This window comes from Primulina tabacum, chromosome 6 (genome assembly GCF_025594145.1).
Source record: "Primulina tabacum isolate GXHZ01 chromosome 6, ASM2559414v2, whole genome shotgun sequence".
NCBI lineage: Eukaryota > Viridiplantae > Streptophyta > Magnoliopsida > Lamiales > Gesneriaceae > Primulina > Primulina tabacum.
This window is the reverse complement of record NC_134555.1, coordinates 39,243,453-39,315,541: the sequence shown is the minus strand read 5'-3', so window position 1 is coordinate 39,315,541 and position 72,089 is coordinate 39,243,453. Positions and strand designations below refer to the sequence as shown.

Sequence of the window (72,089 nt, the reverse complement as noted above, 5' to 3'; positions counted from 1 at the left end):
CAGCCATGATTGATGTGCCTTTGCTAATTTTTGGCAGGATATTGAACTCATTGAATATCCCTTTGTCTGTGGAGACTGTCTGTGTGTTCACTGCACCTATTTTTTCAGCTTTTGCTTCTTGGGCCGCATACCTTTTGACAAAGGTTCTGCTGATCCTCCTTTGATATATTTTCATTTTATCACAAGCCTTGCAGAATTGACCCATGCTTTATTTTATATGCAATGCTTTATCAATTATTGCACTTGACATAGGAAGTCAAAGGTGTTGGTGCTGGATTGACTGCTGCAGCTCTTTTGGCCATGGTATTTTTTCTATTTGTTCACCTTTTGTCATTTTGAATCCCGAGGCAGCATCTTGCATTTTTATTTTCTGCAAGCACCAACTTGCAATTTTCTTTTCTGCCTTTTGTCTTCTTGTCACTCTTTATTGCCTTCAATAACAATGATGTTATGTGACTCTTTCCTTCGCATTTATAGTGAAAAGATTCATGGACTCATCCATAACAGATAACAACTAATCAGATATTCCATAATTTTTTTGATCGAAAATTTACGTGTTTATTTTTAACTGGTTGATTTTTATTGCACATGATGCTCTAATCTTGTGTGAACTTGTCCCTGTACATTGTTAAGGTTTTTATGGAATTTATTTCGCAGGTTCCATCATATATATCTCGGTCTGTGGCTGGAAGCTATGACAATGAAGCTGTAGCTATATTTGCCTTGATCTTCACTTTCTATCTCTATATAAAGGTGACTACTCAATTTTATAATTGCTTCATCAAATTGACTGCTTCATCAGTTATGTTTCGTGCTATTATACTTGAATCAGCTGAACATTTGACCTTTTAAATAAACGTCCTCATATTAACTGAACTAGCTGAAATTTCAAACATTCGCTCCCTTTGATCCATTTATTTCTCATGGATTTCGTCAGTCTGGAACTGAACTATAGCCATTCTTTAACCTTCTAATCCATCTACTGCAGACACTGAACACAGGATCTCTTTTTTATGCTACTATAAATGCAATGGCGTACTTTTACATGGTAAACTTGCCTACTGTTGGTCTACCATGCTCTTCTCATATTAGCTAATTAATTTGTTTTGTTCATGCTCGATGGAGTTCTTTACTCTTTTACCTTTCTCAGGTTTGCTCTTGGGGTGGGTATACGTTTATTATAAATCTTATTCCAATGCATGTGCTTCTGTGCATTGTTACTGGCCGCTACTCTTCACGCCTCTACATTGCCTATGCTCCATTTGTGAGTATCTTCCCATAATGTTCGGCTTGAACTTGTAGTTTTTCTTCAGCTTGCCAATGTTTGTTGGTTGTAAGAATTAAGCAAGAATTTAAAATGATTGTAATCTTGTTCACTGCTATCAGTTTTATACGTTTATTATAACTCTTATTCCAATGCACATGCTTCTGTGCATTGTTACTAGCTGCTCTTTTTCACGCCTCTACATTGTATATGCCTCACTTGTGAGTGCCTTCCCGTACTGTTCGGCTTGAACTTGTAGTTTTGCTTGAGCTTGCTGATGTTTGTTGCTTGTTAGAATTACACAAGAATTTAAAATGATTATAAGGTTGTTCACTGCTATCGATTTTATACAATATGTCAAAGATATAAGTCTCAACATAAATATCAACCACGAAGATGATCCGTACAGAGAGAAATTCTTCAATCTTTTCCATGGATCACTATTCCCGCCCTTTGTTTATATCATCATTAAATTGGAAGAGTATCTACTTCTTCCTTGTGTGGCTACTGACTACTTGCTAACGCCTCACTTTATCTTACTTTTCTGAGGTGTCTACTGAGATAAGCTTTAAACGTGATATTTGCACCAAAAAATAAGATGCAATATGGGAAATGTCTTTTGAGAGGTTAGAAGGTGCATGGATTTCGATGATTTGCGAAATGATATTTCTTTGGGCATATTGTTCCTATTCTGTCCCTTTTTGAATTCTGTTGCTACAGTGTTGTCTGAATGTATATAAAAACTATCAAATGTTTGAGCTATGAATGATTTCCATGTAGCTATGACAAGTGAACCATTCACTTGCAAGTGCATAAAAATAGTTCCCGTTCTCTCTTTGGCATTCGAAGGGAGTTAATATTAGACATCTTAATTGTACTGCTCTAGCCATTCTTGGTGGTATAGTGTATATATGATATTTCCGAATTCACTTAATTGTGTATTCCCAACGAACACAATATCATTGTGGCAGAGAGTCATCAACTATCAGAAAAATAGAGATGATTTGCTGTTTTATATTGATTACTAGGGAACATGAACTGTAGTTGCTGACTACTTTCTCTCAGAAAACATTATAGGAGCTCATTAAGAGTTCCTGGGAACAAATTCTCAAATTTGGTTTTGCAATAGGTGACATGAATTGGTGCTAAAAGTTTGTAGGGTGACTGCTGATCACATGTTCATAATTTACCGACTGATATCTTCCCCTTATCTAGGAGCTCAAACTCAAGTTTATATTTTTGTATTTCCTCATTATCTGTTTTTAACTATTACAGTGGATAAAGTTTTTGGTTACCCTTGAAATCTCTTATATTTCAGTGTACTTTGGCTGATCCAATACTGTCACGTGATACCTCAGTTTGACAAATGCAGGTCGTCTTGGGGACATTATTGGCATCTTTGGTACCCGTTGTAGGTTTTAATGCTGTAATGACATCAGAGCATTTTGCATCGTTTTTAGTAAGTTGACTACCATTTTATTTTTCCCAAAGTAGATTACTAAGAGATGAATGATCACTTTAAAATGATGAGTAAGTCAGTATTTATATATTTTACTTCATTCGTGGTGGCTTCAGATTTTAATGATGCAGCTGATTTGTTTTCTTTCTTGGTTACATTTTTGTGCTAAATTTACCTCATTCTTAACATATTTATTAAATTATAAAATATACATAGTGCATGTATGAAATATGCATAGGGCTCGCAAGAAATTTTTGTAATCTGTAGGTAAATAGTCCACACGGTATATCTATTTGATATAGCTGGAAATTAATTTGTTTCTTGGGGATTATGGGAGATATTTTTGTAAATGTTCCAAGTTGAAACATGTTTATACATATCGAATGTATGTGACGAAGTTGTGAGACAATAAGGGTACATATTTTTATAAATGGAACTCTTATTGTACGAGTCAAAATAAGATGATACCGCGGGAAAAATACTCAGATTTTCTCGTATATTCAAATGTGTTCCATGTGGTCAATGTTGCTCTACTTCTCATTCTTTGAATAATTATATGTATCTTTAGATTGCTACCAGATTTTCATGTAATATTCTTTATTTTGTGATAACTTGTCTTTCTGATTATTATGTGCAGGTTTTCATAGTTATACATGTTGTAGCTCTTGTATATTACATCAAAGGAATTCTCACTCCCCAAATGTTCAAAGTAGCTGTTACTATAGTCGTATCCGTGGGCCTGTAAGTTTCTCATTTGCATGCATTAATTTATTGCATGGTCTTCTATGAAACATTGGCAAGGAAGAATGCAAAGTTACACGTGGTTAATCACAGTATTTGTAGTAAGTACTTGTCTTTGTAGCATGTCGTAGGTGGTCTTTTGAATCAATGTGATGTTGTTCTCCTCATCTGATTTGATTTTAGTTTGTTTGAAATAATAATAAGCCATTTTGATGGGCAGAATTGAGAAGAAATTGTTTACGATGGTCTTTATGTCTTATATTCAGGATTATCTGTGTTGCTGTTTTAGCTGTCCTAATAGCATTGGTAGCTTCCAGCCCTACAAAAGGTTGGAGTGGAAGAAGTCTGAGCCTTCTGGATCCGTAAGTCTGACCTTCTTGGTACCAAGTGCCTTTTCATTTATGTGGAATCTTGTTATTATTACCTTGACATTGATTCTTCTCTTGTTCCATCTGTGATTGTTTGTGTCATAACATTCTTATATGGGTTTCTCCACCTTTGTCTGGAACTGGGTTAGAACATATGCAAGCAAATACATACCAATTATAGCCAGTGTTAGCGAGCATCAACCTCCTACGTGGCCGTCCTACTTTATGGATATCAACGTTTTGGCATTTTTGGTTCCTGCTGGCATTATTGTGAGTGATCAATATTTTAATGGTATCTGATTAAGCTTATATTTTGGGTTTGCTCTATTTGTTTATTGTTGCATCCATGTATTAACTCTAACCTTTCTATATTGTAATTCACAGGCATGCTTTTCGCCACTGTCTGACGCTAGCTCTTTCGCAGTTCTTTATATAGTCACATCAGTATATTTTTCTGGTGTCATGGTACAGACACTTGAAACTCTCTGACATCACACTTTTGCTTTTCTTTTTTCTGAGTTTATGACTTTCTATTACTGATATGCTAGGTGCGATTAATGCTTGTGCTAGCTCCAGCAGCTTGTATAATTTCTGGAATTGCTCTTTCTGAGGCTTTTGATGTTCTCACTCGATCCATTAAATATCAGTTCCATGACAAAACAGAAAACCCCCAGCTCAGTGTAAGCAAGCTATGCAACCTATATCAAATCAATTAATTATTTACTTACTACCAGGGGATTAAATGCTTATGATCTGCACAAGGCAGGGGATACTAGTAACAATTCAAAAACTGATGAAGCGAAGATGGAGAAAAGTGAAGATTCATTGAAGGAACGATCTTCATCTTCAAGAAAGAACAAGAAGAAAGCAAAAGACACGGAGAAGGCTTCAGTCATATCCCGGATTGAACAGAGGCTTCTGATTTTACCATTTGAAGTTTCTCTGATTGCTATTTTCCTACTTGTCTTGCTGGGTGCATTTTATGTGGTATGTAATCTTTGATTAAGTTGTGGATCATGTACATCAATCTTTAACATGGACGTTGAAGGACTAACATGTCTTGTTCTTCCCGTTCTATGATTATCTTTCATGGCCCAGGGATTCTTTTTGCCAGATCTTCATTTGTTTACGTAAGAATCAAAATTACCTTTTTATGATGCTTAAAGGTCTCAGTTATGCTTACAAAGAATTTGCCACTGACTAATAGCCAAAAAATGTTGAAGTTTAAAATGGTAAGTTTTGAAAATGGTCATGATAGGTATAATACAATGATACAGTGTATAAATATTTGGAAACGATGAGTATATATCGTGATTTGACATTTAGATTGAAAATAACTGATTTCGCTGAAGAACGTTTTCAAATGAAGATGGTTTTTAAATATGCTCAGGCCTTAACGTTTTAACTTTTAGGGGTTTTTCTTCATTTTTTTGCAAAATGAATGAAATCTTTAATCTAGCGTAGTGCAAGCATGAACCTGTAGGTCTGGGATCAGAATCTCGAGATCCTGCCTTTTCTTTGGAAAAGCTATAATCAAGTGTTGCTCTGAGTAATATGATATTTGGTTTTTAATTGTTATACAATGAGATGCATTTAAGATTGCGATAATTATAGCGTGAAACCATTTCTTTGACTCTTATCTCAGCTCTAGTTTTCAAAATAAAATTATTCAACTTAGTTCAGCATTAACATTTTCAAAAGTTTTATAATCATATTATCAAACAAAAACATTAAAAAGTTTGGTGCTATGCATAAGCTTATCAAAACCCAAAATTAATAACTTCATATTAATGCATCTTGGGTTGGTAAGATATTTATGTTACTCTTAGATGAAAAATCAAATGTGAAGCATTCAAGACTTGAAACAATAAACATCTGTTGTAGAAGTTTTTCCTTTAATTTCCTCTATTTTGATATATGTAAGCGTGCAACTTCTAGATCCTGGCAACTTTGAGTGCATTGGTGCTAGTACCAACCACACAGTTCCCTGTATTCTCACCATTGTCTTGACTAATTAAAAGAAATTCCTGTTTTAGGTCCATTCTGTTTGGGCTGCGGCTGAGGCATATTCGGCGCCCTCCATTGTGTTGACCTCTCATTCTCATGATGGCCTTCATGTCTTTGATGACTTTAGAGAGGCATATGGTTGGTTGCGCCATAACACTGAGGTGGATGATAAAGTAAGTTTGCACTTTTTTCTGCATCCCACATTTAGTTATAATGCTTTCTGTTCATTTAGGCCATAACTTGTATGCTTTTAATACTTATAGCGACTGTACTACAGTGTTAATTGGTGCTGACTTTGCAGCTGAGCATTAATTTAAGTTTTTGCTTTATGCCATGATTTAGTTGTTCAATGTTTTGTATATTCCTGCATACTCAAGTTCAAAAATGAATGAATATGAGCTTGATAAAACCCTCTCTTTTCTGAAGGCCCGACTTCGACATATTAAATTAATTCCATTTGTTTCATCATGAAATCATATAACAATCTTCAAATTGTCACTTTTGTAGAGTCCATATGTTCAGTTCTAGTTTCTGCTGGTTCCTGATGCTGTTGATTTATTCTAGGTTGCATCTTGGTGGGATTATGGTTATCAAACCACTGCTATGGCTAACCGTACTGTTCTTGTTGACAACAATACCTGGAACAACACACATATTGCAACTGTTGGTACTGCCATGTCCTCTCCTGAAAAGGCGGCATGGGAAATTTTCAACTCATTGGATGTAAAATATGTTCTTGTTGTTTTTGGAGGTTAGTTTTCCGTTACTATTTTGTTTTGAACATTTATTTGGCTGGAATTGTATTTTGATGACAGCGCCTTTTCATTTTAGGCCTTGTTGGTTACCCAAGTGATGACATCAATAAGTTCTTGTGGATGGTTCGAATAGGAGGAGGTGTATTTCCTCACATAAAGGAACCTGATTATTTGGTAAGAAGTTAAAAGTTAATGCTGGCATGCTATGCCTATCAAATGGTGATTTCTGTTATTTATTACATAATTGATGGCGGTAGCATACTACACCTATCAAATGGTGATTTCTGTTATTTATTACATAATTGATGGCGGTAGCATACTACATTATATTTAAAGTCTGGCACAACAATGAACTTACTACACTTGAGGCAGTATCTAGCCTTTCGATGACAGTAACATGTTTGTTTTGTATTTTTTCTGTATCCCACGAGTGGATACATTTGCAAGATATTTGATAGTATATGAGCTCAGTCTATGCAAATTAGTGTTCGAAGATCCATTCAGGACCAGGCTATTCAATCTCCTCTTCCAAACCATCAACCAACCAGCATTTTGGCCGGATTAGTTGTCAACACTATTTAAATGAAAACTGTTGTATTTCCTGAAAATCATTTGAGCTTTTATGATAAAAAAGAGAGAAAGAAAAGGAGTAGAAGATGACGTAACTGTCAAGTTTGGAACTTCGTAGGTGTTGCTTTAAAATAATATAGATGGACGAGTTGGAAAAAGAACGAGAGAAATAGTATATATTACTTAGTTGTAAAGTGAGTAAATTTAAAGAACAGCCGGAAATGAGAGGAGCAGAAAAGCCAAATGGCAAAGATAGCGGCGAAAGATAGAGGGGTGTGAGCAACCGATATAGGATTCTGATACCATTTTAAAACATGCTACTTTCTGCATTTCACTGATTGCTATTAGGTATAAGTGTATCTTTATAAATATTGATCGGATGTACAACAGCTGCAAAAGCTAAAGTAAAACGATGACTTTTGAACTTGGATGAGAAAATGGCAACCTTATTTATGAAAGCTAAAAACTCCAACCTGTAATCACGAAATCTCAGCAATTCTTTTTATGAATCATTGAGTTTCAGCATAAATAAATGTGCTCAATCAGCTGGAATAGCCTTGCATCAGCTATTGCCTTTAGTTCATTAATGATATCTGACACTCTTAAGTTACCTCTCCTGGTTGCGTTATATTTGAATTCTGTTTAATCCATTCTATCATGTGTCTGACAGAGAGATGGTCAGTACCGGATAGACTCTCAAGCCACTCCAACCATGCTAAACTGTCTCATGTACAAACTTTCATATCACAGGTGCAGTTTTATTTGAAATTTATGTGAGTGTTTTTTAATCTTCTTTACCACAAATTTATTGTCTATCTTATTTCATCTTGTAGGTTTGTGGAGACAGATGGTAAAGGCTATGATAGGGTGAGGCATACTGAAATTGGGAAAAAATATTTCAAACTCACCCACTTTGAAGAGGTAATTCTTAGGCTGTAAACTCTTCGTTGTATGTAATGTAACTTATCATTATGTTGGCTGCATGTTCCACTATATCTGGATCTTGCCATAGGGAAATTGCAGTCAAAGCATACATGTATATTTTTAGGGTTCCAAGTTCTTGGATGAGTGGTTAGAGATATGGAGGACTAGGTGCACAGTGTCCTTTAAGTACCACAAAATGAGGGTGGGAGAAGTCCGAAGTTCTAACTAGTGTGAATTGTTATTTATTCAAAAGAATGACAAAATTGAACGCTTTCGATTTTTGTCTGGTTTTGGATAGTTTGAGGAGAAAAGTCTGCCATGGATATAGGTTAACATTTCAAACACCTGTGTCAATGTGGTTTTTGTTTGAAACCCCACATTGCTAAATTTTTTCAACAAATGCATACAATCCCGAGATATCCTGGACTCAGTCCCGGATTTTGAGAAAGTATACACCTTGCTACCAAACTTGTTCAAGTGAAACAGCTGGCCGGTTCACAGCTTAATTTATTTTACCGATTGAACCCAACAAGGCACGATGTGATTGTTCTTTGCTGGCTGAGCACAGCTTGGTGTTACACTCAGCCTCACATCAGCTGGCCAATTCACAACTTATTTTATTTTACCAATTGAACCCAAGAAGGCACGATGTGATTGTTATTTGCTGGCTGAGCACAGTTTGGTGCTACACTTAGCCTCGCATCAGCGACCTGCATTGTGTGCCAAGCGTCAATGCTCTGTTAAAATTATTTAGTAACCAAAATTATACTACCCCATCAAGCTGACATCACCAAGGAGCTTTTTCTACATAATACATACCATTTCTTGAAAATGTTCTCCGTGTATGATATGATCCAGGCAGTTGTTTCGTTTTACATACTTCATCAATGTTATTATTTTGCTCTAGGTATTCACCACTCACCATTGGATGGTCCGTATATACAAATTAAAACCTCCAAGGAATAGAATTCGTGGGAAGACTAAGAAATCTAAAACGGTTAGCACAATCCATTAGTATTTTATCTCATTATTCATGTAAACGTTTATCCTGAATTTTCCATCATTTCCTTGTTTCCAACTGCAGCAGAAAGTTAGCTCAAAAAGAAGTGATGCAAAGAAAAATCCCTGGCATTAGCCACACTTGGTATGCTATTTATCAGGATCCATCTGCACCGTCGCACATTTTTACTTGAATGATACGCGATTGGACGAAAAAAAATCAATGAAAAACTAAGACATCGTCGTTGAGTTAGATACAGTTGATGGGAGAGTGGTTTAAGAATTTTGACTTGCCAACTACACAAGCTATGAATTTTTTAGCGCTCACCTTTTTCAAGTTGGATCTTTCATATAATCATTCGTAGAGATACACAACCAATTTTAGTAGATGATATTTTTGAAACAAAGACTTCTCTCCATTACTTCCAAAGTGCTTGAATCCCCTCTTGTCCAGCTTATCCCTCAGCATATGAATACTAATTCCATAGTAAATATTAATATTTTTTGTTTACGTACGTAATACAGACAAAGTTCGAATAAGATCTTCACATTATGGAATATATATTGTTAATTACTAGGAGACATATCATAAAATAAAAAATAACAAAAAATATTAATATCTTATTGCACAATATTTCGATTTGTTGGCGTTTCAGATGTAAAGATGCACTAATTTATGTAAAAATGAAAAAACAATCTAACTTCAAAAAATACAACGATTGTAGATACCAAATTTGATTATAATCTCCTAAACAAATATGATGTCATAAACAAATAAAACTAAAGAAAAACTATTGGAAATTTAGAGATAAAATCCTAATATGATTTATATTTTCAATAAACTATAGAAATTTACAAAATATTAACATGAAACAAAAAATGTTGTAGTAATTTGAAAGAAAGTGACTGGGACTATTGAAATCTGGAATGAAAACTATGAAAAGATTAACTGAGCCTATGAGAATTCTGCATGAAGTTTGCTAGAATTTGTGCGAGAGATTGTGTGTGTTTTCTGCTGTCTATGCTATCCTTTTCTTCCAAACACCGATTGTCGGTTCTCTCCACTCTCCCATGACCCACGATCTTCTCCCGCTTTACTTATTTGCAACAATAGGGACCAAAATTGCAATTACAAAGTTGGACCTCTTTGGAAAGAAGAATCAAAGAAATCCACTCCCCATCAAGTTTCAAATTCGAGAAAAAACTTAACGCTCACTTTCTGCCTCAAAAAGTTTTCTCTTATTTTTCTGCTCAGGTTTCTATCACAAGTCTCAATCTCTCCCAGAGTTCCAAGCATTCAACCCTCTTGTTAATACACCTGCCATTTCCACTATTCACTCACAACCACTCTCGCTCTCTACTCCATGCACTATATATATAGCCACCTCTTGCGTAAATCAAAATTTCATTTTACAAGAAAAATATTTTGAGAGCAGTTTTGTCTAACAATGAGTTACTTAAGCAAGATGGATCCTTGTTAACACTTTTTGGAATATAAATAACACTTTTTAATAAAAATATAGATTTAAAAATATTAACGAAATGCCAATTTCCCACACGTCTCGTGACATTTCACTTTATTTTATATAATCAAGCATGAATTACATAATAACTTATTTAGATATGTGTTTTCATGTCCATATTGAGCTAAGCATGCCGGATTATGTGTGCCGTCCTTCCATTTTTAACAATTCTTGATTCTTAAAGTGAGTGAAGCTTGTTTGCCACAAACTTTAAATCTAAAAATAAATGTAAAAAAATATCATAAATATAGATGAATATTTAATTTTTCAAACAATCAAACAAAAAGCAAAAACTTGTGTGAGACGGTCTTATGGGTCGTATTTTGTTAGACGGATCTCTTATTTTGGTCATCCATGAAAAATTATTACTTTTTATGCTAAGAGTATTACTTTTTATTGTGAATATCTGTAGGGTTGACTCGTCTCACAGATAAATATTCGTGAGACCGTCTCACAAGAGACCTACTCCAAACAAAATTGATAATTGATAAATTATTTTATATTTGATAACATCCCATTAGCAAAAATTTAATATGCCAACCATTAAAGACACGAGCGCTCCATATAACATCAAATTTTCATTGATTTTCTTGCTTCAATTCGACAAACCCATGGCAATTATGCGTGAATACAGAAATAATATACTAAATTCTTAAAAAATTGTCACTTGTTCTTAATTGGGTCAGCCTCCAAGAAAAGCTTTTCCTTGGAAATGAATAATGCATATTTTTTGTCTTATAATAATTTATTATTATTATTTAACTGCAAAAACATAACATGGTGGAGTACTTTCTTCAAAAAAATTCCAAACTTAGTGGTGCGGATTTTGTGATCAATCATCTAAATAAGCAAAATGAGATCAAAATACAAAGTGGGTTTAAATAATTTTTTTTAGAAAAATAAAAAGTTCGAAGTTTGTTAAGATATACTTTAAAAAACATTATCAGAAACAGGAAAAATATGATTTTTATGAAATATAAAAAGACATCAACATACAATGAAAAAAATATTAATCTCTAGCTATCAAGAAACTCCATGACTCCCTCAAATATAAACAAAAAGAGTATCGATGGCTCAAAATTGAAAACAAAAGAACAAATACATGAAGAAAGAAACAAAAAATAAACTGACAAAGTAGCATAATGTCGTCTTCAATAATGTCAAAAACAAGTCAAATTAGTCAATACTTCATTGGCGGCATTCCAACTTGTCCCAAATCTCAGTCTTGTTTTGTTTCTTTGATTTCACCGTGAAACAGCAGTTTAGCATGACAAGATTCAGTCACCAATTTCCAACCAAGTCTAGCAGTTGTAATTGGCATGCTTTCTGTTGTTTTTTCCTTAACTTTTCTTCTCCTTCTTTATGCCAAATTCTGTCACCGGCAGACCCCCGGCTCGGGGGGCAGCAGCCGAACAGACTCGAGATTGGCTGATTCCGTTGAGGCCTAATATTTCTTCGGGGATAGAGAAGACAGTGATGAAGTCTCTACCTTTCTTTAGGTTTTCTTCGCTAAAGGGCTCGAGAGAAGGCCTAGAATGCGCGGTTTGTCTCTGAAATTCGATGGCATATATCGAGATACTTAGGCTGCTGCCTAAGTGCAAGCATGCGTTTCACCGTTCACGTCGATTGTATTGATCATTGGCTTGAAAAACATTCGAGCTGTCCTCTTTGCAGGCAAAAGGTGGGGATTAATGACCTTTCACAAACAGCCTATTAATTCAAACAGCTTTCGATTTCTATGGAATCTAACTGAGTCGAGAGAAGAATCCGTCTAGAGGTTTATGTTCAAAGAAAGGAGCTAGGATAGCTCTGGATCTTCAAGAAGTACTAGATTTGAAAAGGGCATGCATAGTAAGGAGGATATTGTATCGGAGGCGACACAAGAAAGCATGGATTTAGAGGATCAAAACAAGAAAACTCTCCGCAGATTCAACCACAAGATTGTTGTCTCTGCTGCTGCAGTGATCAAGAATCGTTGGAGCAACGTTAGCCCTTCCGACATCATGTCTCTGAATTCGGAGATGATTAATGATGCAACAAGCTCAAGATTCTTCCTATTTTTGTCATCTTTAATATAAATTTAATTATTATATTTCTGGATATTTTCAAGGACCATTAAACTTAATCGAAGAGTATTTTGATTTAGCTTAACGGTATTACATAATGAGTAGCTATATATATTAACATGATCCATGCATCATTTTGTTGTGTGTAATAAAATATCACAAATTAAAACAACATTAATTCGATATTTTAAAACAAATAACACACTTACATAAATTTATTATTCAAACATGCGACTACGAACACAACAAATTAAAAGTCCCCCCACACCCATGCACGATTACATTTATTCATACATAATACATAAATTTTATTATTGACTCCATTATCATTCTTCTATTTCACATCCATAAAAACAAACAAACAAACAAAGAGCGAAGGAGGTGTGACGGAATCCCTTATTAGTTACTTGCCGAAAATATGATGCTCGATCTCGCTTGTAAACTCGACGCAGAAATTCAAGACCGAGAAGGGATGCGGATTAGCATCATCGATAATTTCATATTCCATAGTCCACGTAACGTAATCGATCCCGTTTTTGGTCTCGACGTGCATGGTTATGATCAAGTTCTTGTACATCTCAATCAGCTCTCCTTCGATGAACTTGAAAGTTATCTGCTTCTTCACCTCGTCTATGTCTTGAATGATTTGCTTACAAGTCTGCTCTTTCCCCTCTACACACACACACCATATATATATATATATATAAAACAAAATCCATGCATACATAATCAGCAATATATACACATATATACATCATAATATCAATTTACGTACATACCAAGAGTGTATTTCCAAAAAAGAACAGAGCCATTAACCCCCAAAGTCCCTTGATGCAAATCAAAGCCCTGAAATTTGCCAGGCGACGTAGTGACCAAGTGACCAGGGTTATTGCAAAGAATCTGATGAAACACATCTCCTCCGGCCTTAAAAGCTACTTGAGCAATTAGCTTGCAAGGTAATCCCATTATTATTGATAATAATAATTACCAGAGAAGAGATTTATTCGAATATATGTGAATTTAACCACCATGCATCTCCTCTTTATATATGACGATACTATCAATTATTTTAATTTTTGGGTGTTTCTTGTTTCTTTCACTAAATGATTTGGATAATGATCGATCGTTTCCGCCATATACAACACACAGTTGCAGGTGGATTTGTGGCCCATCTATCTATATATCTATCACGATTAACTAGATTTACCAACTTTTGTATCACATTTTCCAAGATTTCCCACAGTGCCATCCAATAATTGATTCATATATATACATGAAAACGAAAGGGAAATTATCACAATATATCGATCTTACGAGTATTTTTTTTCCCGAAAATTAGGTAGCTCGGTTTTGAAAACACTGGTTCGGTTTCGGTTTTGTATTGAAAAATTATATTAAACAGAAATTTGGACAATAATAAATCGGTTAATTCGGTTTCGGTTTTGTATTGAAAAATTAGGTTAAACCGAATTAACCGAGTTATCATTGTCAAGATTTTTGTTTAATATAAACTGTAAAGTTATGTGTATCATATATAAATATTTTATCAAATGTTGTAACACCTATTGACAACACATAATGGAATACTATATACACAAATAAATAACATAAACAAAAATAACTGTGGGATAATTATGTACAAGTATAAATATTTATGTGATGTCTCAGGGCAAAATAATTACTAGAAAAACAACTTGAGTTTACAAAAACAAACAGTAGTGATTCTATGAAAACTATCATTCTTAACATGTTAACAAATCAAGTTGTATCCTAAAACAAATAATCAGAAAAAAATGTTCACGGAACACGAATAATCAGAAAAAAATGTTCACGGAACACGAATAGTATGCCGAAAACTGGAGCAACAAAAACATAATCTTCAATCAACACTTTCACGATTGTTTTCTTCAAATATCTCCAAAAATTTTCAAATGCGCGACGCTATGAGATTTAATCCTTCTCTGTGATGATATTTCTCGTCGTGCAAAAGTTTTTTTTCAGCCACTGCATTCTCCTCTTTATCCAGACTCCTTTTTCTCTTAGAGATTATCCCAAAAAATAATCCTACAAAATATGAAAATAAGAGTTTTATTAGAAATAAATTATTTTAAACAATAATATCATATTATGAGAATCTTAACATAATTATTTAAAATCTAAAAAGACAAAACTCTTAAGTAATTATTTCACACAATCTTATTAATAAAAAAATAATTTTAAAATAAATTGTATCTTGAAAATCAATAATTATTTTTTTCATTTAATTATAAATATTTAATTTTAATTTTTATATGGTGTATTATAATATTAGGTCAACCCATTTTCATATCTCAACCCAGTATATCCACATATGGGCGGCAATTTTCATTTAAAAGACATCCCCCATCCGCAGAAGATTTTTTTTAAAAAAAAAATCTCAAAATTCTCAATTTTTTAAATTAAAATTTCAGTTATTTATCGAAATAACCAATTTAAATTCGATTTGGTTTTTATAAATAATTCGGTCAGTTCGGTTTCCAGAAATACTTGCGAGATCTTGATATTTGAAGGAGTTTGTAATTAGAGTGCATATTAATTATCGTCGTACATGCAATTAATTGACTTTCAAATATTATGGCATCATAATAAATTAAGATTAGAGCTTTATTTAATAGAGATAAAATCGGGGAATATCTTTTATATATGACAAGATCACACAAACAAAATCTACCTGATGATTACTCGACAGATTAGAACGTGAACGTCACATTCGGACTATTTAGCTACATTAATGATTTGTTGTCTTTTGCACACCAATTTGAGTTAACTTATAAGAACATCCACGATGAGGTGTTAAATGGGTGCCCCTCTCCATTGTGACGCCCAGCTCACAGGAGAGAGAGGGGCGTTTACTTGTTTGAACGCCCCTCTGTCAGTTTAATTTTTTTAATTGGACAGGTTGCGACGGATTTTCAACATATGTCGCTATTTTGTTGACACGCCGGCCCCTCGTGTTTTGAATTATTTTAATTTTGTTTTTAAATTTTTAAATTTTGACTTTTTTTCGATTTCAATTCCATATATTTTTGCTATTTCAATTTCATATATTTTTAAAAATTTAATATTATTTATTAAAATTAATAAATTTATTTTATTAAAAATTCAGATGCTCGTTAAAACTAGAATAATGATTTAAATAATGTAAAAATATATTTAAAACATATTTATGTAATGAGTGGACTGTGATACCCATATATAATGAGTTTGAATGTTAAAAGGAATTTGAGTAAGATAGATATGTTGTTATAATGAGTATGTGGCAGTGGACCTCACGCTTTTTGATGAGTTGATGGGTGTTATTGTGGATGCCCTAATAAATGCATTTTATCAACTGCTCACATCATAAATATATTAGAAAGATCACATTAATAAGATTTGAACATATTTGTATACCATGTTTGGATAAAATTTGTTTTTTAAAAAAACAAATCAATACGGTTTTTGGTTCAAAAGTAAACAATATCATATCATTGTTGAGATATAACAGGTGAGATGTGTCATTACAAGACCAACCGAGCAAATTCCAATCACAAATAAGTGAATGTTTAGATCCAAAATATTTATCTCTAAATAATTGAATGATATAATATATGAATGTAAATTAAACATTTTACCCCATATTGCAAATAAACCAGGCAAATGTCACCCACTATATTAAAAATTATTGATTACGTCCCTTTTTATATTTATATTTATATAAAAAATTATATTTACATCGGTGATATTTTTAAAAAATATTGTTTTTTTACTGTGATTTTATTTTATTTTTTATAACCATGTATAACATGACACTCAAAAAAAAAAATTTTTTTGATACCCTAATCTAGAGGTGGAAGAAAACTCGAACTTAAGTCAATACATGAAAAATTTCAATGAGACCATTGAACCAAGCCCTCGATCTCGCGTGACACTCAAATTTACACTCAAATTTTAGTCATATATGTCTTTCGATTCAGATGATAAAAGTTAGAGAAACAATGGCAATAATTGATGGAATTTATAATTGTACAAAGTGTACTAGAGGAGTTGTCAGGGTTGAGTCGAGACATGGCATATGCACTAGCTCATTACCATGTTGCCAACTGCATCCATCGTATCGGCTCTTCTATCCTTAAAATTATTGATATATTTTTATATTATTTTTTTGTCATAAACATCGACAACATGTGATGTTGCACGTTATGTTTTCTAAATATTTTTCACCCATTATCCATCAACTAAGACAAACATAAATGTATTGGGTTATCGTTTTTATTATGTCCAAATCACAGTGAAAGTTTTAAAATTTTATTTTTGACAATCAAAATATTTGGACACTCATATGGTTTAAATAGAATAACATACATATGATATTTACTAATATGCTTCTAACTAATTTTCAATTGGCTCCAACTAGGTCGGTATAAGCAGACGTAGCTCTTGTTGTAAATTCATTAGTGCGTTCTTCAAGTCTCATTTCTTCAATCTCCCAATTCGGTCCACGATTAGAAGATTAGTTCCTCTTCTAAATAACATTAGAATTTTTAGAAAAAAGTTTTCGTTGATATCAAAAACTCGAGAGGCGGTTCAAACCCTAAACTTTCTTTTGGGGTGGCCGAAATCTTGGAGGAGAGGGGTGAGGGAATTTCGAAACTCTTGGAAATGAAATGGAGGCTAGGGTTTCAAGTCTCCTACTTAAACCATGACTTCATGACCTAATTTTCATAATATAAGATTTATGTTTCATAATTAACTTAAATGGATTTGATTAATTAAATGGAATAGTACAACTAGTTTAATTAATTAATCAAAGTCCATTAATAACTTTAATTATTTAACATGTTTGACTTGTATTTCTACAAAGCCCATCAAACATACCTCACAATATATGTTTAACTTAAATATTTAATAAACTCAGCTTTTGAGTTTAATAAATTAAATTCTCATATTTTATAAATTTAACTACTTGAATTTATTCTCTCCATATAATATAAATTCAACTTCTTGAATTTACTATATCATAAATTCAATTATTTGAATTTATTCTCTCAAAATTTAATTATCATAAATTCAACTCTTTGAATTTACTATATCATAATTTTATATAAATTCAACTCCTTTATTTATTCTCTCAACGAGAACAAAATGATCCAGTTCTTGTGTGACCCTCAGTGGTTTAGGGATACAGCTAGCTATGGGTTCACAACTGTTTGTGATTTATTACATTTTTCTTTATTCGGGCTTACCCCAATTTTTTCCATTTCATGCACCAACATTTGGTCATGAAAATGTCAGAAATCATTTTTCTTATTAAACCCATCGGATCATGGTAAGAGCGTTTAGTAGTATCACCTCATGATTCCATAGGTATCACCGATAGTGCCTGCAATAATCAGTCGGTTATGATTAACGTACAATACGGTCTCTTCATCTCGTATATCCCAATTGAATCTGCAATCATTGGTTCATCGAGGGTTTGCATATTAGATTCGATAGTCATGTGATACAATCATGAAATATTCATAGCTGTCATCGCATGCACAACTAGAGAATTTTTTCTCTAATGTACATATCACACTCTGGCCAGAGATTTCATGCACTATTATTTCGATAGATCACATAGGACATCCACACCCGTAGGTAATCGGTGAATTCCCGACTATAATATACTGGCTCCTGCATATGTCGCAATTGCACCAACCTCGCCACCTTGCGACCTTCGTGGAGTCGGTAAACAAGTCAAAACACAATCCTAGTATGCAGAGCCTTAGTGTTGTCCCGGTTGTAAGGATTAATTATGTACAATCACAACCACATACTTTTCCTATTGATGAATGATAACCACTTGGAAAGTCCGATGGCTGGATGTTCTGTACAATCATCATCTGATTACTGATCTAAATGATTGGATATCTCTATGCCCTTGCCACGACACACTGTACACAACATTACAGATGCTAGTCTCAACCTAAAACAGCCTTTATCCTTATTTATAGGCTGCTGAATCGATTAAAAACAAATTTAAAATATATACTTTTTACAAATGAGTTTCAAGATCGAATTACGATTCATTCGTATTAAAGTATAATAAAAAACTTTATCTATGCTGATTGCATAACTACAAGGATAAACTAAAATAAAACCATAAAAAATTATATTACATTAAAATAAAAATTGTATTATTTATTATATCTGAATCAATAAATTCTTTAGTCAATCATTCATATGCAGAACATCAATCCTAACCAAACGAGCATTTAATAGAAAGAACAGAAGTAGTGGCCGGAAATGCAGCAGCTTCAGTCGACACGCCATCGCCCATCAACTAAGACAAACAAACAGCTGTCAACAATTAAATCTCCTACAACACAAAACTAAAAGAACAGAGAATCAAGTGGTATTTCAAATATTAATCAAAACAAAGAAAGCATCAAACTCTTGAAAATATAATCTATCGTTTCCAAAAAAACACTGAATCTTGTGCCTTTGCCTTTAGTAGTAAATATGTATGGATGGACTTTTAAATTGTAATATATCAGTATTGTGGCATCAAACAGTCGCCAGGAAACAGTCCACGGTATCGTTTCACGTCTTTGCAGTAATCATATATCATGTGCTTTTTTCTCAGATCTTTCATCGCACCATATTCATCTTCGTCCAGCTCCGACCGGGAAATCATTGTATCGTACTCGATGATATTCATACTTGCCGGTGGTCTCTCATCGTAGTTGTAATCAGTCGCTCTAAAATTGCGCAGTTTGGCTACGAATGGCGCGTTTTGCCAATCGATTTTGTCAAGCCCACCTCGTGTAGCCCAGCTATCGGCGTTCCAAAGACTGGAGTACACCCTCATTTCTTGAAGATTTGGGTAGGGGATTCCGTCTTTCAGATAGTTATTGTAGACCCTTATGGGGACTCTGTCAACATACCATCTGAGAAACAAGAAATTTGCTCCGTGTTATCAAAAACAAAAACAGTGTTTTGATGTGAATATGCGCAATGGGGTATAGGATATTGACATTGACAGGAGTAAAAGATTGATCCTTTTTTTTGACGAGTCATTTGTAATCAATCATTCAGGACAAACATAAGACACAAAAACAGGACAAGAAATGTCTGAATCTTACATTACTTGAGATGGGCTCCAATATATGGTGTAGTTGTGGAAGTCCGCAGTTGGGTCGAACCAGGGATGAAACTGCTGTTCTCTGCCGCCGCATCCTTGAGAAAATATGTTTGTATGGATGGTGTAGGGCTGCCCCGATACATTTCCTAGAAATTCAAAGTCTATTTCGTCGTGTTTTTCACCAATGGAAGACAGCTGCACACCCAGAAAATTATTATTAGTATCAGAAATCATTTTCCCGAAACTCTAAAAACTACAGTACTGCACTTACATAGTAAGCTGTGACGGTTCCGGCCGAGTTTCCAGGCACCAATTTGATCTGCATTTCAAAAGTTCCAAATAGAAACGTTCTATTGGATTCGATTCCAGAACCTGAAACAACCCAGGATTTTTCAAATGGTTCAGAGAGAGATCGAAAATAAAAGATACCCAACAAAAGATTTGAACAACAGAAAACTAATGGACTTGTACGCACCAGATTCTTGGTCCAGAACCAGAGTGACATCGTCCCCATTCCCCTGCAAAGCAGAATCCTGACCGCCCCAGCTGAAAAACATCGTGTTCTTGAATTTCCCCTCCACCAAACTTAAACATAGCGACATTATCAAAAACGATACGAGAAAAGGTAACCCCAAGATAGCAGATTTCACCATTTTCTGCAGAAAAGATAAGTTGGTTTTCTCTCTCGCTCTCCAAGTGGGAAATTTTTGTCTGTGACCTTTAACAATTACACGATGCTTACACAATAATATTTTTTAAAAAAATACAAAAGACAATTTCATAATTCAATTTATAATTATATTATCCTAACTTTAATGTCTATTTCTCTAAATGATTTTGAAATTAAAGGGATTTGTTGGACCCCAATAAATGAGCGCGTGACAGACAGTGTCTGCCTGTTTCGACGGAGGTGTTATTGATAAAGATTGGAGGGTTCGCCAGCTGTAAAATTTGCGACACAGGTGAAAAGACATGCATGCAACTTTATTGGGAAAAAACACGGACTTGTCAACTTTTAGCCGCGATATTTAATTGTTTATATGATATAAATTCAAAATATATTTAATCAGATGAATATTTAAATATTATATTTAAAAATATTTGAATTGATAGGGTAAGAGAACGATGAAATAATAAAAATGAATATATTTTTTTGGACGACTCTTATCACAAAATATTTATCTAGTACCATTTAGAAACTGCTGTGTTACTCGAATGTTTGTTTACCTACATACTGATTTGCATCTTCCATCGTAAAAAAAAAAACATGGTAAAAATTTGTGTGAGACGGTCTCATGAGTCGTATTTTGTGAGACAAATCTCTTATTTGAGTCATCCATGAAAAATATTACTTTTTATGCTAAGAATTTTTTTTTTATTGTGAATATCGATAGAATTGATCCGTTTTACAAATAGACCTGCTTAAAAAACACACAGGCGAAAATACAATATAAGAATCGGCCATATTTTTGATTTGGCGTTTTTAAGGTTATAACATGATTGACAACTAGTGGATATAAAGAAATCAAAGATTTATGACAGATTTAAAAGAGAATTCGTGCACTATTTATTATTCAGGACCACATTTATTCACTTTTCTCACAGGTAATCTGGCCAAACTTAAACTGAAAATACTTGTGTGTTAATTTAAAAAATAAAATAAAATCAACATCATATTTTATTAAATTACCACATACTTGATAAAATTAAAAAATTTCGATTTTTTTTAAAAAGAAAATAATTTAAATGGACTAATATTCTTCGTAAATTGAGCACCCCAAGTGTGTGATACCATTAATTACAGACCAACCAGGCAAGCCATTCATTAAGAAAGTCTTTTAACAGCCATTAATACTACCCCATACACATTTCCAACCAATTCAAAATTTTTTATACCCTTACAAATTTTCTTTCCAATATGATTTATTATACTTTGTTTTTTTTAATAAATAAAAAATTAATTATAATTCATTTTTTATATTTACAATAAAATACACTCTTGGGTACAATAATTGTCCTCGATCGAACTGTGATGTTTGAGCTACTGTGCGATTTAAAATATTTGAATTGCACAATTACCACCCAGCTGTAGCTGGCAATCGCTCGATCCTACATGCACTGTCATTTTGATCCAATAACAATTAAAATTGCATTTGATAAATATTAGACAATATATGTCGAAGAGTCTTGTTACCCTGCACCCCAAGGTGCAGGGTATTCTTGGGCGACAGCAAAGCTGGCGCCCAGCTGTGCTGTCTTTTTTTATTTTTTTTAAAAAAAATTTAAAAAAAAAATCAACATAACATGCCATTAATATACGCCCAAATTTTTGAAACCTACCACACCTCACGCTCCAGAAGAAAATGAAAGATACACACCCCACGCTCAGAAGCTTCAATTGAGCGCAATTGCGGAGATCTCGTGCGGGCTCTTTCCGATCATCTTAAATCAGAAGAGTACGCTTCTCGACCGTGCAATTTCCGGTGAACAAATTCAAAGATTCTAAAATCAGAAGGTAAATCGAGGTAGTTGGAAATTTCTTATTCCGAACATTTTTCGAATTTCGGATTTTGAAGGTAAATCTTGTGCGTCAAAAATCAAACACTCAAGCTGTCGGATATAAAAATCGGGTTCGGTGGTTTTCCTATAAATCTTGATGTATTTTCGATTATTTTTTAGTTTTTATTTATAATCTTGAACACGTATCTTATCTATTTTTCGTTGTTAAAATTTGGCTGCATTCTGGGAATTTAATTAATTCATGACTCAAACAGATTACCTTCTTTTCCACGAGCTAGCCATCATATCTTTAAATTAATTTTTTGAATTTTGCATCAATTTTTTGCCGAGCTAGCCAGCATAATATGTGTAGCAATTTTAATTTTGTTATTTTCATATTTATAGAATGGAAGAAAACAGCGGCGATGAACTGTCATACATTCCCCAAGTTGGAGGACAATCAAAAGCCAAAAATAGGGATGAAATTCGAATCTTTAGAGGAGGCATTTTCGTTCTACAACCAATATGCACGGAATCTGGTTTTAGTGCAAGAATGAGCAATAGCAAAAAAAGTAAGAAAACAAAAGAAGTTATCTGGAAAAAAATTGTATGCTTTAAAGAAGGACATACAGATGCAATCAGATGGAGTAAACAATCAAAAAGTGATGAATTAGTAAAGGAAAGAGCTCGTGGTGAGATTAGAACTGGATGTAAGTCAAAGATTTCAGTTGTGAAGGAACAAACTGGTCTTGGTTGGGTTGTTAGTACCTTCATGGAAAGTCATAATCATCCACTATCAACTCCTTCAAATGTGCATTTGTTACGCTCACATCGTACTGTTTCTGCAGCAAAGAAAGCACCGAGTCAACAGTTTGCAGAAGCGGATGTACCTACTTGTCAACAAATGCGATTGTTTGAAATAGAGTCTGGAGGGCCTGAACATGTAGGTTGCACAGAAAGAGATATAAGAAACTACGAGAAAACGCTTAGGGATGAGCACAATGATATTGATGTCGAAACATTGATTGATTTCTTTCTGTCTGAGAAAGACAAGAGTTCAACTTTCTTTTTTGATTATGAGATTGATTCAGACAATAGATTTATTTGGTGTTTTTGGGCGGATCCTGTATCAAGGAGGGCCATACACTGCATTTAGTGATGTAGTGGTGTTTGATACAACGTATAACACCAACAAATATGAGATGATTTTTGCACCATTTGTAGGAGTTAATCATCATCATCGGACCATTGTTTTTGGTTGTGGATTTTTGAGTGATGAGAAAACTGATTCTTTTGTTTGGTTGCTTAATAAGTTTCTAGAAGCCATGCCTAAAGGAGCACCAAACTTGATCATAACTGACCAGGATCATGCTATGACGAAAGCCATAGCCGAATTTTTCCCTAAAACAATACATCGATATTGTTTGTGGCACATTCTAAACAAATTCCCAGATAAATTGAACCCGGTGACTTTCCGTGACCACTATCAAAGCATAAAAAATGTCATTGTACATTCTACGACATCCATTGAATTTGAGAGATCATGGGAAGAGGTTATGAATTATGCTAACTTGGTAGAAAATGATTGGCTGTCATTGATGTATGAGTTGCGACATAAGTGGGTGCCGGCTTATTTCAACCATGTATTTTCTGCAGGAATGTCAAGTAGTCAGAGGTCTGAAAGTTCACATGCATTTTTCAAGAGGTACGTCTGTAGCAAGAATTCATTGATGGATTTTATAATTCGTTTCAATAAGGCACTTCGACACTAAAGACACAATGAGTTAGTTGCCGATTATACTGATATGAACGAGCGGCCAAAGGTTAAATCGAACTGGCCAATGGAATTGCAAATGGTGAATGTATACACGAAAAACAAATGGTTGGAGTTTCAAAATGAAATTAGTCTGAGTCATGGTTATTATGTGCAACAAGCATCTATCGGAATTGATTTTGGGGTTTACAATGTCATTAATTTTCAAGGTTCTTCTTCTGCTAAACATAGGATGCTTACGCATGACATACAAAGAGACGATATATCATGTAGTTGCATGAAATTTCAATTTGAGGATATTCCGTGCAGGCATATATTAGCATTTTTTCGTATCAACCAAGTGTTCCAATTACCTGATCAGTATATACTCAAACGGTGGACAAAAGATGCAAAGATTGGCGTACTAAACAATATGGCTGAGCAAAATGTGGTCGATGATCCAGAAAGGTGTTTGATGTCTAGACATATGAGGTTATCTTGTAAAGCTTCAGTTTTAATTGATGTTGCATCTTTCAGTGATGAGGGGACAAACTTCTTGGCCTAACAGTTTGATTGTATTGATAGCAAAATAAAGGAGATGAATATTAATTGAACATTAAGCAGTGGAATTCAAAGTAGGAGAACCATGGATGGAGCCATTGGTATCATTGATCCTTCAGAAATAAGAACAAAAGGACGTGGGAAGAGACTAAAATCATCGAAGGAGAAGTCAACATCAAGGGGCAGACAGTGTCGTGGATGCGGGCGTCGAGGTGTGTCACATGACAAACGCAACTGTCCAAATTTTAAAGACGGGTATGTATTGATTAATTTTTTAAAAAGTTAATAAATTCTTTAATATTAGTACGGATGACAAAGTTCGTTTATCAGGTCAACTGTAAATAATGATAACACAGATGAGAACTCAGATGAAGAAGATTTTGGATCAATAGATGGTAACTCAAATACATAAATTATTTTATGCATTTAAATTTTGTTTCTTTGATAATATTTCACTAATCATCGTCTTCATATTTACAGGTTGTACAAACATGTGGACAACTGGAATGGGCTTCGATGACTGAAATTAATCTGTATGTATTTATGTTTCTGCTGCTGGTGCTTGTATGGTGCTAAATTTTGATAAGATAATGCTCTGCTAAAATGTTTGTGCTATACTAAAGTTAAACTTTAATTACATATTTTGTTGGAAAAACATTGTGAAGTTGTGTTCATATTCCTTGAATAATAATAAGACAGTGCTCTGCTGATTTCTGATGCAATTGCTGCTGCAGGAATGGGGCTGATCGAGCTGAGGAATATTGTGCTACTGAATTGCTGGAATGTCGTGATCTGCTGATTTCTGATAAATAACATTGCTGGAATGTTGTGCTACTGAAATTTTTTAACTTCAATTGCAAACTACTGTAAAGAGTAGCACACATAATTTCGTTGCATGTATCCCATTTAGTTTCACTATGCTTTATTGGATTACAATTTTTTATTACCGTAAGATATTGTCCTAGTCGAATTGAAGGTGGCCAAAAGCTAAATCAATGCCACCTTATGATATTTTGGGGAAATAAAATTTTACTGAATTTTAGAGTTGTTTTAAGTCAAAAAGTAGCTATAAATCAAAGGCCTAGAGATGTAAACATAAGGTGCTGCTTACTGCTAAAGATGTAAACAAAAGTAACTATAAATCAAAGTACAATTCTTAAATATAAACATCACATACCAACATGTCTTAGGTCTTATCCATTTATCATATGCTGCTTACTGCTGCTACAAGTACGTACAAAAGGTTCTAAAACTTGATAATGTATTTTCCAATTCAACAAAGGTAACAACTTCCAAACAAAATATTTAATCATGGTCACTAATTTGTAGAGATTTCAAATTCTCTACAATCGCTTCCAAATTCTCTTTTATCTCATCCAAGTTCTGTTCTATCCCTTGCAACTTCTTTATTTGTTCTGTCTGCGAAACTTTTCCCCTCGTATTTGAACTTGAAAATGTAGGTGAACTTGAACTTTCATTTGCACTAGAGTTGGAAGAAGTGCCTGCAGCTTGTTTTACCATAAATGCGTCATAAGCTCTTTCTGCCTCATCTCTATTTTTGAAAGACTGGTGGACAGCACCCTTATGTCCGGTAACTTTAGAAGATGCTTCTCCCTACGTATCATAAATACATGATTCACGTTCTTTAGAAGATGCTTCTCCCTACGTATCATAAATACATGATTCACGTCCAACAAAGATAACATATGTTTTCCCCTAAAATGTATAAAAATTTACAAACTTTTTCAACACGCAGACACAAAATATTATAAGTAAAAACAATTAATAATTTATAACTCACCATTGTCAAAACTCAGCAAAACAAGTACAAAAATGATTCTGGTCATGTGCATAGCAAAATGAGTTGAAACTAGAACATGTATAATATTACAATCCAAGCATGTAATCACACGTAAAAAAGAATTGCATGAGACAAAAGAATTCTTACCATTCAAATTGCACCTCAAATCGAATAGAAAATGTCAAATCTTCCTTTAAGATTATTAAATTTTTAATAGCCATTTTGAAATATTGAAATTCGTTTTATTACAAAAATCGAAAATGTGAAATGTTCCATTCCACAATTTTTTTTTGGACATGGAATTCAAATTTTCAAAACATTATATATACATATACGTATATATGTATATGAGAATTAATAGCCGGTTCAATATATAGCTGTTGATTGGAATGTTTGTAATAACAAGTAGTTGGATTCCATGAAAGAACAATTGCCGATTGAATAGATATTGCACATTAAAATTTAAGGCAATATTCTTCAAGTGACTTGATATTTTATTTAGTCGGCAAACAATTGATGCAAAATTCGAAAAATTAATTTAATGATATGCTGGCTATCTCGTGCAAAAGAAGATAATCTGCCTGAGTCATTAATTTATTAAATTCCCAGAATCCAGCCAAATTTTAACAACGAAAAATAGATAAGATATGTGTACTCAGGGCACAATTCAATGTCAATTCAAGATTATAAATAAAAACTAAAAAATAATCGAAAATACATCAAGATTTATAGGGCAGCCACCGAACCCGATTTTTATATCCGACAGCTTGAGTGTTTGATTTTTGACGCACAAGATTTACCTTCAAAATCCGAAATTCGAAAAATGTTCGGAACAAGAAATTTCCAACTACCTCGATTTACCTTCTGATTTTGGAATCTTTGAGTTTGTTCACCGGAAATAGCTTGGTCGAGAAGCGTACTCTTCTGATTTAAGATGACCGGAAAGAGCCCGCACGAGATCTCCACAATTGCGCTCAATTGAAGCTTCTGACCGTGGGGTGTGTATCTTTCATTTTCTTCTGGAGCGTAAGGTGTGGTAGGTTTCAAAAATTTGGGCGTATATTAATGGTATGTTATGTTGATTTTGTTTTTAAATTTTTTTTTTAAAAAAATAAAAAAAAAGACAGGACAGCACAGCTGCGCCGCCCAAGAATACCCTGCACCATGGGGTGCAGGGTAACAAGACTCATATGTCGAATACCCAATCCGCCTACCGGGTTTTAAAAAAAAGAATCAAATAACCTAATTGGGCTTAGAGGCTGCTGGGCCCTACCCCGTCCATTTTTACCCGTGACTTGGGATAACAACCAAAAGTCCGTGACAGAGCGCCCCATAACTCAACCTAAACCTTAGCCCAAAGGGTCCACCTATTAATATCTTTTAAAATTAATTAATTAATTAAATATGTGTGAACATATATGTATAACATAAAATATTTTACATATATTGTATGTCAGTTTAATGACTAGGTCTCTTGTGAGACGGTCTCACGAATCTGTATCTATGAGACGGGTCCATCCTAACGATATTCACAATAAAAAGTAATACTCTTAGCATAAAAAGTAATATTTTTCATGGATGACCCAAATAAGAGATCCGTCTCACAAAATACGACCCGTAAGACCGTCTCATACAAGTTTTTGTCCAGTTTAATAATGTATCATTGCTTGATTTTTTAATTTTTTATTTCGAGAGAATGTATTACTTGATTTTAGTACACGAGATCGGAAAATACGATACATGATAAATTATTAAGTGTTTGGGTGATCAGATATTTCTTGTGTTTCTTCCTACAATTTATTACCAAAATCTTTTAATTATGTCTCACTCTTTTGTATTTTTACCAAAATTCAATGTGCATATATGTACATACACATATAATATCCAAATTTATGGAGAAACGAGAGTCTGCGAATGGATGTTGAAGAAATTAATAAAAAAATTAAAGGGTAGAAATGGAGTAATAGTATCGGGTCTATGAATGAAGAGAAATGGGTCAAATATGCAACCAAACATAAGATTTCATTATCAAATCATCCCAAAGTAATTTTTTTTAATTGATGATCACAACCGTTATTCTTCGATGCAAATCACGTTAGTCAGGTCTCTTTAACAAGTTTACCCAAGAATGTGTTAGTAGGAGAATCAAACTGGTCAAACACTCATCTGTTTCACCTAGGGGTGGGCGCGGGTCGGGTTTTCGGGTTTGGGTACCCGAAATTTTCGGGTACCCGGCGGTCGGGTACCCGAAAAAAAAACCATTTTTTTTAATTTTTTTTTAAAAAATATATGTATTTTTCACATTTCACAAAAAATCATGTCATTATATCGAGTTATGGCTAGTCATTATATCATATTATGGTTAGTAAATTAAAAAAACACATGTATTTTTCACATTTAACAAAAAATCATGTCATTATATCATTTTATGATTAGTCATTTGTCATTTTATAGGGTTATGACTAGCCACAAAAAATACATGTATATTTTAATTTAATAAATGGATAGACCCATAAAAAAAAGTTGAAAAAAACAAAAAAATTCGGGTTGGATCGGTTACCCGATATCCGAAAATAAATGCTCACCCCTAGTTTCACCAACTCGAACACTCATTGGAATTTATTTCAAAATGTCTTGTCTGCCAACAAGTGAAAGCTGAGAGAATGAAACCAGGATGATTACTCCATAATTTTGAAATCTCAAAATGGAATTGAGAACAATTTATTTTTTTAAATTTCAAACATTAAAATTATGTTTTTATATAACTGCTCCAATTCAGTTTCTAAATCATCAGGGGGAACTGCCATCAATTCACATTGTCTGGACCAACAATCAACCTCGAGATTCATGTTGGCCATACCCTTGATAGGTTTTGTTTCCGAATTCACAACGATGACCAAGTGTGCGAATTAACGTTCCTCTCGTACTAGGTTGAATTACAATTGCGATGCTGTCATCAATAGAGTACAACCAACCCATCTTGCTATTACAACCAAGATCCGCACCAACGGCCGCTCCACCGGGGCTCTTACCCTAGGTTTTGCGACGGCAGTTGCGCCTTCCTACTTGAAGGCCGAAGAGGGGAAATGTTCTATGTGAACGGTACTTGCACATTGGTTAATCGATCTTACGGGTCGGGCCAACTCCGATAGACAGCATGTTAAGCTTGTGCTCCGAAAGAGAATCGAGTTAAAATTCCTGAACCGGGACGCGACGGCTGACAGCAACGTTAGGGAGTCCGGAGATGTGGGGAACCGGACGCTAATCATCTTCTTAATCATCTCTGGGATTTAATTATCAATTAAACTAAACAGGGTTTAAAAATTTTTCTTTTAAAACACAAGTGCGGAGCGTAATGGAATGTAACTAATATACATCTAAGTATATAAGTACAATAATGTACAACAATTATTCAAACTAGTCTAAGGTTCAACTACTAAATTTCAAGTATTAAACCAAGTCTACAATAAGTCCGGAATCACCACTCTAAACTCGTCTTCTCTCATCATCTTCTTGACCCCGATCCTGTCCCACCTGTTGTCATGCACACATACAAAACAAGACAACAGCCGGATACTCCGGTGAGAATAAATCCCAGTATAAAACATGATAGACATGCATATACACAATATAAATCATAAAGCATATTATCATGCATAAAATCAATAACAATAGGTTTCATAGTCTATGAAACCAAATCAAAATAAGCATGCAGTAACAATGGGTTCCATAATCTCTGAAACCAAAATAAAATAAGCATGCAACTCAATTCAATTCATATCTTGACTCGACTCGACTCTAACTCTAGGGATCCCGGTGTGAATAAGACGTCACTGTCTGTCACCTACCCTCCCAATCGGGGTGACGGTACGTCTTATTCCTAGACTTCGGTCCTGTCTGTATCGAATGTCTACAATCGGAGGAAATCTGCTCCTATGCGTCGATACCACCGAACATCTAGAAATTCGACAAATCTGCCAATGACTCTTCTATCTTAAATGCTTGAATATAAATCTATAAACAAAGCATAATCATAACAAAATATAAACAACAATCTAGTATGTGATTTTGTTGGGAAACTCAAATTGAATCTTATTTGAGTTGTGTCTTCCCAAAACAAAACATGAATTATACCTTTGTCTTCCCGGTCTGACGAAGACGAAGTCTTGTATTCCAATCTGTCCATACCCAGTCTGGCAATGACAATCGCATAAATACAATATCAGTATATAATTCGATTCAAAACCTATTCTGATCAATACTCAAATCAGTATATAATCTGATCCATATCTGAACAAGGTACAATCTAATTCATATCAACGATATCACGATACAATCGAGATCATTACTGAATCTGATCAATCTAAATCAACTGATGTTTCGACGGCATAACAATACAGTTTCGATAACCCCGTCAATCTCAACATCACAGATATCATACCAGAATTCATAATCAGTATCAATAAAATTCATAATCTCAATATCGGTACACTTAAAATCAGTAACAACACAACTCTGATGTCAAATTTCAGTCAATATCTTTCGAAAAGTCATAACAATTGCATAACCAGTCTATTCTTTAATGTGACTTCAATTATACAATGTCTACTGTAACAGAAACATCGTATTCGATTCATATTCAATTCTGATAATATCATAATTTCTAATCATGTCTAATCGTAACAAAACTTACGTCTAGTTGTAGCTGTCGTCGCTAGGAACTCGGTACTGTACTCGGATTTCAATTCGGACGGACGGATCTCAAAACTCTTCAATCCCAAATCGAAATCCTACCTCAGAGTCTTTTTCTCGATTCTTTACCTTAATTCTGAAGAAGGAATCGGTTGTATACGCATATATATATATTACATGCAAGATAAGAAAATGTGGCACACTCCTTTGTGCAGCACGTCTACGCGCATATGCGCGACCACCATCGGCGCATATGCGCGAGAAACAATTCCTTGGCGCGTGTCTCGGCAGTTCTCTCGCGCATATGCACGTCACTCTTCCGCGCATATGCGCCCAAGGTTCTGGACGTTCCGCGCATTCAAGCCGCGCATGTGCGCGCATGGTTCTGTCTTCCTCGCGCATGTGCGCCCATATATGTCGCGCATGTGCGCGGGGACTCTTCCTTGCACCTCATGTCAAATCTTCTTTCGGCTCTCCCGTTCTGATCCGTTCCGTTTATAATCATCTCAATTAATAAATAAATCATTTCAGATTAATCTCAGATTACAGTAATAAAATCTCGGGCCTTACATTTCTCCCCCTCTTAGATCTGAGTTCGTCCTCGAACTCGCAAGTAATCAATTCAGAGATATCAGAAGAAATGCATACAGAGTTTAAATCAGAAACTCATCTCAATGAATACATTCTGAAATCTCAATCTTATATTAGATTCTATCTCTCAAATAGTTTCTTTGATATTCTGACAATCTTACTGTGTTTTCAACAACAGAATAATCTTCGTTCTGAAATATTTTTCTTTTACGGATCTCTGATTCCAATCTGGAATAAGAATTCAAGAAGTACAATATCGTAATACCCCCTTAAAATAACTTAACAAAATCAGTCTCGCATACTGGCTGTATAACATCCGTATATACCAATTCATAGCTCATAATAAATCAATACCATCATCTGTTACCAAATCTGTTTATCCCATTCAATGATATATTAAATCTTCGGCCCCAAATACCAATCGTCACCATCCTACGTCGGCATATTAAGTCTGTCTGGTCTGAGCTATCTTCATTCTCTTCTGAATTAGCTACATTTTCTTTGTCATATCTCTGACCGTATCAGATCCTATCTTAGGTATCTCCGAGATATTATTCTTATACCAAAGAAATCTGCAGTACTTACTATACAATGTCTCATCTGTAGCTATCTCAATACTCGTTTGATAGCTATCATTATACAATAATTCATATAGTGACAATATGTCATGTCAACTAGTGCTAACATCTAGCACTACAACTCCATAAATATCTTTTAATATTTGGATAGTACGCTCTGGCTATCTATCAGTCAGTGGATAATATATGAATGAGTTCATGGTATGTTCTGCCACAATTACAAACTCAATCAAAATTCACAATCTGATATAATCTATTTCAACATTCTGGTCAATCTGACTATTTCTTTGACATCGATCTTTGTCATCTGGTCATGTGTGTACGTCATCTTGTACAACTACTAGATATAGATTGAACAATCTGTCAATCACAATCATATCATATCACAATCTGGAAAGTATTGCAGTGGTCTCATTAAGAAATTCATCGAAATATACTCCTCATGTCTAGTCAGAATTATACAAATTCTGTAATAAATCTTCTGATTTCTATCTTTCTGTCTTCATTTATTGACAATTCAAACATTTCAGTACAATTTCTGCCAACATTTTAGTATAATTTCTATCATAACTGATTTAATCTGTCTATATCAAAACTGTCTGTCCTGAATATTATCCATTCTCAGTTACCAAAATGAAAACTGAATCCACTATTGTGTGTTTCTGACACTATCTGTCATTTCAGATTCGAATTATTTGGTACAAACAAATCAGTTAATAATATAAATTTAAAAAAATATCTACCCTGGTATTCGGTTCTGACTATCGATATCAAATTCTGTCGTGCAAATCTGACACATTTGACATCATACGATAATCATTCTCATACAGTAAAAATAACATATCTGTCACTCTGATCGATGCTCTGCTCTGATTATCGAAATTAAGTTCTGAACATTCTGGTTAAATCTCTGAACTGCCGAAATTCTCGAATTCAACTCTGATTCGGTTTGAATAATCTGTATCAAACACTGACTCATAATAACAGTACTATCAAATCAGATTCACAATATCACTAATCTATACTGATCTAGTGAGTTCAGTAAACTCATAAAACGGCAATTTCTGGCAATATTGTCAATTCTGACTAATCAATCACGTCTTCATGTCAGTTCTGATCAACTGCTATATATCATCTGCAAATATAATATGCCCTCAAACAATATAAGCTGTCTCAAATATTGTTTTAGAACAATAACAATACTCAAGCAGATACAAAACAACAATCGTATAAGATAATCTGCCAACTCAGACCAAAAGTAAATTTCTGACATTTCTGAAATTTCTGATCTTTCCGATATCGGTATCGTTCTCAGTCACTGATCACAATCTCAACTGTGTCAAAATCAATCGGTATATTAACTTCAGATATTGCTTATTCTGAATACAATCTGTTTCAAGCAAGATTCTTATCTGAATAATTTCTGTATACAATAATCACAATTCTCAGAGTATTCAATACAATCTTCAATTGTTTGATTCAATCGATCAGACGCTGCGAATATATCCACATATCATAGATATAATAAGCATAAATCATTAGAATACCTCTGAACACAGGATTTATCAATCTATAGACAGAACTGAATATTTCCAAGAGAAGCACTAAATCAGATGTAACTCTTGGTCAGTATTCTTCTACCGATATTTCAATTCTTTCAATTCATGCAGTGACATTCTGTACATTCAATATCATTCTGTACTGAATTCTAAAACACAAATAGTACCTGGTATCAATTCAATTCTGAAATCTATCTTCATGGATATAAAGCAAATCCAAAATCTTATCTAGGAAGACGTCAACCAACTCATACATCACTTGGCAAATCTGCCAATACTAGGCTCGATTTCAGCATGTCTACTGAATACATAAGGATACCATCTGCTTCTTTCTGTATCAATCGAGTCATAAACAATACAGATATCAAAGGAATTCTAGATCTAGAATCCTTACCGTGGAATTTCTACTCATCAGCCCTATCTGGTCTGAATCTTATATTTTTCTGGAAGGAATCTACAATAGTTCTGTACTTGTTCAGCATATTAATATCAATAATGCAGTCAAATCAGAAACACAAGTACATCATAATCTAACTCGACCTCATTCTCATCTTACTGTAGTATACAATATTTCACAGAAATCTCTGATATCAATCTTTCTTTCCCAAAAAGTAAGGGAATCAATACTACAGTACAAACAGACTCAACAGATACAACATATATCAATGCAATTCATTCAAAAATACTTATAACGAATGCATTAGTATATATCAATACATATGCAACATAATCATAGAGTAACAGTACCTGCCACTATATCATCAAGTGCCTCCTGGGGCTGTTCTTCGGTCACTGCCACCCGATGATTCTGCTCCCTGAAATCTTCGGGAACCTCTCTGGGGACAAACTCTAGCAAAGTGTCCCGGCTGTCGGCAGATACGACAACTACCAGTCACTCCCTGGCATTGCTCTGTGGAATGTCTCCCTCTGCAAATCCTGCAATACACTCCAATATAACTTGGGCTGGAAACACTGGAGTTAGATGAACCGCTCAGTCCGCTCCCCTAACTTCTTAAACTGTTTCTTTCGAGCTTTCAGCAAATCTTGCTTTCCACTCGTACTGCCTTTATTAAGTCTAAGAGGGAGTTGCTGTGTCGGGAGTTGAATCACATCTAACCTTTCTCGTTGTCGAATCAGACTCACCTCAGATCTCTTTGCCCTATTCAAAGTATCAGCAAAATGGTAAGGTCGCTGCATATTTATCAATGCAACTATCTCTGAATTCAATCCTTTGATGAACTGCTCAGCTACCACTTCATCATTCCCAGCTATCTGAGGAACAAAACGCAGTAGAGTAGAGAATTTAGCAACATATTCTTCAATATTCAGTTGGTCTTGTCTCAAATTCTCAAATTCTGCTCTTTTGTCCTCCCGGTACGAAATTGAGAAAAATCTTCGATAGAATTCAGCTTTGAAGACTTCCCACGTGATCACAGTACCACGTTGTTCTAATATTCTTTTGATTGTAATCCACCAACTTCTGGCAGCCTCTCGTAACTGGTTGAATACCAGTTTATTTTTCTATTCATCTGAATACTTAAGCAAATCAAACAACCGTTCTATGTCATCTAACCAATTCTGACACTCTTCAGACATCTCAGTACCCCTCAAAACCGGCGGTTGAAACGACTGAAATTTCTTCAACTGTATTTCCCCCGAAGTTTTTGATATATCTATCGGTTCAACCTAAGTACCGCCCCGTTCTGGAATTCTTCGAGGAGGTATATCTGCTTATCAAAACATTAGTACCCAAATACTACAAATATTTTCCAATCTTTCTCTGATCATCTTACTGCTGATCAAGAATCAAATCTGATTCATACTCAATAATACATAATACCAATTCAAATCAGATAATCAGGTAACATGTAATTTAAAGCAGTAAAACATAGTGTCATGCTAGCATACACAATGTAAGTCAACATATAATAAATCCCATGCTAGCAATCACATGCAAGGAAAGAAAACTCAATCTACCCCGCTCATTCTCTTCTATCTCAGTCTAAAGGATCTATCGCTCTGATATCACCTGTTGTGGGGACCCGGACGCTAATCATCTTCTTAATCATCTTTGGGATTTAATTATCAATTAAACTAAACAGGGTCTAAAAATTTTTCTTTTAAAACACAAGTGCGGAGCGTAATGGAATGTAACTAATATACATCTCAGTATATAAGTACAATAATGTACAACAATTATTCAAACTAGTCTAAAGGTTCAACTACTAAATTTCAAGTATTAAACCAAGTCTACAATAAGTCCGGAATCACCACTCTAAACTCGTCTTCTCTCATCATCTTCTTGACCCCGATCCTGTCCCACCTGTTGTCATGCACACATACAAAACAAGACAACAGTCGGATACTCCGGTGAGAATAAATCCCAGTATAAAACATGGTAGACATGCATATACACAATATAAATCATAAAGCATATTATCATGCATAAAATCAATAACAATAGGTTTCATAGTCTATGAAACCAAATCAAAATAAGCATGCAGTAACAATGGGTTCCATAATCTCTGAAACCAAAATAAAATAAGCATGCAACTCAATTCAATTCATATCTTGACTCGACTCGACTATAACTCTAGGGATCCCGGTGTGAATAAGACGTCACTGTCTGTCACCTACCCTCCCAATCGGGGTGACGGTACGTCTTATTCCTAGACTTCGGTCCTGTATGTATCGAATGTGTCGAGGCCTAAAAATCCTTACTTGGAAAATTGCGGAAAATTTAAATTTTTTTTTCTTCAAATAATTGAAATTGCCTCAATCATAAATGAACTGATACATAAAGTTTGATGTTTAAAATGGCAGCGGAAGAATTAACATTTTTCGAAATAAAAATAAAAAGTTTTTCCAACGATAATTAAAATATTTGAGCCATCAAATAATAATAAATGCTGAACTGAGGTCCTCGGGTCCTACTACTGCCGACTCGAGCTGGCTCACTAGTCCCCGCCCTCGGTCCCGACATCATCAGTACCTACAACAATCAAGTCTAGTGAGTCTAAAGACTCAACATGCATATATCGTAAATAACAAGTAAATAAATAGTAAGCTTGCATGCAAGTGAAAAATATCATGTCATGAGGCATATCGTAAAAATGTCGTGTCATGATTAATTATAATACGTGCATAACTGAACTGAAAATCATAGTGAAAATGTTTGCTCCTTGGAGCCCTGTACTGAAATAGCCTGTAGTAATTTTTCTGGTGAGATTATGGTCTACGCATGTGGTCCCTGAACTGAACTGACCGGTAACTGGCGACCGGGCCGGTAACTGACGATCGGACTTAATAATGTACGTCTGATCAGACTACTGCCACAGTACTGGGTGAAACAACTGAACTGACCGGTAACTGGTGATCGGGCCGGTAACTGGCGACCGGACTTAGTAATGCTCTCATAACCGATAACTAATGACCGGACCGGTAACTGGCGACCGGAATTAATTATGATAGTAAAGTGACCACAAGCCATATCGCATAAATCTAAAAATTTGTATTTTTGCACGTAATATAATTAAATAACTGAATTAAATATCCTGTAACAATTTTACTGAATGGATTGGATCGCTCCCAGGCTCGCTGCAACCTAAATATGCCATGAAAAATATGCAATAGTTTTTACTTGACCAAACCATGCAATTAAAAACCAAAAACTGAGACAAATGCGCCTAATGACTTCGTATTTAATCATGACTCCGAACCAACCCGAACCAACACTGAAACATCATATAGTCATGATTAAAATATGCTTAAAATGATTAATTAATGCTCCTCAAATGATTCATGTCGAATCTTAGGTGAATGGAGGCCAAAACATGAAACGCTCTCTCGAGAGTCAATTTGGCACATCGCACCGTAAATTCTCGTACGACCTCAAAAATGATTCGAATGATGAACGGCCAAAAACATGACCTTCCTAACTCGATAAGGCACTAGTCCAGTCCAAGTCCATGGGCTAAAAGCCAACCAAGAACTCAAACGACGCCTGAGAACAACAGCACACTTGCTGTCAAAATTACAGCAGCTGCGCACTTGCTTTCCTTGTGTCGTTTTCGAGACTACCGGCCATTGGGGCTTGTACCACCTGACCAGAGACTCTTACCAACATCCCAAGGAATGATTTGAACCATGGCTATGGGCCCTATACCAGCCACAATTCGCACCATTCAGCAAACACCCGAAAACTCCAACCGAGAACACCTTGCATGCGTGTGTGGTGTTGTGTTTCATTTGCTGTCTCGTGTCGTTCCAGTGGCAATTTGATTGACCATGGCACGATCTAGACATCTTGGGGTATGGTATGAACCGTGGCTATGGGCCATAGGCCAACCAAGATCCACACCAATCCACTAAAATTCGAAACACACATGCTGTACAAAGGAAGAGCCGAAATGGGGAAGGGGCTGTTCTTGTTGTTTTATTTGAAAACCGATTCACCATGGACCAAGCCACCAAAAGGGCGACTTAGTCACGTCTTAGACCTGCTAGGGAAGTGATCTAACCATGGCTATAGGCCTTGTGGCAGCCATGATCAGATTCATTTCCTATATGACAGCAACACAGAATTTCGAAAGGTTCAAATGGACAACATGTGGAGTTGCTGTCATTTTCGTGTCTTCCAGCGTGCATGGGGTTGAATGAGTGGACCAACATGGTCCTAATGCATCCTATTACATGTCTAGATGTCGCCTTGGGAGCCTGGAATCGAACCAATACCTGCAACTCACAAAACAAATGAAACCGTGAAGCTTGAATTGGAAGGGCCGAAAATCTGCATGTTGTTTTCTGAAAAATCTTGCTATGTTTCGTTTTTTGCCATAGAAATAATGATCATGCATTGAAAATAAATGATAATAGGACTTGATTGAAGAGTCAAGGAATAATATATGCATGCCTGATTTCGTTTTGAAAGAAAAACGAATGAATAAGACGATCCGGCGCGGAGGAGGTGGAGCGCTTTCTTTTCTACCTTTCTTGCTCTCGATTTTTCCTCTCTTTCTAGCTATGATGCTCATGGTTTTTCCCACTCTAAACTCTCTGAATTTCGGTCATGGGGGAGGAGAATGATGGTTGGAAAGGTGAGGGGGAAGATCCACTAAAAAAGGGATTAAAATGCAAGACCAAGTCTACCTCTCATTTAAATTTTAAATTTGTTTGAACAAGTCTTCTTGGGAGGGAGCATGGCCGATATTTGTTTCATCTAGACTAGGTGAGGATAAGGTTGATCATTAATTAAATGGTGCTAGAAAAATGAAGGGATTATCCTACTAATTAAATACAAAGAAAGGGTCAAAGGTGGTGGGGTGGCAAGGCATGCTAAGTCATCCAAGGGGCCGAAAATCATCAATAAAAATGAAGAGAAATGTTGTTTAGTTACTAAATTTATAACCCTTAAAAGCCTCACCTATCCTTTAAATAATTTAGTGAACTAACCCCTTAATTAAGGAACTTAAATGAATTTATTTTTCTACTCACCTCAAGTAACTAAAATAATTCCTTAAACTTCCTTATTAACTTAAATGGACTTACTTGCTAGCTAAAATAAATTCTGAAAATGTTTTCCTAAATCTTAAATTTTATCTCTAAACTCCAACTCCAGTCCGGTCTCACTGAATTAACTGAAATGATAAAAATCAAAATACTGCATAAAATAATTAACTTAAGGAGAAGCATTTAAATACTCATGCAATAAAATCATTTTAAAATTTAAATACTAGAATTATGCATGGCTTATACGTAGTCTAAGTTACGGGTTTTACAGAATGTCTACAATCGGAGGAAATCTGCTCCTATGCGTCGATACCACCGAACATCTAGAAATTTGGCAAATCTGCCAATGACTCTTCTATCTTAAATGCTTGAATATAAATATATAAACAAAGCATAATCATAACAAAATATAAACAACAATCTAGTATGTGATTTTGTTGGGAAACTCAAATTGAATCTTATTTGAGTTGTGTCTTCCCAAAACAAAACATGAATTATACCTTTGTCTTCCCGGTCTGACGAAGACGAAGTCTTGTATTCCAATCTGTCCATACCCAGTCTGGCAATGACAATCGCATAAATACAATATCAGTATATAATTCGATTGAAAACCTGTTCTGATCAATACTCAAATCAGTATATAATCTGATCCATATCTGAACAAGGTACAATCTAATTCATATCAACGATATCACGATACAATCGAGATCATTACTGAATCTGATCAATCTAAATCAACTGATGTTTCGACGGCATAACAATACAGTTTCGATAACCCCGTCAATCTCAACATCACAGATATCATACCAGAATTCATAATCAGTATCAATAAAATTCATAATCTCAATATCGGTACACTTAAAATCAGTAACAACACAACTCTGATGTCAAATTTCAGTCAATATCTTTCGAAAATCATAACAATTGCATAACCAGTCTATTCTTTAATGTGACTTCAATTATACAATGTCTACTGTAACAGAAACATCGTATTCGATTCATATTCAATTTTGATAATATCATAATTTCTAATCATGTCTAATCGTAACAAAACTTACGTCTAGTTGTAGCTGTCGTCGCTAGGAACTCGGTACTGTACTCGGATTTCAATTCGGACGGACGGATCTCCAAACTCTTCAATCCCAAATCGAAATCCTACCTCAGAGTCTTTTTCTTCGATTCTTTACCTTAATTCTGAAGAAGGAATCGGTTGTATACGTATATATATATTACATGCAAGATAAGAAAACGTGGCACACTCCTTTGTGCAGCACGTCTCGCGCATATGCACGACCACCATCGGCGCATATGCGCGAGACACAATTCCTTGGCGCGTGTCTCGGCAGTTCTCTCGCGCATATGCGCCCAAGGTTCTGGACGTTCCGCGCATGTGCGCGCATTCAAGCCGCGCATGTGCGCGGATGGTTCTGTCTTCCTCGCGCATGTGCGCCCATACATGTCGCGCATGTGCGCGGGGACTCTTCCTTGCAGCTCATGTCAAATTTTCTTTCGGCTCTCCCGGTCTGATCCGTTCCGTTTATAATCATCTCAATTAATAAATAAATAATTTCAGATTAATCTCAGATTACAGTAATAAAATCTCGGGCCTTACAGGAGATGTCGGCGGGGACCTCGGGAATAATTATATTTTTTGTTTAACAGCTTGCCTATCCTGGAAACGGCTCAGCTGGAGGTAGGTTCCAGCGGCTAGAAAAGCACCACACGTCGCTTGGCGTCCGGTACGCCCCCGGCGGCCCTTGAAAATCCGGAGGATCGAGTGCCGTTCATGCCCTGTCGTACTCATAAATGTATCAGGTCTTCAAGGTGAACGACCTTTTGGTCGATGGAACAATGTAGTCAATGGAAATAGGTAAAATTGATCCTGTAACCTCGGAAAAAAGATTGGCTCCGAGGACTGGGCACGGGGTTCCAGTCCTGAACTCGTCGGCTCTCGGCGGACTGCTCGAGTTGCTCACAGGGTGAGAGCGGGTCGTCGCGTGCCGGTCGGGGGACGGACTGGAAACGGCTCCCTTGGGGGCCTTCCTTGGACGTCGAACAGTAGACTCAGAACTGATATAGACAAGGGGAATCCAACTATTTATTTAAAACAAAGCATTGCGATGGTCCATGAGAATGCTCATGCAATTTGATTTCTGCCCAATGATCTGAATGTCAAATTGAAGAAATTCAACCAAACACGGATAAATGGCGGGAGTAAATATGACTCTCTTAAGGTAGCCAAATGCCTCGTCATCTAATTAGTGATGCGCATGAATGGATTAATGAGATTCCAATTGTCTCTGTCTACTATCCAGCGAAACCACAGCCAAGGGAACGAGCTTGGCAGAATCATAGAGGAAAGAAGACCTGTTGAGCTTGACTCTAGTCCGACTTTGTGAAATGACTTGAGAGGTGTAGGATAAGTGAGAGCCGAAAGACGAAAGTGAAATACCACTACTTTTAACTATTATTTTTATTTATTCCGTGAATCTAATGTGGGGCTATGCCTCTCTTTTTGGACCCAAGGCTCGCCTCGGCGGGCCGATCCGGGCGGAAGACATTTTCAGGTGGGGAGTTTGGCTAGGGTGGCACATATGTTAAAAGATAATGCATGTGTCCTAAGATGAGCTCAATGAGAACAGAAATCTCGTGTGGAACAGAAGGGTAAAAGCTCGTTTTATTCTGATTTTCAGTACGAATATGAACCGTGAAAGCATGACCTAACAATCCTTTAGATAACTGGTTTGTGGCAACGAAGCGTTCATAACGACATTGCTTTTTGATCCTTCGATGTCGGTTTTTCCTATCATTGTGAAGCAGAATTCACAAAGTATTGGATTGTTCATCCACCAATAGGGAATGTGAGCTGGGTTTAGACCGTAGTAAGACATGTTAGTTTTACCATATTGATGACAAGCGTCGTAATAGTAAATCAACCTAGTACGAAAGAACTGTTGATTCACACAATTGGTCATCGCACTTGGTTTAAAAGCCAGTGGCCCGAAGCTACCGTGCGCTGAATTATTGCTGAACGCCTCTAGGTCAGAAGTGATGATTCTCCCGACCTAAGGTTATTTTCCCCAAGTTTTCATATGCAAGGACTACATTCCCGGTGTTGAATTTGTATTTACTCGTCCGAAAATTTCATGAAACTCAAGGCTAGCCAAACCTCAACAGTGTCTACTTTCCCCGCTGATTCTGCCAAGCCTGTTCTCTTGCCTGTGGTTTCGCTGGATAGTAGACAACGACAATGAGAATCTCGTTAATCCATTCATGCGTGTCATTAACATACATGTGGAGTTACCAATCGCCACAGTGAATGTCAATGTTGTGTCTGAGCAGGATATAAAGTTTCCAAACGCTGGTAGTAGCAAATATTCAAATGAGAACTTTGAAGGCCGAAGAAGGAAAGGTTCCATATGAACGACACTTGCACATGAGTTAATCGATCCTAAGGGTCGGGGAAATTAGGTTTTCCTTGTATCAATTTAGGTATCACATTTTACTTCACAAATTACATCATAAAAAATATTAACTTCAAACTATATTTTTTGACATTATCAAATAATCAAATTTGAGTCTTTGAAGGGTAAAATCAAGTATTTCTTCCCAAAGTATTGTTTACGTCAAAACACGTTTTAAGTTTAAATACGTAAAATATTTATGCGGACTAAAATTAATTAATTGATTTTTATAAAACGTATGTAATGTGACCCCCTATCATTTAGTCCAATTCAAACGTAAGTATGTGATCACCTATCATTTATGAATAATGGTGAATGTTGCATTTAGTAGCTATTTTGTCAAATTTAATTTGTTTCCCTCACCCATAATACACACACACACAGTGGATTGAGAATCTTTTCAACTCAAATTACACGGGGGACACAAGCAACTAATGCTTTATTCTTGAATTTGTGCAAAATTTGATTTACCCCGTAATATATATATATATATATATATATATATATGTTCAACTTACGGATGCATGATCAGTAAGAAACCAGCAATAACATCAATTAACCCACTTTTTTTTGTTGAAAAAATAATAAATTGTGTAAATTAAGATTACTAGTGTATAGTTTCTCAAGGTGATCATATCAGAGCCTGAGCTCCAGATCTATATCTTTAGAATTAGAAGATTGATGATCAGAAATTTGGCAATTGGTATAAGCGAACAAATCGGTCCGGCCTTCCTTTTTCTTTCTGTTGAATGATCCCTACGAAATCCATGGCAACAAAGACAATGAATAACATGTGGTAGGGTGTGTATATAAATTAAATTGTATATATATATATATATATATGTATGTACCTCAACTTCGGGGTCGAAAAAAGATGTAGTCATGCTATTTGGCAGCACAAAATGATGTTTTTCTAAGCCTGCGTTGCCTGGTTGCCATCTTCTGTTTAAGGGCAGAAAGATATATATTACATTTCTCATTAGAAATTATATTAATTCAAGATTAACAGTAAGATATAGTGAGTAAATTTAACGTTCCATTGGGAAGGAAGAAGTTGCTAAAAGATTCTTTACACAAACCTTGCAACATCGCTGGATTGGGATTCTCCATATGTAGTACTTGCCACTTCGAAATCTTGAAATCCCATCTAAATAAACTAAAATGACTTAATTACGTGTTTGGATGATTTAATCACAAGCTCGAATCAAGAGATTACCAAATAAAAACATTGACTTAGAACTCGAGCGTGGCTAAAACTCAGAAAATATTATAGGGTTATAACTAGGAATATTGAACAAACAAGAACTTAAAGCCCTCAAACATGCATCCAATATCATCAAATCCCAGTACATGTATGTATATAATTGATCATATATGTTCACGTACGAAGTTTTTTTTACAGCCATTGAATAAAATTTGTAGAAAATTGTATTGATTTAGCATTCTTTTTATTTATAACATTATACGAAAAACATCCGTACGTAGTATGTACCATGATCACTTGGTAAGATACAGGAAAGCCATAAGAAGGCGAAGAGAACAAATTTCGCAGTCCCATGTCCTCCTGCGGATAGCCATAACGAATATTTTTTCATGGCCGCATCATCAAAAACACCGAATTCTGTACATATATATGTATATATATATACCTGAATGAAATTCTGGGCATAAGGGATATGAAATGTAGGAAGATAATTGCATTCCATCTGACTATGTAGCCTAATCTTCTCAAGCTGAGCAACTCCCAGTCCTCTCTGTGGCTGTTTAGGCTTATCCGAACCGTTCTTTTTCGATTTTCTTGATGATGAAGGAATCCTTGCTACACATCTACCATTTGCATCCGATCCAAAATAATTTCTTCCCATTTATTTTTTCTAATTTGTTATGAAATAATTTCTTGAAAACTAATTATCAGTATTGATCCGTGGATTCAGAAAGATATATATATTTGATTTTTGAGCATCCCAACCGGCAGGATCGACTTTAAGCTGTCAAAACTCTGCACTAAGTGATAATTAATTGCATTGCTGGATCTGAAGATTGCGTCTAGATTTTATGTGATTCATTTTTTTTTTTTTTTTACATTTATGCTTTGGATGAGATCTATACCATTATTTTATCATTGCATTTGCTATTCCATAATTCCGTTTGGAGTACACTCATTGTCTCTTTACGAGTTAATTTTTATTTGTTAGTTGTCTCGCATCGATTGGATAAAATCCATTGGAATTGTCTATATAGACTTTGACAATCTTCTTTCTTGAGCTAGTTTTTTGAGTTGAGATAGGTCAAAATCTCAATCTTAACGATTTTTTTCTCTCTTTTTTAGATTTATTATACTATTTTATTTGCAAATAAAAATGGCGAAACTCATGCTTTTCAAGATTTTACCATATAAAACTTAAATTAATATAGCATCATATTTTAATATTTACATTTTAGGAAAAAAATCTTAGGTATTTGATGATAGCAGTAATGTTATATATATAATATTTGAAAATATTATATAAATAATACGTATCTCTTTTTCATGGATGACCCAAATAAAAGATCTGTATCACAAAAACGATCCGTGAGACCGTCTCACACAAGTTTTGTCAATATAAAAATTAATGTAGTGGCAATATTTACCAGCTCACCTCCATCACTTTTTGACATTTTAATATCTAAATTATTCAACTCCACCCTTAATAAAATAATAATGTCGTGAATTGCGATCTTTGCACCTACCATCTCACCCTATTTTTTAGATTAAAATAAGACCATATAGAGAGTTTCAATAATTAACTAGAGCTCAAGTGGTTTAATTTTTATTTTTTAACAAAAATTATAACTAATTAGATCGCTCGAAATTCGATCTAACAGAACTCGATCGATCATGCATAAATTTGAACCATGTTGTATTATATTATAATTATATTTAAGAAGTATTACACAAACTTTGTATAATTTAGAGTTGTGTTAAATATCCATCTTGTATAATAAGAATAGAAGCAAAGAAATAGCCTCGGGGTATAGACGAGTTGGTTAGGCTTGAGGTGACATGAGTAGTTGATATTCATGATGTCGCATTAATTATTGACTCTTGTATGGAACATAGTTCTCACCGAAATATTGTGGGGTATATTCTGAGAGTTAGTGTTTGTTGTCCTCTCCCTCGGGTCCCCGTCTATTCGTGCACATCCTTTAATTTACTTTCACGTCTGGATCAAGAGGTCTTAACTCATATAAGAGGGTTTACCACAATCGATAAACCTTTTCTTTCGTTTTTCGACCGAAGCAAAGAAAGAAATAAAGAAAAATTTTACTTATTTATGATGATATTGTAATAAATCGTTTCCTAAGGATGATTTAACAGACAGTTTGTTCTTTTATCGGATCACATTTAGTTCAACCTTTGAATCAAGTCTTTCGCTAGAGATAACAACAGACAACATTTGCTTCTTCTGCTACAAAAAAACTGGATATTTCCCGGTTGTTCCAAAGTTTCTTAAAAGATTGTACTAAAATTTAAAGTCGTCAACATATATCATACATTAAAAAAAAAGTTTATAAATTTTTGTCCCACTTAATCTCACGTGTGACTCGAGTTCTTTACCAAATTAAAACTTTAACTGTTGTGATGCAACTCGAAATTAATTTAATATGTTTTATACTCTTGTTTAAATTCACAAAATATTATATGATTTCTTTCTAAAATTTTAATTATTTAGCCACGTAGGTGAAATTTTTTACAACTTACTGTATTTTAAAATATTTGATGCTATTTATTCTACTCGTTTCTTATTTATTATAGGTGGATGAGCGCATGTGTATCTAAAATGAATAATATATATAATATTAATATAAAGTAAGCTACATTCAATCTTAGAAGAAAACTTGATACTTATTAATTTGAATAATATAAGATTATATTCAATGCCAATTTAAATATAAATCCGATAAGACAAATTTAATAGTATAATGCTTTTTCATGAAAACCATTACATAATTCGTTTTGGTATTATCTGTGTAGTAAGTTAATGATGGGTTAAAATGATAAAATTTGTCAATATCATAGTTTCTTCCAATATGTTGTTGCTTGATTATTTTTTCTTGAATTGGAATAAAATAAATTATGTTTCAAAATAGAAATTTCGGCATGTCCTCCCCGTAAGTAGGACATCCCAAAAATTTTCAAACTACACAAACAACATTTATATACTCGAAATAAATTCATAACATCAATTCACAAACCTACAACCGCACTGACCAGGACTACCACATGCAGAGCCGACAAGGCTCGATCACACAACTATCAATCCAAAATATCGTAAAAATAACAGTACAGCTACACAGGGCATTCCCTGGCAAAAGTATGACTCGATGATATAACACACACACACACACACACACACACATATATATATATATAGATGAGAACTCTTAATTGACAACCCAACTACTGGGCACCGCTACCTGACGCTTCACCAAATGCATCAAAGCCTCCTGGATAACCTGCTATGGCATAAAAAACAATCACAACATAAAAAGAAAAGAAGGGTCAGGTCCCAGTACGACGAACCATTAAAATTATGACAAATATAACAGATATGAAATAAAATCAAGTAAAATGCAATGCAAAGCGTGTCGGTAACAACAAAATAACGGATACCAAAATGGAGTCCAAATGAAACTGTATCAGCAACAGAACAGTGGCCACCCAGTGCCAGGAATGCAGCAACGAAACATCAAGCCGTCGCTCATCCATGCACGTAGCATCGAGGGTCCGGTAGCGACCCAATCACTCCTCGTGCAGTCATCAGGAGTGTGCTAATCCTATCACTAGCTCCATCAATGAGATGTCAGGAGTGATCTAATCCTATCACTCGCTTCATAGATGACTCGACATCTCAACATATCAATAATGATAGCAATCAACGGATTCAAGTCTTGAAATACTATGCACTAACAGTATCAACTCAAATAAATGCCTGAATGCAATCACGTTATTCACAGAAGCACATAAGGCACGCCACAATTCATTACCAAAATACTTAATGTCATTCCACATTATTATAGACTTCATAATGAAATAATTTATGCATACCTCAACTGAACACCTAATTTACCACTAAAATATTTTAAAGATTTCTCGAAGAATCCGATCTTGTGGTAAATAATGCATTTTATATCAAGTTTAATTTATTTTTCAATATTTGATAATTTAGTTTAAAATTCTAAAAGTCCATAATTTAGGCTTTAAAATTTCTAAAGTTAATATACGACAATTCTATAGCATATAAACCTCTAATTATTGAACACTAAAATTTGAAAACCCAATTATAAAATTCTGAATTTCCGAAATTATGTCCAAATAAATTCTGAAATTTTAGTTAATATCTCCGATTAGCTCTGATATACCACATACAATCAATAATGCAATATATATTAATTGTTGGAACTCAAATGAATTAAAATACCCAAAATTCGACCCTAAAATATGAATTATACATTTGAAAGTTTCAAATATTGTTTTAAGCTTCGAATTCAAGTTTCAAACTATATAACCCAAGGTTTCCTCCTGATTTTCCGGCGAAAATAAGCGGCGGTCAGCTATGGCCGTGGTTTGGATTCGCGATTTTTCTTGCAAAAAGGGTATCAATAGAAAGCTAACATCGATAGCTTCCCAAATTTATATTTAACTTAATTTTTGGGCAATCGAAACGGCAACAATTGACAGATGAAGTTTAGAAATTCGTTGAAGAACTAAGAAAAGCTTCGGCAGATGCATACATGGAGAGAGAAAAGAAGATTCACGTTTCTTCTTTATTAGTATTATTTTTTTAAACTGGCTTAAAATTGGGCTGGGCTTTAGGAAATATGGGTTGGGCTCTAACAATTGGTCAAAGACCGCATCGAACCGGGCCGAGCCGGCTAGCCACACGTGTGTGTTTTCCACCGAGACTCAGCCTATCAGTGTTTTCCCCTTCTAAAAACTTCTGATATCCCTGGGGCTTAAACCCTTAACTCAAACTTAGAGTTAATATGTGGGACAAGTTTTTTCTTGACACATTTTCCAAAGTTCATTAACTATTCATCGGTGAGTCGACGCTACCCACAAGGGTACTGCCCCAACCCATACATCATCCGACATGTGGTATTGCTTTACAACTATTGGACTAATGGTTAGAAGTAATTTTTTTCCTTGAATTGTAATAAATATTAACTCCCCACAAACCATGGTTCGGTCACAGTTGAGAAGAGTGGTAAATATTATTATCCCACCCACAATTTCATCTTCCAGAGGAAAGCGGCGAAGCTAGATCTGGAGGCTGGAATGTTCGAAAGCTACATCCGCAGTTGAAGATCGTCGGAACGTTGAACTGTTACGTTGTTCATGAGGCGACTGACTGAGAAGAGATCGCCTATTGTGGCTAAATCGAGGAAATATGGATGCAGCTCTGTAGAAGACGTAGTTTTGGCAGGGATATGCCGATTGGTTTGCTGCGCAGGTGTGTCCTATGGTGCTGGGTTGAGCTTGGATATGGATGTTGCAGAGGAGGAGGAAGAAGAGTGTGGCTATTACATGGATTGATTTGGGTTTCATTGTTGTCTGATTCGGAGGGTGGTTTTCTGAAGTTTTGTTAGCCATTTATACATTATATTTTCTGGTAAAATAATCAAATGACTACCAAAGTCAGTCATGGCATGTACGTATGAATAGGGGTGAGCATTCGGTCGGTTCGGTTACCGATCGAACCGAATTAGCCATAACCGAACCGAACCGAAATATTTAGCCATAACCGAATCGACCGAAATATTTTTCATAATCGATGAAAATCGAACCGAATTAAAATCGGTTCATTCGGTCGGTTACCGAATTAACCGATTAGTTTTTTTAAAAAAATTGTGATTTAATTTTAATTATATATGTAATTTTTCTTGAATACTACCATCTACATAAATGCATAAAAACATAAAATCACACACATCACAAATGTATAAGTTTTGTTTGAACACAATTAATACATATTATATAGATTTTAAAATTAAAAATTAAAATATATATAAAAATTGATAAATAATAAAAAATTATTAAATAATAGTATTTATTATATCGGTTAATTCGGTTAACCGATTTCAAAATTTTGAAAACCGTAACCAAACCGAATTAACCGATATAACCGAATTTTTTTAATTTGAAAACCGAATTTCCGAAATAACCAAACCGATTTCTGAATTGGCTCGATTCGCTCGGTTAATTCGGTTTAACCGAAATCTTGCTCACCCCTACGTATGAAGCTGTGTTTACTATGAAGTTAACACTTGAAGCAGCAATATCCAGTTTAGGGAAAGTGTCAACCCAAATAGAAAAGGATTAGAAACTCATACCACATTCATCCTTAACAATACGATAGAAAATGAATAACATTAGAGGGTGACCGTAAATTTCTAAATTACCTGAGATGAGAAATTTGCCAATCTAGAAGCCTTCCAACCTCGTCGATCTTGTTGTGTACAATTAACTAATTTCTTACTGTGCTTCTTCATGGTTTTGTTGTGCTATCTTCAATGTAGGTTTGAGTCGAAATTATTATATCTCCTCACGACAAAGCTATCTGTCGCGATGGTAAATTTTTTAATTTCGTGTTCTATATTCATTTACCCATTTTTAATTAGAACTTATGTTATTGTTTTTTGTATATCATGCTTAGTTATTGAATTTTTTGTAAAATTTTATTTTGATGTAGGAAAAAACATATGTTGTTTTTAATGGGAGAAAACCCGGTGTTTATGAGCGCTGGGAAGAGGCTCAAGCACAAGTTAATGGCTTTAGAGGTGCTTGCTACAAGGGATATCGCAATAAAGAAGAGGGCATTGAGAGCATATGATGAATAGATGAAGAAACCTTTCATTGCTGCTGGTTCGAGTTCAACGTCCGCTCCAATTTCGAGTGCAACGTTCGCTCCAAGTTCTAGTTCAACGTCCGCGCCAAGTTCGAGTTCAACGTCCGCTCCAAGTTCGAGTTTGAAAAAAAAAACAAAACGAGGAAATAGCTCAATTGGTTGATGCTCAAGTAGAGTTAGCACGTGAGCATCAGATAAATGCATTAAGAATGGAGGATCTATCCGAAGAGTTGAAAGTCTTGCTGGAATCTCTACAATTTCATGATGATGACTAGAGTTCTTCTTGGTATTGCTATGGTGTCCTCTTTAATATTGTAATATGTAAGATATAATTAAGTTAGCAGTAGCTTAAAATTCTCTAATATTGTCAAGAATTTGTGTAAGATATATTTAAGTTAATGCTTTATTACTTTTGTTTAAGATATATTTTATGAATGCTTAATTTTTGTCGCTTAGAAGAGCTACTGGTTGACTGATTCTCTATCAATTTAAAGAATAGTCTAGTGATGATGGTGAATGGTTTTGGTGCTACTGTGAACAGCCTTTTTCACAAAGTGAACACAATTTCTCATATTGAAGACATTCACAACTTTTTTTGAAAATTCAATTTCATCATTCGCCCGTTACAAATCCAAAGTAGTTATGAAGTTGGTAATTCTTTGGTTACGTACAGGTATGTTAAGCTATTTCAGCTTTGTATATAAAAATCTTAGAAACTAGAACATCATCCCCATACAATATGTAATATATATAAAGTTGTTGAATCAAGAATAGGATTCCTTAAAACATACATACACTAAGAAAGTGGAAGATTAGCCGGCCAAGGAAGCAACTTCTTATGGGCCAAGTCAAGCCTATGATCATGAGGGCAATGCCCAACACCTTCCAACAAGTCCAGATCACATTTGGTAGTCGAGCCGGCAACTATGCTAAGTATTTCCCCACCGGTCCATCTATTGGGGTCAGAGGATCTCTATCACCCCACAGAACCAAAATGGGTGAGCTAATATTTGGCACCAACTGCTCTGGATTCGGGCCTGGTGGTCCTGTCACGATTGAAATGAAGGCATCCAGAGCTCATTCGTCCTCCGCTGGTTTCCGAATAATCTGACATTTTTTAAGAAACGAACACATACATAGTAAAAAAAGAAGGTTTATAGGGAATCATCCATATTTTCCACCTTACAACCCACCCAGTTAATTTTGGGTTATCTGATGTTTTTCTAAGTTCATATGTACGGTTAGCAATCTAAACATCTTCAAGAAGTCTTGGTAAAATTTTACGAAGTTCGAAAATTGAATGCTCAAAAACCACAGAAAATACAGGTAACAGATATGACAACAAGAAACAATTACCTCGACAAGGACCTCATTCCTTACTTGTGATGAATGAGGACCCTGAAACTCATTCCTTATCATCACACGGCGTCTCATCATCTACACTCAAATTCTGGACAAGGTTGAATATTTCATCTGTTGCTGTATAAACCAACTTATACAAACTTTTTCTCGCATCCTCATGAGGTTTGCTCAATTGAGTTAGATCATAACAGGTGAGTTTGATCAGGTGCAAACATCTCATGATTATACTCATCCAAAAATCTACTCACCCGCCATTCACCCCTTTTTTCCCTTGTAATTTTCAATTTGGCTTTACATTTAGTTATAGTTATCAACTTTTGATAAACTGGAATCATTTTACTGTTAAACTATGTGCGACGACGAGGATAGTGGTGGTGAGGCAAGGGCATTCGCCGGTGTGGTGGTTAGGACGGAGGAGAAGTATAGCGGTGGCGAGGACGGAGATGCTCGCTGTTGTGGTGACGGAGATGTGATGGCCACAACGGTGGCTTTCCTCGGTGGGAGTTCGCCGATGTGGTGACGGCGACGTGGTGGCGAGGACGAGGGAGAAGGACAGCGGTGGCGAGGACGGAGATGCTCGCTGTTGTGGTGACAGAGATATGATGAACGGTGGCCTCCCCCGGTGGGTGGTGGGTTGGCGGCGATGTACTGAGATGGGGAGGTGAAATTCGAATTTTGTTGGTCGAAGTTTGAAAGAGAATTTGAGAGCTACCGTGAAATTTTTTAAGAAAAATGGTGGGAGTCCCAAAATTTGAATGGACATAGATCTAGATCGAGGGCGAGATCTAAATCTAAACCATGGTTGAAAATTACAAGATAAAATAATTTCAAAATAAATAATAAATTATGACACATGTCAGTCATTGAATGACTCAGGGCACTGCCCTTAAGCCCAGAATTGACTTAACCTTATTCATCTTCTTCATCTATCCAACATTCTATTCTTGTACATACAAATATAAGTGTAATACATTCGTAATTAAAAATCTTGTTTTTCGTTATAAATTTTTTCCCAGACTTTTAATTATTTAATTTGGTAGTTAATACCGATATTTATTACACAGATTTGTGTACTTAAAAAATCATATATGAGTAGTTTGGGTACTCAAAAATCATATGTTAGTACCAAATCTAAAACATTCGATACTCCCATGTCATATAATAATTTAAGGTTGTGTATCGATTTTCATCTGAAAAAAGACGAGTCGTTAATATAAATACTTGTTATACATGTTTGGGTATTCAAAAATCATATATTAATATTGAATCTGAAATATTTAATACTCAAATATTATATATTAGTATCATATATTCGATGTTTTACACTAATTTTTATCAAAAAAAATATAAAGTGCAGAAACATTTTTCAATTGATCAGAAAATACACATTTTTTTCTTACAACTATTGTTAGCAAATAAAAATACGTTGAAAAAAAAAAAATCCTAAATTCGAATTTTATCTGATTGGTAACTTATACAACGTCACCGAAGATGGATAGGGAGGTTTTCGAACGGCCACATATTGCTTGGGGATGGCTTCCTTCGCCTTCAAACCGCTGCCACAAACTCAGCTCCATTTCTCCTACTCCTGTCGCTGTAAGTACTCATCTAATCATCAATCTCTCGGTTTTCCACCCACTACGGACACTCCAGAGCCGGGGATTGCGCCACTTCAAGTTAAAGCACAAGTTGCCGCGCACTTGGAAACGAGGTTGTCCGAAGACACGGGGGGTGGACTCTCAAAAAACAGCATTAATACTTGCTCTAACGATTATATTAATTCAGGGTATTCTTCTTTTACTTCGGTTGATAAAAATGATGGTAGTAAATTTGACAAGAGGAACCTTGGTGCTGAGAAACCTGCTGGGAGAAGAATGGTGCCGAGGGATAGACTTAACGAGAATGTATCGAGTTCTAACAGGAAGAAAGAGGTGGTTTCTAGATTATCTTCCACGAGGTTTAAGGAGAAAAAAGTGTTAGACATTAACGAGAAGATTATCGTTTTTCAAGAGGGTACTAAGGATGCTACGGATAAAAGATTCCTGAAAAATCGGTTGGAAGTCAGAAATGAGGAGAAGCTGACTAAGAAACCTAAAGTCGATTCGGCGGAAGTAACTCTGAGAGTTGGATTAGAGTTGTGCTCTAAAAGGGGTGATTTCTTGGGTGCCATTAGATTATATGATTTGGCTAGGACGGAAGGCGTTAAGATGGGGCAGTACCATTATGCCGTTCTGTTGTATCTTTGTTCTTCTGCCGCCACTGGTCTGGTTCAGCCAGCGAAAAGCGGGAGCGGAAGTAGGAGTCTGAGACACGTTAAACCGTCAAAAGAAATTCCTGTTATTGATTCTGAACCATTGAATGTATCTGGTGGAATAGGAAAAGGGTGTTATGCAGGACATAGTTTGCATGAACAAGACGAAGGAGAGAATCCTCCTATTGAACAATTGAGAAAAGATAAGTTCCTTGGGAATGGTTGTACACCCGAACTTGCAAATGGTCATTCAAATGCTAGTTTTCAAGGGGAAGCTTATTCAAGGAGTTTTTTGTATGGATCCATGGAGATCTACGATGAAACTTTAGATGCCTTGGTTCAATCAATGAAGAGGATTGCTGATTCTATGAAGATTAAAGATGACAGAGGTGCCGGTCACTGGAGTTCAAGTGAGTGAAGATTTAAAAAGAATTGCCCTCCAGAAGGGATTTGAAATATTTAACCAGATGTGTGTTGAAAAAGTTCCCATGAATGAAGCCATACTTACGTCTGTGGCCAGAATGGCTGTATCTTTTGGTGATGGTGATAGGGCCTTTGATATGGTAAAGCAAATGAAGGAATATGGTTTAAATCCTAGACTACGATCCTATGGCCCTGCTCTAACTATTTTCTGCAGTAATGGAGATGTTGAGAAAGCATTCATGGTCGAAGAACACATGTTGGAGCATAATGTCAATCCAGAGGAGCCTGAACTGGAGGCACTTCTAAAGGTAAGTGTAGAAGCTGGAAAGAGCGAAAAAGTATATCACGTGTTGCACAAACTTAGAACAACTGTGAGGCAAGTTTCACCAGCTACAGCAAATTTGATCGAGAGGTGGTTTAAGAGCAAGGTAGCTTCGAAAGTGGGTAAAAGAAAATGGGACCGGGAATTGATTGCTCGAGCAATTGAAAATACAGGAGGGGGATGGCATGGAAAAGGCTGGTTGGGCAAAGGGAAATGGACTGTCTGCCGGTCTCCTGTTGATTCTGATGGCTCATGCAAGTCCTGTAGTGAAAGGCTAGTAACTATTGACCTTGATCCCGAAGAAACCGAAAAATTTGCACATTCGGTGGCATCTATAGCCTTGCAAAGAGAGAAAAATTCAAGTTTTCAGAAATTTCAAGTATATCAGTGCATTTACTTTCTTCTCTATAAACAGAGTAATTTGAAGGTGTAACAAACTGAAAGCTGCACCATCTTGCAGGATTGGCTTCGATTACTATGGACCATTCGAAGCCGTGGTGGATGGTGCAAACGTTGGCCTAAACAGCCAGAAAAGATTTAAACCATCAAAGGCAAGTGCTTGCGGAATATGAAAAATTTGTAACCCTCTGTTTATTTTTTATCTGGTAAAAAAATTGTGGTGGTTGGCCATGTCTTCCATAGGTCAATGCTGTTGCGAATGGAATTCGCCAAATGCTGCCTTCCAGAAAATGGCCACTGATCATACTGCATAATCGGCGTATTGCTGGGGATAAGATGGAAGGTTCTCTCAATAGAAGTTTCATTGAGAAGTGGAAAAATGCAGATGCTCTCTTTGCTACTCCGACCGGATCAAATGATGATTGGTACGAGCTGCTCATCATAGTTTCTACCAATAATATAATGTCATTAATTCTTCATGATGATTGGTTAGATTGACGGCCTACAAATTGATCTTTATTCAGGTATTGGTTGTACGCGGCTATAAAGTTCAAATGCTTGCTTGTCACTAATGACGAGATGAGAGATCACCTGTTCCAATTACTGGGCAATGATATTTTTCCTAAATGGAAAGAAAGACATCTGGTGAGCTATTGCATGTAAAAGGTGGAAGCCTATTTAATCAAGTTCAGCAATTATACAAGTGGTATTTTTCTTGGTCGAATGAGTCTAGAAACTTAAACTATATAACTACCAAAAAATAGTTCAGACAATGTGAGCTTCTTTTGTACTTTTGATAATAGTGGTAGTGTGCTACTGATCGTCATATCCCTCCATTTATTAATTCTCCCTATTTTGTAATGGGAATATATGGTGTTTAATCATCGTATCTAGTCACTTTTCAGAGATGACATGGACAAGGGCAATCAAATGTGTATCAGTAGGTTAAAATTTTTCTATGGCTATATTCTGTTGTTTATTAATAAGCTAATCTCTGTTTGCTCGTTGATCCTGTGAGAAACTTGAAAGCTATGATGATACTCTTTTATCTTTCATTGTTGTAATATATTATTGAGATTGCCTTTATTTTTTTTTACTGAAGATACGCTTCAGCTTTGATGAAACGGGCCCTATATTTCACATGCCACCTCCTTGTTCTGTAGTAATACAGGTCAGTCTTTCTTAACTTAACTTGCTGGAGTATTTATCTTCAACAATTTGATATACCAAACTAAATTCTGACGTGCAGGTAGCAGAAACTTGTTTTCATGCAGAGACTTAGGCATGTTCTGACTTGTGCTAGGATCAATTATAGGAAACTAGAAAAGTGAAAAAAAGCAATAAGATAACTATACCTAAACCCTTTTTCAATTGAAAAAGTGAAAAACATACCTCACAGAAGTCTTATGTTCTTACAAAAATTATGTTACAAGAACTAACAGAGAAACTGGGTATAGTGTATTCTAAGGTTTCTTAGACTCCCCAGGTTCTATCAACATGAGTACGCATGTGAGTGTGGTTCTTCAGACGTACAAGAGACCAAAACCAGACATTTAAGTCTCAGTTGTCTTGATGCATTCTCATAATTGGTTTTAAGCCCTTGAGGAATTATGGTAAGACTCATTCCACTTGATGTATTTGGTTGACAGGAGTCGGAGAAGGGCCACTGGCATATTCCCATTGCATCAGAAGTGGAACAAGAGGACCAGAGATTATGGTTATGCTGTACACGTGCAGACTCGAGATTGCCACAGCTGGATTTTGAAGATTTAAATGAAGGTAAATGCAAATGAAGATTGGTTATAGCTGAATGAGGGACTGTTTTTCTGTCTTTTTCTTCTGATTTTACATCATAACTGGGTACAAATTAAGATTGTCCTCTCTAAACCTGACTTTTAACAAAAGGAAGACGCTTTGTGGGGAATTGGGACCATGCTCGTTTAAATCAAGATTGTGACTTGAGTTCTAAATTCTTTAGTTTCATTTATGCCTACCCTATCAGGATTTAAAAACCTTATATGGATCATTATTGTGTTTCCATCCCAAAGGGGCAGACAAATGAAACTAATTGAGCAAAATGTAGGAGAAAGCTGGCACCAAGCAGCCAATTAAATGTGAAGAAAAGTTGGTAGCCTTAGTTATCCTATTTATTTGTAAAATTGGTTAGGAACTACATCATATTGGGTTAAACTTGACATATATGAATCGTCAGTTTACCCAAATGGATTGAAAAGTCAATGTATTCTTGACCTGTAGGGCTTTATGTAGATTTTTTCAGTTTCCCCTTTAAAAATTCGTAAAGTTATAGGACCTTACGATCCACGTCAAGATCCTAGCATTTTCGAAATCATGAAAGGTAAAAAGACTGTCACGGAGAACAATCACTAAGGTCATTATTACATTCAACAATAATAAGTTGGATTCATAACCACCTTAGTTTACTTGGGTGATAGGGAGATGTATTTAAATTAAATTTGTTCTTGCTTAACTTTGTTTGAAAACAATTTAGATTCTGTCGTGGGTAATTTCCCAGCTGCCACAATCTCTAAACATAAACAAATGGTTTATATCATGTGACATTGGGTTTATGTTTTTATTCTTGTTCTGTTTCATACTGTCATCAGATAAATTGACAACATTTTATACACTTTTTTGTGATTCTATATGAGCTGCAAATCAACTCGTTGTCCATAAAAGCTAATCGATTTGAGTTATTTGGTAAGTAACAAATTGTGGCATCTGATGCAGATCGAGAAACTCCGTCCAAACTTGATGTCTCGAAAGGATCGTGCCTTTCTCGCAAGAAAAAGGGAGAAGCAAGATCAAGTGGCCCGACGAAAAATCAAGGTGACAACCATGAGCAAATCCAAGAACAACTTCAAAAATTATATTCAAATATCAAAACTATAATATTACCATCCGCAAAGTTTGATCATCACTCCATCATCCCCGAACTTGAGGCTGCAGAGAAAATTGGGAAATGTTCGATTGATTTCCAAATATGAATGAAGTGAGAGTCAGTGGCAAAGTTTTATCTACCCCTGCTAGTTATTCTGCATTCTTTGGATTTCTGAGCTTTTAGAATAAAATTTTGGTGATTCTGTCTATTTTTACCCCATTGTATTTTTATTACTGGATCAAGAAAATGCAGGGATATTTTCTTGAAGTTGGTGGCGAATCAATTCGCAGGAACAAACATCCGCCACCAAACGGTCCTCCGAAATTTGCGGATTATTTAATTATTAAATCAAGATCACTGCTTGCGAAAGTGGATCATTATTCTTTTTCTATTATATTATATTATATACATATATATTTTATAAATAAATAAATGTTTCCGACATAGATACGGGGACGCCACCTTTCTTCTTCTTGCTTGGGACTGAACTGTAAAGAAAATAGAAATTATCTCCATTAACTAATTTCTGATTTAATAATTGGAATTCATACTTCTTCTAATGTCTTCACCGCCGCCGGGAGCCTTCGAGTAGAGGTTCTCCACCTGCACCATTCGGTGGCACATCGAGAGCTCCGTGGTCCTCTACGTCATTGTTCGGTGGGGTGTTAAGCAACATCGTACTTCTCGATTAAAAAAATTATTGTAAAATCAATGAACGATGTCATGTGAAAATATAGTAGGTAAAATTAAAACAGTAAAGTTTCATTTTGGCCAAGAACACATTCTTAGTTCTGCAAGAAGGTCTAGAATTGAGCCATATTGCTTCTCATCGGAATCATTAAAAGTCGCATGCTTATCTTCAACATTCATTGTTTCATAATAGGAATAGGTTACAGATAACTCCCACAGTGATCCACCAAATCAGTTCGATTAGATTGTCTCATTGGACCTAGTTTTTGGGATATGCAGTCAGCGTATGTTGGATTTTCCTTCGCACCAATTTATTTTATAAACTTACGTTCCATTCCCCTTGTTAGGATTATTTTGTCCGACAAATGATCGAAATAATAAGAATATCATAATTATATGTAAAACAGAGAATTTGTGTTTAATCAGAATTAAGTGTTGTGCCAGATGTTACAACATCTCGGACAACATGCAGCGGAACATTATATTTTGTAACACAAATTCACTTTAAATAAATAGATGGACTAGATTAAATTTGCACAAGTATAAATACTTGTGCGGTGCCTTATGGCAAAAATTAATCACTAGAAAACCAAACCGTTTACAAAAACTTATCACTAGTGGTTAAGACTAAAATCAATTTCCTCAACAAGTTGAGAAAACAAATGCTTTCTAAAAACAAACAACCAGAATAAAACTAAAACAAGAAAGCAAAAACGTGTTGCCAAACAGTAGATCCACGAGAAGCAATCTTCGGTCAACTTCTTCCCAGATGTTGTCCGCAGATGTTCTCAACATTCACAGCAACACCCTATCACAACTCTTTAAATACAGCACGTCTCTTGAATAAGGTTTTCTCTGAAACTTTGAACGTGCACACATGAGTGAATATTGACCGAGAGAAAGAAGCCGCAAGAAAAACTCTCCACGAAAATCTTCTCACGTGAAAACTCTTCACGAAAACTTCCCACGAAAAACACTCCGACTCCACGAAAATTTTACACACAAACTCTCTGAATTTTTCCCACGAAAATTCTTTCTTTTAAGCTCCCAAGAAAATCACCTCCACGAAAATCCTATACGTGAACTCCTCCACTAAAACTCTCTCGCTTCTTTTTAATCTTCATCTCTTTTATTTATAATTCACTTCATCTCACAAGAAAATCTACAAAATAAAGAAATCAAGAGTTAAATCAATAATATAATATCTTCAAAATCTTTATCATAAATATAATATCTAGAAAAGTCAAATCCAATATTCCATATAATCTTATCAAGAATGAAATTAGACTTAAGGAAGATATTATATCACAATAAAATCTTAACATAATTATCTAGAAAGGCAAAACCATAATTAAATATTATACTCAATCAAATCAACAAGGAAAAGATAATATTAGGGAAATAAATCAATAAGATATATCAATTAAAATTAGGAATATATATTTCCCTTTAATCTTCCCCTTTTTGCCTTTCTGGACAAAATCAAATCAAACTCAATTTCTCAGTTGAACTCCAGTTAACTCCCCCTTTATATGAGAATTTTTCTCCCCCTGAATAAAATCAAGTTAGTACGAGTGTTATTCATTGTGTTGGCAACACCTGAGACAACACCTGCAAAAATCATTAACAGTTCATTAAAACAGAAACACATCAGGGAAGCAGAAGTTAACAAAGCAGAACATTAAAAACGAAATCAAACAAAGGTATCAATAGATGGTATCATTTACAAAAATCAATTCACACTCCCTTGAGTTTGAGTCACGTCTTCTCCCCCTTTTTGTCCAAATGGACACTAACATCCAATAGCAGTCTGTAGTCAGCAACAAGATTATAGTAATAGACTATATCACGAAATCTTAAGAAGGAATTATGTGAATAATGTGAAGAGAAAATAGTGTAAATCAAAAGAATAAGTATGCATGCAGCGGTAACAAAATCAAGATTTACTCAAACAATCCTAAGATCCTTAACGGAAAAAAAATTTAATGGGAAATATTTTTAGTCGTTATCACCTTCCAAGAATACCGATATAATTGTGTCCAGTATCTTTTCAAAATAATTTTCAGAATTAAAACCCACATCGATCTAACACCACTGAACCATAACAAATCACACATATTCAATTTTCAGTATAATCTGGATTTTCATCGAATTTTCTTTGTCGAAATACTCATGTCCTCTTGACACAACAATATTCACAATGTTATGTTTATGCATGACTTATTTATGCCTAATAACAGAATGTAACAGAAATAAAAACATGAAAGCAAATATGAGATATGTTCACAAATGAAGTGTTTTCACAAATGTTGGCAACATCTTCTGACAACACGCACAATTCCAGAAAAACAATTTTGATTTTTCTGCACACTTGGAGACTTATCAAATTTCTGATCATAGAAGTGGTAGCTCCTACACTAGAAGAACGGTCTTCTTTAGGACTCCTCTAGGTAGCTTTTTCCATTTTCTTCTATTTTTGCCTTCTGTATTAAATTCAGAAGAGGTAACTCCCACACTAAAAGCACAGTCTTCATTGGACTCTTTTAGGTAGCTTTTTCCCATCTTTTCTTCTGATACAGAGCATATGCATAATTGATTTTTCTTTGTACTCAATCTTTTCAAGTCACTTTTCGTATGAGACAATGTCATGGAGTACATGATCATCCTTCAACTATTTTGTGATTTAATCAGATTGTTAAGCATATCCAAGTGTGTTAAGTTTAGATAGAACAAGAAATTGTAAGTGCACCAGAAGATTTATGCAACACAGTGATAACACATCATATAACAGTATGCATGCATATGCAGTATGTCTAAGTCCTAGAAATGCACATGCATGTTAGGTGTTGTCCGAGATGTTGTAACATCTGAGACAACATCTATGTATGATTAGGCAGAACACATGCTGAGAGATTTCCTAAGGTTGGAGAATCTCTTAAAAACTAATGCTTTTGTGAATATGTCAGCCATTTGGTTATTTGTACCAACAAATTCAATTCGAATCAATCTTTTTTCTACTAAATCTCGAATAAAGTGATGTCTAATGTCAATGTGTTTTGTTCGAGAGTGTTTTACTGGATTTTTTTGAAATATCAATTGTACTAGAATTATCACAGTATCCGATTTCTCTCTAATGAAACTAAACCATGAAAATTGTGAGAAATCATAAACATAAACTTGACAAATAAGACTCTCACCTTTAGATTTCTTAATAAAAAGAGTTTTGTCTACATCACCTTGTTTGAAGCCAATTTCCAGTAGATATTCACTTAATCAGTGAGTATAAGGAGCTCATGCAAATAAGTCCAGCCATCTTTCGGTAATCCACTTTTTCTTTCTTTCGAGTTTGGACACCTTCAGGCATACTTCCAATTATTTGAGATGATGGATGGTTTTTCTGAATTTTACTTGGAATATTCCGTCCATCATCTACCGCGTCATCATCGTCATTCGTTTCGTCCGCAGCTTCAGTGACTTCAGTGTCAGGTGTTGTGTCAGATGTTGCAACATCTGGGGCAACATCTGCATTTTCCAGTGATATTGGAATTTTCAGAAACTCATCCACATCATCTTCAGCTGTTTTCTTTTTGAGATCTGCAAGGTCATCAAAAACAACATTAATGGATTCCACAATAGTCATAGTTCTTAAATTAAACATGCGATAAGCTCAACTATTAGTGGCATATCCCAAAAACAAACACTTATCACTCTTTGAATCAAATTTTGCAAGTTGATCCCTGTCATTCAAAACATAGTATACACAACCAAAAACATGAAAATATTTAAGGTTAGGCTTCTTTCCCATAATTATCTCATACGATGTCATAGTCGAACCACTTCTCAAATACACCCTATTTGAAATATGACATGCGGTGTTAAGGGCTTCTGCCCAAAAACGCTTTGAAATGCACTTTGAAGTCAACATCACCCTTGCCATTTCTTAAAGTGTTCTATTCTTACGTTCGGCTATCCCATTTTGTTGTGGTTTTTTTGGAGCGGAAAATTCATGTGAAATACCTTTCTTGTCACAAAAAGATGAGAATGAGGAGTTTTCAAATTCCTTACCATGGTCAGTCCTTATCCTTGTCACCTTCAAATTATGAAAGTTTGTAATCCTTGTGACCAATTTTTTAAACACATTGAAAGTGTCTGATTTCTCCCTAATGAAACTTATCCATGAAAACTGTGAGAAATCATCAACACAAACAAATGAATACTTCTTACCTCCAAAACTTTCCACTTCCACAGGACCCATAAGATCCATGTGTAGCAATTCGAGGCAACGTGTTGTCCCAAAATGGGGCACCATGTGATGTGACACGCGAGTTTGCTTACCCTTTTGACAGTCTCCACAAACATATGGTGTACTAGATGATAGGTTAGGCATACCTCGTACAGCATCGTACTTACTCAAATTCTTCAGGGTTTTGAAACTAGCATGTCCAAGTTTTTGATTGCCATATGTCGTGTTCACTAACTTCTGCATGTTTGCATGAAAGTTCTTCACCTATTTGATAGAAATTGTCCGAAGACCTTGTACCTGTCATAATGCACAAATTAGTTTCATCAAAAACTTCACAAGTATGTTTATCAAACTTTACATGCAAATTATCATCACACAATTGGCTTATGCTTATCAAATTTGAATTTAATCCTTCGACATGAAGCACATTGTGGAGCTTTGGCAGTCCTTCAACACTCAAAGTACCCTTTCCAACAATTTTTCCTTTAGCTCCCCCTCCATATGTCACTCTACCACATTTTTGCTCAACATAATCGGTGAGATATTCTCGTGATCCCGTCATGTGGCGTGACCTTCCACTATCAAAGTACCAATGACCTGCAGTATTAGTTTTCAACGAAGTATAGACAACTTTACAGTGAGTTTTTACCTTTGGGACCCAAATTTGTCTTACTGGAGGTCGATGGTGGGAGGTGTTGCGGAAAGTGTTGGACAACATTCGGGGCAACATCATGCTCGACTTTCGATTCATGCAGTCATCCCTGAGTTTAAAACAGTATGGCCTGATATGACCAGGCTTAAAGCAGTAATGACATACATACCTTCGTTTTCTTCTCTTAGGGACATGTGTAGTATGTTGTCTTTTTGATGGAGAGCTTTTGATTGGTGACTTGGATTGTGGTTGTGGAGATGTATCAGCTTTTCCTTTCACAAAAACAGTAGACTTGGAAGATTCACCTATTTCAAACACACTGTCTTTGAAGCCTAAGCCTTTCTTGTCATCTCTTCCCATCAAAAGTATGGATTCAAGCTTGGATGTGCTTGAATTAAACTTGGACAAGGTTTCAGTTGCCTTTTGAAGTTCTTCATTGGTCTTACCAAGTTCCAAATCCTTTTTGCTCAAAATTACCTCAAGTTTGGCAACTACGGCTTTTAGTTCAACGTTCTCCTTCATGAGACTTGAGTTCAACTTGTTTCTTTTGGTCCAATTTTCAAACAGCTCTTCATAAAGCTTTTGCACACTCTCAAGAGTGATTTCTTCATCATCAGCTCCTGATTCGTCATCTCCACTCAAATTTCCAGAAGTTGTGGATTTCAAGCACACTGAATTTTTGCAGATGTTGCGGCCAGGTGTGGCAACGACTAGGGCAACACCTAAAGGATTCACTTGCAACCAGCGTTTTTCTTCATTCCTTGGTCGAAACTGTTGTTGGACATGAGGTTTAGGAGCTGGTGGTCGAAGTGCTCCGTTTGCAAGTGACGTGTCCATTAAATATTTCTGTCAAAACAAAATAAAAACCAGAATCAGCACTTAGTATATCAAGAGTAGGCTCTGATACCACTTGTTAGGAATTATTTTGTCCGACAGATGATCGAAATAATAAGAATATCATAATTATATGTAAAACAGAGAATTTGTGTTTAATCAAAATTAACTGTTGTGCCAGATGTTACAATATCTCGGACAACATGCAGCGGAACATTATATTTTGTAACACAAATTCACTTTAAATAAATAGATGGACTAGATTAAATTTGCACAAGTATAAATACTTGTGCGGTGTCTTATGGCAAAAATTAATCACTAGAAAACCAAACCGTTTACAAAAACTTATCACTAGTGATTAAGACTAAAATCAATTTCCTCAACAAGTTGAGAAAATAAATGCTTTCTAAAAACAAACAACCAGAATAAAACTAAAACAAGAAAGCAAAAACGTGTTGCCAAACAGTAGATCCACGAGAAGCAATCTTCGGTCAACTTCTTCCCAGATGTTGTCCGCAGATGTTCTCAACATTCACAGCAACACCCTATCACAACTCTTTAAATACAGCACGTCTCTTGAATAAGGTTTTCTCTGAAACTTTGAACGTGCACACATGAGTGAATATTGACCGAGAGAAAGAAGCCGCAAGAAAAACTCTCCACGAAAATCTTCTCACGTGAAAACTCTTCACGAAAACTTCCCACGAAAAACACTCCGACTCCACGAAAATTTTACACACAAACTCTCTGAATTTTTCCCACGAAAATTCTTTCTTTTAAGCTCCCAAGAAAATCACCTCCACGAAAATCCTACACGTGAACTCCTCCACTAAAACTCTCTCGCTTCTTTTTAATCTTCATCTCTTTTATTTATAATTCACTTCATCTCACAAGGAAATCTACAAAATAAAGAAATCAAGAGTTAAATCAATAATATAATATCTTCAAAATCTTTATCATAAATATAATATCTAGAAAAGTCAAATCCAATATTCCATATAATCTTATCAAGAATGAAATTAGACTTAAGAAAGATATTGTATCACAATAAAATCTTAACATAATTATCTAGAAAGGCAAAACCATAATTAAATATTATACTCAATCAAATCAACAAGGAAAAGATAATATTAGGGAAATAAATCAATAAGATATATCAATTAAAATTAGGAATATATATTTCCCTTTACCCCTTACTGATAAGTATCTTTCATTCCAATGATAAGTATGTCATTTATGTAAATACATAAAATGACATAATCATTTTCAGTGTCCTTTACGTATACAAATTTGTCGCATTTACTGAACTTAAATCAACTTTCTATCATGATTTTATCAAATTTTTCATGACATTGCTTTGACATTTTTTTAATCCTTATAGAGACTTCACAAGTTTACAGACCTTATTTTCTTGCCCAGTCACAGGAAATCCTCAGGTTGTTCCATGTAAATTTTTTCTTTTAAATCTCCATTTAGAAAAGATGTCTTTACATCTATTTGACGTACTTCAAGATTCCGCAAGGCGGCAATCGCAAGTATGACACAGATAGAGGTTATTCTCGTTACAAGAGAATAAGTGTCAAAGTAATCAAGTCCTTCTCGTTGATGGCAACTTTTTATTATTAATATGACTTTATATTTATCTATGCCTCCATCTGTTTCATTTTCGGTTTGAAAATCTATTTATAGTCTAATGTTTGCTTCTCGGAGGAAGATCCACTAGTTCTCATGTATGGTTTTGTAAAATGAATTCCATTTCGGAATTGATAGCCTCTTTCTATTGAGGCTCTTTAGATGAATTCACTACTTCCTTGAAGTTTTGAGGTTCACTTTACATTATGAAAATGATAAAATCCGGATCAAAATATTTATCCATCCTAGCTCTCTTGCTACGTCTAAGTTCAACCTCATGGTTAAATTTTTGTTCTTTTCCAATTGTCTATGTGATCTTTTGAATGAACTTGGTTTTTCTTTAGTTTTGCATGGAAACACATGGTCAAAGAACGGAATTTTTCTTGATTCCATGTGGTAAACAGCTTCCCGCCTCATGTTATGTGACAAACCAGAACTTAATAACAATGCATTCATTATTTCTTTCAAAGTGCGATTATTTCTCTCTGCAATGCTATTTTGGTGAGAAGAATGACGTCCGATTCTTTCGTGTTTGATACCATATTGAACACAAAACTCAGAAAATGGTGATTCTTATTCACCTCCACGGTCACTTTCTAACACCTTAATTTTCTTGTTAACTTGGTTTTCAACTTCACTTTTGTAGTGGACAAATTTTTCAATTGCTTCATCTTTACTTTTAAGAATATACAAATAACAAAATTTTGTGCTATCGTTAACAAAAATATTGAAGTATTTACTTTCACCACGTGTTTGCACACTTCTAAAATCACATTTATCACTACGAATAAGATCAAATGGTTCACTATTTTTTTCAATTGTTCGGAAAGATGATCAGATTAGTTTTGTCTCAACACAAGTTTCACATTTGTGTTGTTTATCTATTTGGAATGCATGAATTCTTTACATTTTAATTAGTCTACGAATTGTATCATAATTAGCATGTCCAAGTCTACCATGCCACAAACAAGAAGACACAAGCAAGTAAGCAAAAATATTAATTTTATTTATCATATGCTTAATAGTCATTACATCGAATTTTGATAGACTATTACTTACATGGCTTTTGCCAACAAAAATTCCACTTTTAGACAAACAACCTTATCTGACTCAAAGACAATGCAAAAACCATGCTTGTTAAGAACGACTCGGACACCAAGTTGTTAAGGATGTCTGACACATACAACACATTGTTCAGAGTCAACTCTTTTTCATATGTCATATTTAGAACAAATTTTTCTTGATATCGTTTTCGTACATGTCTCGGTTTGCTTTTGGATGTGACATTCCACATGTCTGACTGTAACTCAATATAAGATGCTAATATTATTTAACTATATGAGATACTCTTCTTCCACATTTAAGAATCCACTTTTCAAGATCATAAATTACTTATCCAATTTACATTCAAAATGAAAAAAGTCCATTAAGAATTTCGACGGGGCTTGTTGGCTGTAAGAGGTGTTGTGATGCAGCATTGAGTATACTGTTCATATCCTACAAGAAGAAGGCAACGCTTAATTTGTATGTACCTCCACCACAACCACTTGGCCCCAAAGGTAATTGCTTGCTTTATAAGGTCATAACATGTACTCTTGATTCCTAGAACTCATCAAAATTTCAACTTTATGGTTTGTTTATCGTCATCATGTTGATATAATATGGCTGTTGCTCACTCTGAATTTCTTGGTTGTTTCCCAGTTGATTCTTACGGTAATCTGGTACAACATTATCAGTATAACGTCCCCCACCTGTTGATCACGTCGTCCAAATCCGTCCTAAACCTTCTCCACCACCGGGTGGTGCATCAAGACCGCCGCACTCACCAGTACGTTCCTCTTCACCCCGACCACCACCTACTCCTCCCGTGAGTATCAATGGAGGTTCTGGTTCCAAATAATTAGGCACCGAAACTCCTTCCGCCTCCTTCATCTGGAATTGCAGTTGGGTTTTTCGAAAAATACATCTACATATGAAGAATTGTTGATGGCAACAGATGGATTCTCAACAGCCAATCTTCTGGGGCAACGTGGCTTCAGTTATGTGCATAGGGAGTCCTTCCAAATGGCAAAGAGGTAAGCAGTAAAGCAGCTAAAGGCTTGAAGTGGACAAGGGGAGCGTGAATTCCAGGCCGAAGTTGAGATTATCAGCAGAGTGCACCACAAGCATCTTGTTTCATTGGTTGGATACTGCAGCACTGGGTCGCAGAGAATGCTCGTATATGAGTTTGTTCCAAATAACACTATGGAATTTCACTTGCATGGTTAGTGTACTTGAAATCTTCTTTTGGAACTATATTAGCAGAAGAAATAAAATTCTGCCTGTAGAATAGGGAGAACGAAAATAGTGGACGACTCGTCATGCATTAATATTAATGTTTCTCCTTCGAACTTTAATATTTAGATAAAAAAAAATATTGCCTCTCTAAAACTTGCTAATCTATGTATTTCAAGAAAGGGGACACCTACAATGGATTGGCTCACGCGATTGAAGATTGCTCTAGGCGCTGCAAAAGGACTTTCATATCTGCACGAGGATTGTGAGTTTTTTTTTCATGAATTTCTACAGATTATTCAAAATATGGAAAAATGTAAAACATTTTTTCTTTGGTCAAAATAAGTTAATTGTTCAAATGACATTTTTGAATCAGGTCATCCAAAAATCATACATAGTGACATCAAGGCTTCTGTTATTCTTTTGGATTTTAACTTTGAAGCAAAGGTATTGTGTTTGAGTTTCATTATTGCATTCTAACTATGATCCAGTCCTATGGTTCCCATCTCTATTCCCACTTTTTCTAACGAGGGGTTAAATCTCGATAGAGCATTTCAAAAACCAAACTTTGAGCTTAAATTGAATAATGTGAGATTCTATTGCAAACGAAAAAAAACTTAGCTAACCACAGCTTTTCTCAGGTTGCGGATTTGCCTCGCTAAGTTTTCTTCTGACGCCAATACTCATTTCTCGATGCTGGTTATGGGAACTTTTGGGTATGACCAACTTCTTTCGGCTTTCTTATTAATTTATTGTGCCATGTTTATTCATCATCTTCACAGAAGCTTCAATTCTAATCTAGTTGGGGTCGTCTACGATGAATCCAAGTTCCAAATCAGGAAAACATTAACTTGGCTTGTCTGAAGCACATACATGTTTCTCAATACTGGTTATAATACCCATTGCTCACATAATTCACCATGATCTAGATATTTAGCTCCAGAATATGCTTCATATGGAAAGTTCACTGGAAAGTCTGATGTAATGTAACGCTCCAGTTTTGACGACTGTCCCCACTGTACCAAGACGATTCTTTCCAGAGTGCTTATGTCATCACTTACACGCACCCTAGTAAATTTTCCAGGGATTCACCCATCCCAGAATTGCCCCAAGTCAAGCACGCTTAACTTTGGAGTTCTTATGTGATGAGCTGCAGAAAAGGAGATACATCTTCTTGATATGAGTATTACATATCAAATCTTTTACGCCCTCTCAACTGCATAGTCTCATGCCTGAACAGTTTCAGAATACCTCTTCTTCTGGTATAAGATCGGTTCATCCATGTTCCCTTCGCCTAGAAACATGCCAAGAGTCGCTTATTATTCGTGCAACCTCATGGCACCGACGATCACCCTCCGCCCTCGGGCCTCACATGCCCACCAGCTTCCGCTTGGTTCGTCCCTGAACCACACCATACTAGGAGAGGTCGGCTTTGATACTAACTGAAACGTCTCATATTCAACGACTGTCCTCACTGTACCAATACGAGTCTTTCCAGCGTGCTTATGCTCTCACTCGCACTCACCCTAGGAAACTTCCCAGGAGGTCATCCATCCACCCCAAGTCAAGCACGCTTAATTATGGAGTTATTATGTGATGAGCTACTGAAAAGAAAATGCACCTTCTTGATATGAGTAGCACATATCAAATTTTTTAAGCTCTCTTCAACTGCACAGTCCCGTACCTGAACAGTTTCGGAATCCCTCTCCTTCCGATGTAAGATCGGTTCATCCATATTCTCTCTGTCTATAACCCTGCCAGGAGCCACTCATTGTTCGTGCAACTTCATGGCACCGGCGATCACAAACCACCGCCGCCGCTTTGACCGCAAATTGTGACCGCACCGATGATCGAAAAATTAAAATAAATATATATTTGGAAAGCTCATGACGAGAGCTATCCATTGATACCAGTTTTGCTAGGTAAAATAGTGACTCCCGAAAACCCGTCGGAAAACTCGCCGCCTTATTCGCCGGAAAATGTGGGAAAAATTCAGGTTTTGGTCGTTTATAGTTCGGCCTAGCTGCGGGAAGCAAGATTTCACAAAGTTTCGACCATTTTCCGACCAATACAATCGCGTTCAGCTACCTCCGACGTGATTCCGATTTAGTACCGCCGCAAGCTCCGGTTTCCAAGCCTTTCATTGTAATGACCCGACACTATCCACCCTCGATCATTACTCATAGGACTTTTCCAGCGGAGTCACTAGAGTTTTTACTTTCACAGGATTCGAACCGAGACCTCCTAGACATATAGGTCTTGGCAAAGCAATCTTGGTACCAATTGAACTATTGGGTTCGAATCTTGGGAAGGTAAAAGCTCCAGTACCCGGGCTGGAGAAGTCTTATGAGTAATGATCGCGGGTGAGTGGTGCTGGGTCATTACAATAAAAAATTAGCTCAATTGGTACTAGGATTGTTTTGCCAAGAATGAGCCAGGTAAATGGATTTCCCTTAAAGGTGGAAGTACTTGCTAAAATCATTCAGGTCTAACATTTCCATAAATTTGGCATTCATGAGAGCAACTGGTTTTTCCCAAATTACTTAAACTTTTAGAATCAAACACTGTTCTAATTTATAGCCAAGGAAAAATATGAATCCGAGCAGGTTGCAAGGGCGTTGAAGGAGATGTTTCCTTGTCTGATCTGAACGAAGGAATCAGACCTGGACACAGCTCTGTATATGAATCTTATGGAAGTTCAGACTATGACGTTGTACAATACAATGACGACTTGAAAAAAATCAAGAAAATGGCACTGGCAAGCGGAGAATATGGGAGCAGCGACCAGTATAGCAATCCAACCAGTGAATATGGATTATATCAGTCTGGTTCGACTGTTCGAGTGGTGAAGGCTGACAAACTAGAGAAATGGAAATGGGAAAGATGAAGAAGGATGCTCGAGGCGAGTGACGACTGATGCCAGCTTACGTAATCCTCTCGGTAATACTTTGATCAATCTTGGGTTATGTCGAGCTCATGTTTTTAAACAAGTAAATGAAATGTCTTTATTTAGAATTTTTTCTAGGGCATGTATTCAATTGGGAGGTTAAGTGAATATATGTGAACGAAATTGAAAAAAGGAAATGATTCATCGACATACATAGCGATGAAATGTACAAGTTTGTGGAAAAAAATGGCGAAATTTTTTAAATTTCTCTTAAAGACTTTTTTTGAGATGCTAAATTTCAAATTTACGAATTTCAAATGCATTTTTGTTGTTCAGAGAAATAAAAACACAAACATTAAATTCACAATTTTCATGTTTATATAATATTTTATATTTATTAGAATGAATTATAAATTGACTTAATAATGATGTCATTTGAAATTTATTCTACTTTGTATAATTAATATATAAATGAATAATATATAAATTTAAGATTTGATCTATTG

The 72,089-nt window shown here is 35.4% G+C and overlaps 5 protein-coding genes, 2 long non-coding RNA genes and 2 pseudogenes across 9 annotated transcripts in view; 6 read left to right on the top strand and 3 right to left on the bottom strand.

The window, feature by feature from the left end:
* LOC142549438 (dolichyl-diphosphooligosaccharide--protein glycosyltransferase subunit STT3A-like) overlaps positions 1–9,494 on the top strand; it is an 11,451-nt gene extending 1,957 nt beyond the window's left edge. For 2 of the 3 annotated variants that reach the window (XM_075658385.1, XM_075658387.1), the window contains exons 5-23: positions 38–143; positions 253–303; positions 658–753; positions 989–1,048; positions 1,151–1,264; positions 2,637–2,723; positions 3,361–3,464; positions 3,731–3,826; positions 3,982–4,102; positions 4,217–4,297; positions 4,381–4,512; positions 4,595–4,819; positions 5,869–6,012; positions 6,404–6,590; positions 6,671–6,768; positions 7,835–7,914; positions 7,998–8,085; positions 8,996–9,085; positions 9,173–9,494. In XM_075658385.1, coding sequence (XP_075514500.1) covers positions 38–143; positions 253–303; positions 658–753; positions 989–1,048; positions 1,151–1,264; positions 2,637–2,723; positions 3,361–3,464; positions 3,731–3,826; positions 3,982–4,102; positions 4,217–4,297; positions 4,381–4,512; positions 4,595–4,819; positions 5,869–6,012; positions 6,404–6,590; positions 6,671–6,768; positions 7,835–7,914; positions 7,998–8,085; positions 8,996–9,085; positions 9,173–9,223 — 2,011 coding nt within the window. In that variant the 3' untranslated portion in view covers positions 9,224–9,494. The remainder of the gene's footprint in view (positions 1–37; positions 144–252; positions 304–657; positions 754–988; positions 1,049–1,150; positions 1,265–2,636; positions 2,724–3,360; positions 3,465–3,730; positions 3,827–3,981; positions 4,103–4,216; positions 4,298–4,380; positions 4,513–4,594; positions 4,820–5,868; positions 6,013–6,403; positions 6,591–6,670; positions 6,769–7,834; positions 7,915–7,997; positions 8,086–8,995; positions 9,086–9,172) is intronic. The other variant, XM_075658386.1, reaches the window with a different exon arrangement.
* A 2,387-nt stretch (positions 9,495–11,881) lies between these two features.
* On the top strand, positions 11,882–13,011 carry LOC142550263 (E3 ubiquitin-protein ligase ATL42-like; annotated as a pseudogene).
* A 68-nt stretch (positions 13,012–13,079) lies between these two features.
* Positions 13,080–13,642, bottom strand: LOC142550261 (kirola-like). The gene is made up of 2 exons (XM_075659497.1): positions 13,456–13,642; positions 13,080–13,348 (listed from the first exon to the last, which is right to left on the bottom strand). The coding sequence occupies exons 1-2, from the start codon at positions 13,640–13,642 to the stop codon at positions 13,080–13,082; spliced, it is 456 nt and encodes a 151-aa protein (XP_075515612.1).
* A 5,319-nt stretch (positions 13,643–18,961) lies between these two features.
* LOC142548200 (putative xyloglucan endotransglucosylase/hydrolase protein 26) lies at positions 18,962–20,574 on the bottom strand. The gene is made up of 4 exons (XM_075656519.1): positions 20,296–20,574; positions 20,092–20,192; positions 19,822–20,015; positions 18,962–19,626 (listed from the first exon to the last, which is right to left on the bottom strand). Exons 1-4 carry the CDS (start codon positions 20,471–20,473, stop codon positions 19,230–19,232), a joined length of 870 nt encoding a protein of 289 aa, XP_075512634.1. The 5' UTR covers positions 20,474–20,574; the 3' UTR covers positions 18,962–19,229.
* A 1,624-nt stretch (positions 20,575–22,198) lies between these two features.
* On the top strand, positions 22,199–24,072 carry LOC142548199 (uncharacterized). Its single transcript, XR_012820938.1, has 3 exons — positions 22,199–22,335; positions 22,725–23,065; positions 23,547–24,072. It is a non-coding gene; the product is annotated as an uncharacterized LOC142548199 (long non-coding RNA).
* Positions 24,073–43,347: 19,275 nt separating this feature from the next.
* LOC142550260 (protein SPEAR1-like) lies at positions 43,348–44,858 on the bottom strand. The gene is made up of 5 exons (XM_075659496.1): positions 44,476–44,858; positions 44,319–44,390; positions 43,906–43,973; positions 43,678–43,768; positions 43,348–43,582 (listed from the first exon to the last, which is right to left on the bottom strand). The coding sequence occupies exons 1-5, from the start codon at positions 44,689–44,691 to the stop codon at positions 43,463–43,465; spliced, it is 567 nt and encodes a 188-aa protein (XP_075515611.1). The 5' UTR covers positions 44,692–44,858; the 3' UTR covers positions 43,348–43,462.
* A 5,336-nt stretch (positions 44,859–50,194) lies between these two features.
* Positions 50,195–50,855, top strand: LOC142548197 (uncharacterized). The gene is made up of 2 exons (XR_012820936.1): positions 50,195–50,438; positions 50,560–50,855. It is a non-coding gene; the product is annotated as an uncharacterized LOC142548197 (long non-coding RNA).
* Positions 50,856–53,545: 2,690 nt separating this feature from the next.
* Positions 53,546–58,585, top strand: LOC142549437 (proteinaceous RNase P 1, chloroplastic/mitochondrial-like). Its single transcript, XM_075658384.1, is given in 8 exon segments — positions 53,546–54,728; positions 54,730–55,460; positions 55,534–55,624; positions 55,716–55,897; positions 55,997–56,117; positions 56,575–56,643; positions 57,122–57,251; positions 58,221–58,585. Coding segments are annotated over 8 exon segments (2,700 nt in total). The 5' UTR covers positions 53,546–53,609; the 3' UTR covers positions 58,478–58,585.
* Positions 58,586–67,776: 9,191 nt separating this feature from the next.
* On the top strand, positions 67,777–71,808 carry LOC142550259 (proline-rich receptor-like protein kinase PERK1; annotated as a pseudogene).
* Positions 71,809–72,089: the final 281 nt, after the last annotated feature.

Excerpts from the sequence above, each read along its gene's own strand:
- LOC142548200 (XM_075656519.1), bottom strand. The coding sequence starts at position 20,473 with ATGGTGAAATCTGCTATCTTGGGGTTACCTTTTCTCGTATCGTTTTTG. Across the intron at positions 20,193-20,295 it reads GGTTCTGGACCAAGAATCTG|GTTCTGGAATCGAATCCAAT; the intron begins GTGCGTACAAGT and ends GGGTTGTTTCAG. Across the intron at positions 20,016-20,091 it reads GAACCGTCACAGCTTACTAT|CTGTCTTCCATTGGTGAAAA; the intron begins GTAAGTGCAGTA and ends CTGGGTGTGCAG.
- LOC142550260 (XM_075659496.1), bottom strand. The coding sequence starts at position 44,691 with ATGGGAAGAAATTATTTTGGATCGGATGCAAATGGTAGATGTGTAGCA. Across the intron at positions 43,974-44,318 it reads TATCTTACCAAGTGATCATG|ATGGGATTTCAAGATTTCGA; the intron begins GTACATACTACG and ends TAGTTTATTTAG. Across the intron at positions 43,583-43,677 it reads TTTTCGACCCCGAAGTTGAG|GGATCATTCAACAGAAAGAA; the intron begins GTACATACATAT and ends TGGATTTCGTAG.
- LOC142550261 (XM_075659497.1), bottom strand. The coding sequence starts at position 13,642 with ATGGGATTACCTTGCAAGCTAATTGCTCAAGTAGCTTTTAAGGCCGGA. Across the intron at positions 13,349-13,455 it reads TTTTTGGAAATACACTCTTG|AGGGGAAAGAGCAGACTTGT; the intron begins GTATGTACGTAA and ends GTGTGTGTGTAG.